The sequence below is a fragment of the Oryctolagus cuniculus genome, chromosome 13, assembly GCF_964237555.1.
Source record: "Oryctolagus cuniculus chromosome 13, mOryCun1.1, whole genome shotgun sequence".
In the NCBI taxonomy this organism is placed as follows: Eukaryota; Metazoa; Chordata; class Mammalia; order Lagomorpha; family Leporidae; genus Oryctolagus; species Oryctolagus cuniculus.
In genome coordinates this window covers 37,439,370-37,510,224 of record NC_091444.1, presented here as the reverse complement: position 1 = coordinate 37,510,224, position 70,855 = coordinate 37,439,370, and the positions used below count along the sequence as shown (strand labels likewise).

The window sequence follows — 70,855 nt, the reverse complement described above, 5'->3', positions numbered from 1 at the left end:
CGTGCTGCAGGAACGCAGAAGGAAGAGGTGCCTGCAAGGGATCCCAGGGCAGGGAGGCCAAGGGAATGGCAGTAAGGATGAGCCTGGTGTTCGGATACAAGAAAGGTGTCCTGACTGCAGTGGAACCGGCTTGGGTGTAGTGGAAACAAAATGGCTAAGAAATAGGGCTGCGCTCCCACCTGGCTTCACGGCCCGAGGAAGGAATCCAGGGTCCTGTGGATGTCGGTGACCGACAAGATGTTCCGACCTCCCACTGTAACGCTGACAGAGATGGGGCGGGGCGGGGGAGGATGCTCTGCAAATGAGCTCTAACCGTCAGCCCACCTCCAGCTGCCAGCCACAGCGGCTCTAGGACTGGAAAGAGAAGCCCAGCCAAAGGCAACTGTGACACATCCTGGTCCCTTCCCCAGCTTCCCGACCTTGATTCCCAAACACTCAATCTGTGCTGAGCAGAAAACTGGGCAGCAGCCGACGGGAGCGAGCAGCCGACGGTGCTCCTCCTCCCCACCCTCCACCCCTTGTGCCCCTTCGGTGCCTCTCTGTATCCCTATCGGGGGAGATCTACTGCCAGAGCCGGGGAGGGGCAGTGAGACGTGGAGGAGGGGCACGGTCAGGTAAGGCTCTGGCCTCGGTGTCCCTCAGTCAAACAGAGAACCAGGCAGGAAGGGAGGGGGACCAGGGGGGATGGAGAAGGGGCACCCCGGGCCAGCAGAGGAGAGGAGGTGGCAGCTGCTGGGTCAGGGAATTAGGCTGGGAGCTGAGCCTCTGGTCTCTTGTCCAAAGATGGGTCTGGAAAGAGAATTTGGCAAGTAGCTATGTGGGTAGTGAGAGAGTTGCCACCATGGACCACACACCCATCTGTGGGCGCGTGCTGCATCTGGGCAGATCCCTACTGCTTTGAGGAAGAGTCGACCAAAGCCCAATAAGTCACTAGATGCTGCCTGGGACATGTACCATCCCCTGTTGGAGTACCAGGATTCAAGTGCAGCTCTGCTTCTGAGTCCAGCTTCCTGCTAATCATCCCAGGGGAGGCAGCAGGGGATGGCCCAAGTAGCTGGGTCTCTGTCACCACATGGGAGATCCAGATTGAGTTCCTGGCTCCCAGCTTTGGCCTGGCCCAGCCCTGGCTGTTGTAATCACCTGGGAGGTGAAACAGCAGATGCTGGATCTCTGTCTCTCTGTCTCTGTCTCTCTCTCCTCCTGTTTCTGTGCCTTTCAAAAAATAAAAATAATAAATTAAATACTTTTAAAAATTGTGTATTTTCATAAATTATGCTTTAAAAAGAATCCCTGTCGTGTGAGCCTCACTGGGTAATGTACACACACACATACCAATGCATAATGCATGCATATTATATAAAGAGAGCTCGGGAGAGTGTGACCGAGGCATCTTATTTCCCAAGCAGCAGAAATTCTCTCTAGGGAAATATCTGCTTATGGTAACAGTTTACCTTAATGAGCCTTAGAGTAGATGGTGACTTTACGGTCGGTAGATGTCATTTTCCCAGCCATGTGGCTTCTGTTTTGCTGAGTAGGGGATATAAAATGAGGTGGTAATTGAATTTCTCCAAAGCACAGAAAGAACTGTGGGAGGCTAAATATGAGAGTAAATATGTTATGAGAGTAAATACGAGGCTAAATACATTCCTCATGTGCCAGACACCGTCCTAGGCATTGTTTCAGGATAGCACTAACAATTCTGAATGCCAGGCACTATGACTATCCCACTTTACGGAAGAGAAGACTGAGACCCCGAGAGTTGAAGTAACTTGCCCAAGGCTCTGTGGCCAGAAAGAGCAGAAGGCGGGGGTCAAATCAAGCAATTGTGGCCCCCGAGTCTGTGCTCACAGCCGGCACCACCCTGCCCACCAAACTCACCATTCAGGAAGGAGAACTAGGGGAGGGAAAACAAGGAAGGGAATTTGGATTCTCTCTGCCATCTTCCAGCAAAATCTTTTATAAAGCATCCACGCGTGCTTCGTGTGTTCTGAAGCTGAATTTGCTTTGTGGGATACCATGAAACGCCTAGTGTGGGTGTTTCTGTGTGTGTCAGACAAAGAGAGTGCGTTTTCATTTTCTATAATATGATATAGTTGAATCACATTTTATACTCAGAAAGATTATTTGTTAAAAATCAACTTATACAGTTTTATGTTTGTCAAATAATTATTCCATTTAAAATATTCCTAGAAGAGAACCTGGAAAGGAGCTGAGAGAAATGTTAGCAATGCTGTGATTAGACGGACTACAGGTGACTCCTCTCCCTTCCTTCCTTTACTGAGTCTTCCAGTTGTCCCACAATGGCCAGATGTCAGTTCTGAAAAATTATTTAGAGGTCAGTGTTGAGACATAGCGGGTAAAGCCACTACCTGGTTGCCTGCATGCCATATGGGTACTGGTTCATGTCCTGGCTGCTCCACTTCCAATCCAGCTCCCTGCTAATGGCCTGGGAAAAGCAACAGAGGCTGATCCAAGTGCTTGGGCCACTGCTACCCATGTGGCAGACCTGAAGGAACTTCCTGGCTCCTGGCTTTGGCCTGGCCCAGCCCTGGCCACCGCAGCCATATGGGGAGTGAGCCAGCGAATGAAAGATTTCTCTCTCTCTGTCTCTCCCTCTCTGTAACTCTGACTTTCAAAAAATAAATCTTTTTTCAAAAAAGGTTTTAAGTACAATCGAAGGGAAGTCACATGAAGACAGTAGGTTAGGAAAGCGTGTCTGTGTTGGAGTTGACAGGTGCAAGGCGGGAGAATGATTGAGTTATGCAAGTCCTGGCCCACCCAGCTTGCCAGGGGTCAGCCACAAGGAGCTCCTCGTGACTAACAAGTAGTGACTCAACCAACCATGGCTCAGCCGAGCTGGTCATGAATGACTGCATTGAGTTTGGACTGGGGGGAGGTTGTGCACCATACAGGCAAACCCATGAACACACAGCTGCATTCAGACTGGGATAGGGGAAGACGTAAGATACTGATCAGAAAATATGCAGTGGGGTCTGCGTTGGATACAGTGGGCAGGGAAGGAGTTGAGACTTGAGCTAAGGCCTGAAGGGTAAGAAAATGAGCCCTGGGGAAGAACTTCCAGGCAGTGGGGACTGCAGGGACAAAGGCAGGGAAGGACAGAAAGGACCCCCGAGGGCCCGGAGCACCACAGGAGCGAGCTGGAGAAAGCAGGGCTCAGCCACTTACGGTCCTGTTGACCATGCTCGGGAGTTTCCGCTATATTCCAGGAGCAAGCAGAAGCCACCGGGAGGTTTTACAAAGTGGGGTGACGCCATCTGAATTATGCTCTGAAAGGTCAGTCTGAGTGTTCGTGGAGACTGAGTAGAGGAGCAAGAGAAGGCCCTCAGAGACTGGTAGAGGCCAGCACAAGGAAAGACAGATGTGACTCAGGTCCACGTCCAAGGATCAGCCCAGCTGTTGCGTCCAGTCTCAACCTTCCCTGGCTTTTTCCAGGCAGGCATAGTGACCCCCATATCCTCTATCAATGCTCTTGCTACAACTGCAGAAATTTATTGCACTTGCTTGTGTGTGTGTCCACCCCATTCTTGCAATGGGTGAGCGCCTCACACTCCCAACAAGTTTGCAACACAGCAGCTGGCCTGTGGCAGTAGCAGCAACATGCGCTGAGTGGCCACTGCCTGCCGGACCTCCCCCAAGTGACCTACATTTTGTGATAGTTAAGCATAGGTGTCCACTTGACTGGATGAAGGGGGGCCCAGATAGCTGGCTAAACCATTATTTTTTGCTGTGTCTGAGAGGGTGTTTTCACAAGAATTTGGCATTTTTTTTTAAAGATTTATTTACTGGGCCGGCGCCGCGGCTCACTAGGCTAATCCTCCACCTTGCGGCGCTGGCACACCGGGTCCTAGTCCCGGTCGGGGCGCTAGATTCTGTCCCGGTTGCCCCTCTTCCAGGCCAGCTCTCTGCTGTGGCCCAGGAGTGCAGTGGAGGATGGCCCAAGTGCTTGGGCCCTGCACCCCATGGGAGACCAGGATAAGTACCTGGCTCCTGCCATCGGATCAGCGCAGTGCGTCAGCCGCAGCGCGCCGGCAGCGGCAGCCATTGGAGGGTGAACCAATGGCAAAGGAAGACCTTTCTCTCTGTCTCTCTCTCTCACTGTCCACTCTGCCTGTCAAAAAAAAGAGATTTATTTATTTATTTGAAATGCAGGGTTAGAGAGGCAGAGGCAGAGAGAGAGAGAGGGAGAGGGAGGAGGAGAGAGAGAGGTCTTCTATCCACTGGTTCACTCCCCAGATGGCCACAACAGCCGGAGCAGTGATCAGAAGCCAGGAGCCAGGAGCTTCTTCTGGGTCTCCCAAGTGGGTGTAGGGGCCCAAGAAGTTGGGCCATCTTCTACTGCTTTCCCAGGCCATAGCAGAGAGCTGGATCAGAAAAGGAGCAGCCGGGACTCGAACTGGCACCCATATGGGATGCCAGCACTGTAGGCGGCAGCTTTACCTGCTATGCCACAGCACTGGCCCCAAGTTTGGCATTTTTAAAAAAGATTTATTTTTATTTATTTGAAAGAGTTATAGAGAGAGGTAGAAACAGAGAGAGAGAGAGAGAGAGAGAGAGAGAGTCTTCCATCCACCAGTTCACTCCCCAAATGGCCACAATGACTGGAGCTGAGCCAATCCAAAGGCAGGAGCCAGGAGATTCTTCCGGATCTCCCATGTGGGCGCTGGGGCCCAAGGACTTGGGCCACCCTCTGCTGCTTTCCCAGGCATATTAGCAGGGAACTGGATGGGAAGTGAAGCAGCTGGGACTCGAATCAGCGTCCATATGGGATGCCAGTGCTGCAAACTGTGGGGAGCAACTCAGACTAGACTGTTACTCGAATTAAGACTTATTCTATGCATCTGCTCTCCCACAATATGGCGCTGGGAGAGGAGGAAACAGCTTCTACACAGCTGCCTCCAGTTCAACCAATAAACAGCAGGACCTGCTCCTGATTGGAGGAGAGCAGCGTACTCGGCGTGTGGGTAGCAGAGTTGGGATTGGCAGGACTATAAAGGAGGAGAGAGACAACATGCACCAGGAACATCTATCTGAAGGAACACCTGTGCAGCCCCTGAGAGAGCCGGCCGGCGGTGTGCCGCTCCCCCGCGGAAGTGGGGAAAGTGGCAGGGGGAACCGCCCTTCCACGGAGGTGGAAGGGACGGTAGCCAACCCGGGAAGAACCAGCAGCAAACTCGGGGAGGGCCGAGCAGACAAAAGAACAGCGCAGGGTCCTGTGTCCTTCCTCCGCGAAGAGGGGGAGCGACAGCAAACCAGGCATTTAACCCACTGTGCCCCAGCTTCGTCATTTGAATTAGTGGATTGAGTAAGGAAGAGCTGCCCTCATCCAATATGGGCATCATCCAATGAGTTGGAGGCCCAGATAGAGGCAAATATTCTCTCTCTCCCTCCCTCTCTCTCCCCTTTCTCTTTCTCCCTCTCCCCACAACCCCCTCCTGGGACTGGGACGCCCATCCTCTCCTGCCCTTGGATATCAGAACTCTATGCTCTTGGGTCTTTAACTTCTGAGCATTGAACCAGTGGCCCCTGAGATTCCCAGGCCATTGGCCTCAGGCTGTTACACCATCAGCTTCCTGGGTTCCGAGGCCTTCAGAATTGAACTGAGCCATGCTACTGACTTCCCTGGTTCTCCAGTTTATAGATGGTTTATCATAGGACTTTTCACTTCCATGATTGTGTGAGCAAATCTCCTCTCACACTATCATCTATCTACCTATCTATCTATCTATCCATCTATCTATCTATCTTCTATCTATATCTATCAGCTTCCTACCCATCCATTCATCTACCATCTGTCCATTCATTTCCCATCCATTCACCCAACTATCCATCTATCAACCATCTATATAGCCAGCCATCTCCCTACCTACCTATCCATTCTACTGCTTCTGTTTCTCTGGAGAACCAGAGAACCTGAGAAGTGTCATTCTGTCAATTTTTTTTTTTTTTTGACAAGCAGAGTGGACAGTGAGAGAGAGACAGAGAGAAAGGTCTTCCTTTTGCCGTTGGTTCACCCTCCAATGGCCGCCGTGGCCGGCGGGTGCAGAGCCCAAGCACTTGGGCCATCCTCCACTGCCTTCCCGGGCCACAGCAGAGAGCTGGCCTGGAAGAAGGGCAACCGGGACAGAATCCAGCGCCCCGACCGGGACTAGAACCAGGTTGTGCTGGCGCCACAAGGCAGAGGATTAGCCTAGTGAGCCGCGGTGCCAGCCTCGTTGTGGCACCGGCCTCATTCTGTCCATTTTATGAACCAGAAGCTACAATGTAGAGACTGAATAGCCCACCCATCACCACATGGCAGGAAGTCAGAGAACCTGGGCTTTGAAGGCGGGACTAGGAGGCTCTCAATCCCACATCAGTGTTGAATGAGGCTTCAACAATTACGTCTTAGATGAATGAATGAAGAGATGACGGCTTGGGCCAGGGCAGGGTGGACAGGGCTGGACATAAAGAGCTGGCCACAAGACAAATCCCAAAGGGGAAGCACGGACAGAGCTGTTTGTGGGTCACCGGTGGGAGGTGAAGCGGTCACCGCAGAGGGCCTCCACGTGGCCCCACCAGCAGACTGCGGGCGCAGTTACTATCGGGTCTTGGAGGCGGGGAGAAGATAACTCAGAAGAGAACATCCCTGGGACTCCTGGGGAGCTGTGATGAAACCATGGGGGGTGACTGTTGTCATAGAAACAGAGGCAAGAGACAGCTTGCAAGAGATGCCATCAGCAGGGTCAGACTCTCTCTAGGTCAAGTGGATGAAAAACAAATAAAAAAGGAAACAAAACTGCAATTCCACCCAAAGTCATTTTGTAACCTGATCATTGAGAAAAGAACCCAGTCTGAGGGAAGTGAGGTCACGGAGTCCACTTCCTGCACTTGAACCCTCCCCAGATGGCTGGCAGCCACAGGGAGATGATACCCACCTTCTGTTACAGTGGGCGGATTTCCTGCGAGACCCAGACAGCTGCAGGCTCCTGAGCGCAATGGTGGTTCGGTCGATAGGGGAGGCTCCCTCCAACATGGTGACCACACGCAGGGCTCCTGGCACACAGGCTCCAAACCTGTCCTTTGCCCTGCAGGCTTTTGGCTGCCGCTGCTGGGGCACGTGAGAAACAGAAGAAAAAGAAAAGTGTGAGGTCTGGGTCTCACCAGCCCCTCCTCGCCATTTCCAGAGATGTGTTCTTTTTCTTTCTTTTTATTTATTTATTATTTTAGACAGGCAGAGTAGACAGTGAGAGAGAGAGACAGAGAGAAAAGTCTGCCTTCCGTTGGTTCACCCCCCAAATGGCCACTGCAGCCGGCGCACCGCGCTGATCCGAAGCCAGGAGCCAGGTGCTTCTCCTGGTCTCCCATGGGGTGCAGGGCCCAAGCACTTGGGCCATCCTCCACTGCACTCCCTGGCCACAGCAGAGGGCTGGCCTGGAAGAGGAGCAACCGGGACAGAATCCGGCACCCTGACCAGAACTAGAGCCCGGTGTGCCAGCGCCGCAAGTGGAGGATTAGCCTAGTGAGCCGCAGCACCAGCGAGACGTGTTCTCTGATACTAATGCAGGGGGCTATAGACAGAAGAGCACAGTGGAGAGAGGAAAACTAATTTGTGCTCAGGACTTAAGCAGAAGAGGAAGGAAAAGGAGGACATTGCATTTTCCTACTGGAGTTGCCAAGTAGTGTGATAAAAGCAGGCTGGGAGAAAAGTGCCTGGGCCCCCTGCCCACGTGCACCTGCCTGGGGACCACACCTTGGGCCCACTGGGAAGTGGGATGAAAGCACAACCCAGCAATGCCATCCCAGCTGCCCTGCAAGGTCAAAGCTGGACAGGGGTGCTGAGTGTAGGGGACAGAGTGGAAACAGGATGGTCCAAGAGGAAGTGGCCAGATTCTCCCTGGAATCAAAGACAGGAGCTAAACCAGACCTGTCACCCCAGGAGACAGGTATGCCTGCATCTGTTTCCTGGAATAAAGAATTATGCCTTGGCAGAAAGAAACAGGAAGTGGAGAAAGAGAAAAGAAGGGGCTGGTATTGTGACGCTGATCCCATGTCAGAGTGCGCTGCCAGTCCCGGCGGCTGTCATCCGGCTTCCTGCAAGGGTGCCTGGGAAAGCAGTGGAGGATGTGCCCGAGTACTGGGGCCCCTGGCGTAGACCTAGATGGAGCTCCTGGCTCCTGGCTTCAGCCTGGCCCAGCCCAGCTGTCATGTCAATTTCGGGAGTGAGCCAGAGGATGGACTATCGCTTTCTGTCTCTATCCTCTCCCTCTGTCACTCCGCCTTCCAAATAAATAAATTAGAAAAAAAGAAAAGAAAAGAAAAGAAAAGAAAAGAAAAGAAAAGAAAAAAGAACAAAAGACGAAGAAAAGAAGAAGGAAGTGATTAAGCCCCAATGAGGGGCTTTTTGAAAAGGACAGAAGGCTGGGATGGATCCTGGAATGAAATGGATGTCAACCCACCTGAGCAGAGGAGGGGTCAGCTCTGCTTTCTTTCCTGACCTAGAGCGGTGGCCAAAGGACTCCTCTGAAGCTCAGTAATAAAACTGGGATTACACAGGTGGGTCACATCCCCGCGCGCGCCGTTTCATGCTCCCAGATAATTGGCAGTCCTGGAAGGCAGTGAAATCACCGCCCAGAGAGGCCCTGCAACGTTTGCCCCTCAGATCTCGGAGGTGTCAGCCCGCAGGCCGCCCCGGCCGCCCTCTCTGTGGGCCCCTTTTCGTCTGTGTGCAGCCAGCTGGCTGTGGGGAGTGGACAGCCAGTCACCCAGAGGCATTTTCAAATCTCCTGGCCTGGCGCTGGCGCCCCAGAAGCCCCAGGCTACCACAGCCCACGCCCTCCCTTCCCAGAGCATGACTCGAAGTGCACACAGCAGAGAGAGGAGTCCTCGGCATTCTTCAGTTTGCTCTTGGGTCAGCATTTATTGAGCTCTTACTGTGTGTCAAGGTGAAGATAAGGACTTCCTGGAAAGAGCCTGGCTTGCTTGCAGCTCCCAGCCTGGCCCGGGATCAAACTGGACTGGGGGTGGCAGGTCGGGCCCATGGTCGTCATGGTGTAGCATGGCAGCCCAGGCTGGGCATCACGATTGATTTGAGGCAAACCTGTCAAGTGGCAAAGCCAGGGAGGTTTTCATGACTCCAGGCAGAGAGACCACAGGAGCAGGGAAAGTACTAATCGTCCCGATCCTGGTTCAGATGCTGTGATCTCTCAATAACCACCTCCGCCCTCGGGCCATCAGTGACCTGCTGCACTGTTTTCTGTCGTTGTATAACAGAATATAGGAATTTCAGGGTTTAGGACCATCGTCATTCATTGTCTCACAGCTTCTGTGGGTCAGGACTCCTGGCAGGGTGTGGCTGAGGTCTCTGCTCACTGCTCAGAGTGAGGAGGTGTGGGAGGCCCAATCAGGGGTCAGCCGGGCTGCGTGCTTCCTAGAGTTTGGGGTTGTTGACAGAATTCAGTTCCTTGTCATTGTAGAATTGATGCTTCTGTTTTCCTTGCTGACAGTCACCAGGGATCACTGTCAGCTACTTGTTAGCCGAGTGCTCCACCCCCACCCCTGCCCCGCGGCATGTGGTTCAGCCTGGCTGTTTGCTTCCTGGAGGCCAGGTGAATTTCCAAGCAGTCATCAAATGCAGTCTTCACATCAGAATCTGATCAGGTGAGGAACCATCCTATCATCGTCACAGGGCCTGTCCGACTTGAGGGGAGGCGTTATACAGGCTAGGTGCAGCTGGGTGTGTAAATTTTGGGAGCCATGATGAAATTCTGCCAACACACCTACAACTTGTCACATCGAGTGGGAAATCTTCATTGTTTTTATTTATTTATTTATTTATTTTTGTTTATTTATTTGACAGAATTAGACAGTGAGGGAGATAGACAGAGAGAAAGGTCTTCCTTCCATTGGTTCACCCCCAAATGGCCACTATGGCCGTCGCTGTGCCTATCTGAAGCCAAGAGCCAGGTGCTTCTTCCTGTTCTCCCATGCGGGTGCAGGGCCCAAGCACTTGGGCCATCCTCCACTGCCTTCCTGGGCCACAGCAGAGAGCTGGACTGCAAGAGGAGCAACCGGGACTAGAACCGGGTGCACATATGGGATTCTGGCACTGCAGACGGAGGATTAACCAAGTGAGCCACAGCGCCGGCCCCTCTTCATTGTTTTTGACGTCTGGTTTCTAGAACAGTAGCTGCTGCTGACCACTCACACTTTGAAATTCATACAATGAACTTCTTGCTGCTTCCTTTTTTATTTTCCTCCTGTTTTTTTCCTACCTTCTGTTTCTCTATAACTTTTAATGTGATATAAAACACTGTTGTTAAAGTGCCTAAGACGTATCTGCATATTGTAATGAATAACCATAAAGCAGACTCTTGGGTTGCCTCTGTGTTACCACCAGAACACTGCTCCCACCAGAGAAGACCTCTGAGGTTCCCTCCCAACGAAGCCTCCTCCCTCTGACTACTTAATTCTGCAGGAATCATTTTTTTTAATCTTTGAAAATAGTTTTATCATCTACTTAGGTATATCTAAACAATATCATTTAGCTTCATCTGTATTAGAACCGCATGTGAATGGACTGATATTTACCTATTCTCTTACATCTTCATTCTGTTGCTTAACGTAAACTTGCACATTTCATTCAGGTTGTTGGATACATGACGGTCAGTTCCTTTTCAGTGACATCCACTGTAGTGCTCTGCTGTGTGGCCATTATCGATCTGCAATGTATTTATCCCTTCTATTACTGAGGAATACTTGGTTGATTTCCAGTTTAGTGATCTGCATTGGTTCTTTGTTGCTGTGTGACAAATTACCCCAAAGCTTAATGGCTTCATACAACAAGGCAGGAGAGGTCAGCTTCTGAAGGGGCAGACTCCAGGCAGGACCTCCCGGGGTCCTCTGACTCTGGCCTTCTAAGGTTGCAGCCAGAGTCTGAGCAGGGGCCATTGCTTCACCTTAAGGCTTGAGTGGAGCTGTAGTCACTTCTAAATCACTCAAGTGGTTGTTGGCAATACTGGCTATTGGACTAATGGCTTCAGTGGCTCGCTGGCTGTTGGTGAGAAGTCTCCATTGAGTCTTTGCCAAATGGTTCTCTCGCCATAGGACAGCTGACAACATAGCAGCTGACTTCCCGAGAACAAGTGAGAGGGGCCAGGGAGTGTGCGAGCAGGTTGATGCCACATTCGTTGGTAACCCAGTCTCAAAAGGGGGTAGCCCCCCACTTTTGCCAGCTCCCATTTATTACAGCTAACACTTAAGGGGGACACGGAGGGCATAGACATCAGGAGGCAGGAATCATTGTGAGCCATTGTAGAAGCTGTCTGCTAGGGGGATATTACGGACAATTCTGCCTTAAATATTCACATACGTATGTTCTCGTATATGAGAACAGCAGGTGATACACCCAAGCATGGAACTTCTGGGTCTTAGGGCATGCGAATTCAACTTTCCAGGATCATGCCAAACATGTGATTATTGCTCCATATCATCATTAACACTTGTCATTATCAGACTTTTTAGTTTTGGCCAATATGATGTATGTGTAATACATGATGAACTTTGGAAAGTTCATAAGAGAACGGAGTTGAAAAATAAATTTTTGGTGCAAAAATATTTTGAAATACATGCATTTTTTTCATAATATGCATTTTCCATGAGCTTTTTGAATACATCAAAAATGGATTTTGGGCCGGCGCCGCGGCTCACTAGGCTAATCCTCCGCCTAGCGGCGCCGGCACACCGGGTTCTAGTCCCGGTCGGGGCGCCGGATTCTGTCCCGGTTGCCCCTCTTCCAGGCCAGCTCTCTGCTGTGGCCAGGGAGTGCAGTGGAGGATGGCCCAGGTGCTTGGGCCCTGCACCCCATGGGAGACCAGGAAAAGCACCTGGCTCCTGGCTCCTGCCATCGGATCAGCGCGGTGCGCCGGCCGCAGCGCGCCTACCGCGGCGGCCATTGGAGGGTGAACGAACGGCAAAGGAAGACCTTTCTCTCTGTCTCTCTCTCTCACTGTCCACTCTGCCTGTCAAAAATAAAAAATAAAAAATAAAAATGGATTTCAATTTTTTTACACCAAAATGAATTTATCTTTTAATTCCATTATCCACGAGCTCTTTGAAAATACCCTTGCATTATAGTTTTTATCTGCATTTCTTAGATTACCAATGAAATGTGGCTCTTTTTCATTTCTTAATCTTGGATCTCCTCTTTTGTCAGCGACTTGCCTGTGTCTTCTGTCCATTTCTCTAGTCTTTTCTTACTGGGTTGCCTGAGTTCTTTATATAATCTGGATACTCATTATCCATGTTGCAAACATCTCGAGTTTTGTATTCTGGCCCTGGAGAAGGGACACCACAGACACTGACAGGGCCTTCAACTTTCCACTCTTACCTTTAATTCTCTTTTAAAATTTTACTAATTTTATTTATTTGAAAAAGAGAGATCTTCCCTCTGCTGGTTCACTCCTCAAATGCCTGTGATGACCAGGGCTATGCCAAACCAAAGTTAGAATTCAAGAACTCGGCCGGCGCCGCGGCTCACTAGGCTAATCCTCCGCCTTGCGGCGCCGGCACACCGGGTTCTAGTCCCGGTTGGGGCGCTGGATTCTGTCCCGGTTGCCCCTCTTCCAGGCCAGCTCTCTGCTGTGGCCAGGGAGTGCAGTGGAGGATGGCCCAAGTGCTTGGGCCCTGCACCCCATGGGAGACCAGGAGAAGCACCTGGCTCCTGTCTTCGGATCTGCACAGTGTACCGGCCGCGACAGCCATTGGAGGGTGAACCAATGGCAAAGGAAGACCTTTCTCTCTGTCTCTCTCTCTCTCACTGTCTACTCTGCCTGTCAAAATAAATAAATAAATAAATAAATAAATGGAATTCAAGAACTCAATCCAGGTCTCCCACACAATGGTGCAAGGTCTTACGCCTCAGAGCCATTTCAGCTCCTTGCTTGCAAGCAGATCCGATTCCCTGAGAGACTCCCTAGGACTCCCTATCCCTGCATTCCTACTCAGTCAGCTCAGTCCCTTGTCCTGTGTCCTTCCCCACCCCACCCTCTGCGTCTTAACTGGGTCCCTGAGAGAGGAAGTTTGAGAAGCCCTGGAAAACCTGCAAACCAGATCAGCTCCGCCCACCGCCCTCCTGTCTGGACCCTTAGCCTGCCGGAGGGCTGGGCTCTGTGCCACATGCTCCTTCTGTCTGCCAGCTGCCTGTTAGCCACCGCTGAGAACCTATTCCCTTAAATAAATTCATTTTGGCTGTGAGTTCATATCCGGTCTGCTCTATTTTTTTTTTAACTTTTATTTAATGAATATAGATTTCCAAAGTACAGCTTATGGATTACATTGGCTCCCCCACCATGACTTCCCTCCCACCCGCAACCCTCCCCTTTCCCACTCCCTCTCCCCTTCCATTCATATCAAGATTCATTTTCAATTTTCTATATATACAGAAGACCAGTTTAGTATACATTAAGTAAAGATTTCAACAGTTTGCACCCACATAGACACACAAAGTGAAAAATACTGTTTGAGTACTCATTATAGCATTAAATCTCAATGTACAGCACATTAAGGACAGAGATCCTACATGAGGAGTAAGTGCACAGTGACTCCTGTTGTTGACTTTACAAATTGACACTCCTGTTTATGGCATCAGTAATCTCCCTATGCTCCAGTCATGAGTTTCCAAGGCTATGGAAGCCTTTTGAGTTCACCGACTCTTATCTTATTTAGACAAGGTCATAGTCAAAGTGGAAGTTCTCTCCTCCCTTCAGAGAAAGGTACCTCCTTCTTTGAAGACCTGTTCTTTCCACTGGGATCTCACTCACAGAGATCTTTCATTTAGGTGTTTTGTTTTTTTGGTTTTTTGGTTTTTTGGTTTTTTTTTTTTTTTTTTTTTTTTTTGCCAGAGTGTCTTGGCTTTCCATGCCTGAAATACTCTCATGGGCTTTTCAGCCGGATCCGAATGCCTTTAGGGCTGATTCTGAGGCCAGAGTGCTGTTTAGGACATCCGCCATTCTATGAGTCTGCTGTGTATCTCGCTTCCCATGTTGGATCGCTCTCTCCTTTATTTATTCTATCGGTTAGTATTAGCAGGCACTAGACTTGTTTATGTGATCCCCTTGACTCTTAGTCCTTTCACCATGATCAATTGTGAACAGAAATTGATCACTTGGACTAGTGAGATGGCATTGGTACATGCCACCTTGATGGGATTGAATTGGAATCCCCCGGTCTGCTCTATTTTCTGCCCCTCTCTTCTTACACTGCCTGGGTGGCAGGATCCTAGCACTGGAACCATCATCTGCTGCCTCCCAGGGTGTGCATTAGCAGGAAGCTGGAATGGAGGGCTTGAGTTTGGGTCTCAGATACAGAACAGAGACATCTCGAGTGGTGGCTTAACCACCGTGCCAAACACCCACCTCCCTCTCTTTTCGCGATAGCTTTTAATGGACAGCAGTTCTTACAAATGCACTTGAATTTATCAATCTCATCTTTATGAACTCTGTCTCTTTCTTGGACCTTGATTTTGCCTGTCTTTTAGGTGTTGTTTTTCAGCTAGATCTTCATCTGTCACCTCTATTATTTAATTTAATTTTGTTTTTTGGACGTGTTTGAGAGTCAGAAAGAGAAAGAAGGGAGGAGGGAGAGGAGAGTGAGAGCGAGCAGACAGGAGCACTCCAGCCCCTGGTTCACTCCCCTGATGTCCAGGAGCTAGGAACTCAGCCAGAATCCTCCACTGCCTCCCAGGGTGCACATTAGCAGGCCGCTGAGATCAGGAGCAGAAGCTGGACTCAGATCTAGGCACTCTGAGAAGGACACAGGCATCCCAATTCCACCTCCAGTCACATGACTTCAACTGCACACTGGGTGCTTCACCTACCTGTCCCACAGACAGCAACGCCAGTTTATCCCGAACAGAACTCATCCTTCCAAGTCTGCTGTCACCACAGCACCATCCTACACTTGCATTTTCTAACTAAGACTGGCACAACCAGCTCCCATTGCAAAGCCACGCCTTGTAAACTGCCCTGACATCTCGCACTCTAGCAGGGGTTAAATTTCGCGACAACCTAAATCTTGCCCAAGCTGTCTTTTCCGCACCTCCAGTGCCAGATGTGAGTTCCACAAGACCAAGGACGTTGCCCAGCTTACTCAGGGCTGTAAGACCACGGATTCAGAGCTGGAATCCTGGTTCTTCACTTACTATAGCTGTGTAAGCACGGACAAGTTATATAACCCCCTCTCCTTTGTTTCCTCCCTCTGTAACAGATAATGATACTGACTTGTAGACGTGTGGGCAGGATTAGTCAGTTAATGCATGCGTAGAGCCTGGAAGAGATTTAGACACCTGAGAGGCGTTCAATGAACATTGACTGTTGAGGTTTTGTCCGACCACCTGACATAGTGCTTGGTCCATAAAAATATCAAAAAGTGGATTTTTTTTTTTGGTAGAAATAAATTCAGGCCATTGCTCTACTTTAGACTCTTACTAGAGAGCTGGCGCTGTGCCGAGGTGGGTTAAAGCCGCCGCCTGCAGTGCCAGCATCCCATATGGGCGTAAGTTTGAGTCCCGGCTGCCCCACTTGCGATCCAGCTCTCGCTATGGCCTGGGAAAGCAGTACAAGATGGCCCAAGTCCTTGGGCCCCTGCACCCACATGGGAGACCTGGAGGAGGCTCCTGGCTCCTGGCTTTGGATCAGCCCAGCTCTGGCTGTGTAGTCGTTTGGGGAGTGAGCCAGTGGATAGAAGACCTCTTTCTCTCTCTGGCTCTACCTCCTTCTGTAACTCAGTCTTTCAAATAAATAGAATAAATATTTTTTAAGAAACTCGCTCACTATCTTTCTTAGAGAACTGCAGTAGCTGCTAACTGTGCTTAGTTCTTCCTAACTACCCCATTCATTCTACGCACTGCCCTTAGCACTGGCTGCTAACACAGAAATATGAATGCGGGCATCGCGCTGATCCTTACACCATCCAGTGCATCCCCAGTCCTGACAGGGAGCGAGTCAGAGCAAAATCTAAACTCCTCAGCAGAGCGGGCATGGGTGTGTGGCGCATGCGTGGGTTTGTGAGCCCAGCCTCCCTGCTTCTCCACCCACCCCAATCCTTCCCACATGGGGCCCTTGGTTACCACCTCACCAGTGGCCCCCACATGAGCCCCCTCCCTGACCCAGCACGTCCTCCCTCTCCCTGTCCAGCGACAAAACCACCATCATCTTTTGGCTGCAACAACGGCACCGTGAAGTCGTGGATGTCAGGGCTTCCAGCAGAGTTGGTACACACGGTCTTGCAGCGCTGATCAAATCACAGAACCACTGTTCGCTTCCGTGTCCACCTCTCCCACTGGGCGGCGAGGCTCTTGACCCCGAAAGCCGGATCTGAACCAGATTTGTAGTCCTGCCAAGGAGCACAAGGTCTATAAGAAGCTTAATATATGCCTGCTGAATGGATGGTTGGTTTTAAGAAACACCTAATAAGCCTTGGTATTTCTATTTCCTGAATCTTGTTTTGCTTGTCATCTTTTTAAGTAGAAAGTCACCAACACATTTGCGAGTTTATTGAGCTTTAATTTTGGCCTTTCAAACAGCCCCTATCATTCATTCATTCACCGACACATATTTATTGGGAGCTAACTGGCATATGCTGGATTGGGCAACTCAGACACAGCTCCTCCCCTCAAGAGGATTATAATCTATTACGTCTCCTAAGCATGACGGGGCGACCGATCCTGAAGCACAAACACATCAGGATAAAATACAGATGGACGTGAGACTGACGGAGCAGAAGAGGATAACAGGATAATGCAGAGAGGTTAGGGGAAATTCTCTCTGGAGAAGTGACATTAGAGAGGACAACAAGGATTGAGTACGAGTGAGCCATGAAAAGTCACAGGGAGAGAGCATTCCAGGCAGCGGGAGCAGCAGGTGGGAGGTGCTGAAGGGAGTGGGAAGCAGTTGGGGAGGCTGAGGCCCAAGAGGTGGGAGCAGAAGGGAACAAGCCTGGAAAAGCTGCCAGGGGCAGACGCAGGGTTATGGCCTGGAATCTGGATTTTATCAGTGCAGAGGGAAGCCACGGGAGGTTTAAAATAGGGGCATAGCACAAACTTCAAGCAGGGTTCGGTCTGTGTAGTGCCCTACACCTGAGTGTACCACAGGGGATTTTAGTGCAGAAGAAAGCAAGGGACAGCCGCTCCCAGCCCTGATCAGCAACGGCTTTGCTCACCAGCCACCCCTCCTGCATGCCCAGCGCCACACAGGAAGTCACCAACTCCCTTGGGGGGCTTGTCTGTCCTAGCCAGGGCCAGGTAGATGGTATCTAAGGGTCCTCCCTAGTCTGACACAATGTGGGGGGCTGGAGACAGCGACCAGCATCTCGGGCCAGGTGCCACCCTGGGGGGCGGGGTTGAAGTCCCTGGAGGCCATAACCCTGCCTGCAGTGCTCCGCCCTCCACCATACACTCAGAGCACTCCTCTCTGAGCCCAGCCTGTCCTGTCCACCTCTGAGACCACCTACCAACCTCTCTCCTACCTGGCCTGGGCTCCACTAACCACAAAAGGGACCACCGGGCTTGCCCCAGCAAGGCCTTATTTAGCTTGGGTTTGCACTGCTGTGGTCTGCAGCACTCCTTACCCCTGGGGGCCTTTTCTTATCCCCACCCCCACACAGTGCAGGAATGTGAGCTCTGTGCCCCTCCCCCCATCTCCACCCCCTCAGGGTGGGGTTGGGGTGGGCAGGCAGCCCTTGGAGATCCACTTGAGACAACCTGTCACTCAGGCTAGGAGCTGGCAGCCGAGGTGGGAGCTGGGAAGACTCTAATGAGCTCCTGGCGGGTGATTAAGAGCCAGCCTTTGTTTGACACCTCTTTCCCAGGGAGTGCAGTGGGGGAGACAGCTGCTCAGTGATTACAGGGCGCTCCCAGCAGCAGGTGTGTGGAGGCCTCCACCTGCACCTGTGCCTCCCCCGCCCCCTGCCTTATCAAGACGGTGCCATTTCTGTCTTTGAACAGCAAGCACTCGCTGTGCTACTTTCTGATAAAGTCACCTCTCTTGCACCCTTGGGTGGCACTGGCCCCTGGGAATTCCTTTCTGTCTCCTGCAAGTGCAGCGGCCTCCAGCGGGGTGTGTGTGTGGGGGGGGAGGTTAGGGCAGAAGGAACACAGTGTACCAGGAGGAAAAGGGTGTCTGAGCTCTCTGGGCCAAATTGGAGCTTCCTGCTTCAAACCACCCCAATTTCCACACCCGCGCGCTCAGATCTGCAAAATGTAGCCTAGGGGTTGGCACAGGTGGAGGAGCGTCGAGCTGGGCGTCCGCTCAGGGTCGATTCCTTTTGCCAGTTTCTTTCAGTGCCGGTGCAAAACGCCTGAGGTTCTTGGCCTGGGTTGCGGTGCGAAGAGGACCGGAAGGAGTTTCGCTGGCCTGGAAGACCTCCACGGGCATTTGGGGAGTGTTCCGAGGCCTCTCCGCCGCCTTCCCCTGCACCCCGGGCGTCCCGCGGCGGCAGGCTCCCGCCCCACAGCCCTCCCGGCCGTCCGAAACCCCACGCTGGACACCTTGCCAGGTGCCGCAGCCTCTGGGTGCCCGCCGCTAGTGCAGGAGGCCGCCCCGCCCACAGAGAGCGCGGAGAGGCCACCTGGGCTAGAGGGCGTGGCGGGGGCGGGGGCGGGGCCGCAGGGCCCCGGGAGCCCCGGGAGCCTCGGGCCGAGGGCGCCACGGGTGCGGGTGCAGCGGGCAGGAGAGAGCTGAGGTGCCGGCGACGTGGAGTCGAGTGTGGAGGTGAGCGCCCCTCGGTGGCAGGGACCTCTGCCCCTCTGCCTCCTCCCTCTCGGGGCTGTTTACAATCCTCGTTCCTGTCCAGGGCCCCAACCCCTGCGTCGTGGGAGAGAGGAGAGGATCCCTTGGCAGAGGTGAGGGTGGCATAGGGTGGCTTGCGATAGCCTGTGCCTGGAGGGCGGGACCAGAGGAAGCCTTGCCTTGGGACAAAGTTGTATTCTTTTTTAAATGTTTTTCTTTTCATTTCAAATGTGAAAGGCAGAGAGAGAGAGAGAGAGAGAGAGAGATCAATCCTGTACTTCCCAAATACCTGCAGTAGCCCAGGCTGGATCAGGAACTCCATCCGTGTCTCCCACTTGGCTTGCAGCCATCCAAGTGCCTGAGCCATCATCGCCTGTTGCCTCCCAGGGTGCACATTAGCAGGAAGCTGGAGTCGGGGTGGAGCTGGGACTGGAATCCAGGCACTGGGAATGGGATGGGTGCATCTTAACAGCTGAGCCAAATGCTCACCCCCTGGACTCCCCCCTGACAGGTGCACCTCTTCCCCTGGGCGTGCCCTGTGCCTATGCTCCCACCTCTTCCTCTGAAAGGGGAAACAAAGGCCACCACAGTGGGGTGTGGAAATCCCAGAAAGTCACTGAGCTGCTCAAAAGACCTTGAGCACCCTGCACCTGCACCAGCTAGTGCAGCCTGGCCAGGACTCCAGGGAAAATAAGAGTATCAATGGCATTTATGGGGGGGCGTGGGGACTACCTGTGAAGATAATCGCCTAGTGTCTGTGCCCATCTGAAACCAAATTGGGAGGACGTTGTGTAAGGGGTGAGGGTGGGTGTGGGACATTGTGGTTGGGTTGATTGATTGTCTTGGGGGTGAGTGCTGACCCAGGAAGGCTGCTTAGGCCGTGTTGGGCAGGAATTGATGGTGGCAGCTGCTCCCAACTGTGGGTTAGCGGCAGTTACCTAGTATTTGGAACACGTGCATCCAGCCAGAGCCTAACTCCAGCGACCTTTAGACAGTGTTGCTGAGTGTTGTCCTGTCTGGATGTCAAGTTAATCTGTAACACTGGGTTCTTGCTCAGTGCCTGGAAGAGGGCCTTGGTGATTCCTGCATGAGCCCAGGTGTGGCTCCACCCCGGAGCAGTCAAGTTCTTGCCAGATGTGGGTTGATGACTTTTCTCAGTGCCGGCCTGAGCTCTGAAAAGCTACTCCAGCATCTCCCAGGCCCCTTGACTCCCTCCACCCTTGTTCTCGTGCGCATAGAAGAGTGGCCAGGAACTCATGCAGGCAGTTGGAAGGAAAGCAGAGCCCTGGAAGAAGCTCTGTGGAGTTTACATGCTATTCCTTCAGTTGCTGGATTGAGAGGGAGGTAGGAGGGGGCAGGGAGGGGTGTCCCAGAGGAGGAGCTCAGGCCAAAGCTGATTACCAAGTGGTACAAAAATAATCCATATTTTAACAATCAGGATGCTCTCTGCATATCAGCCTGATGGGCACTTCTAGCCCAAACGATGGCACAAGCCACCCCCTTGGCCATAGGTGGCTCTAGATTCTGCTGTCAGAATGCAAACCACCCCTGCCAGGTTTACAGCTCTCTTCCTAAACAGGGAAGCCCTCTCCCAAGGAGGGTGTGTCCAGCACAGAGCCTTCTTTGTTGACTATTATGTGTCAGGAAGTTTGGTTCTGCCAAATGTCGAAATCGAAAGTCTACGCAAGCATTCAGCCTTGGATGGCAAGAAAACCCTGGAATGTCTAGTTGTGGCATGAATCCAGATGTGATTGTTTTACTCTTGATTTTGTGGAAAACAATGCAGATTTGGTGGATCCAAAACTTTAATCAGATCTCTGAAGCTTCGGTGGTTTCCAGTCCTGGTTTCATAGTTCCCTAATGTGTCAGCCACATCCTGTAAGGTGCTCAGCTCTATGGGACAAACACAGGCATGAGGAACGTTCCCTGCTATTAGAAGCTTCCTGGTGCAGGTGGCAAGACAAAGCTAGCAGCACAATTAGAAGAATGATCTAGTGCAGAGTCCTGTGGCGTCACCTGCTGGCTCCGAGGACAGCCAGTACGGGCTAGGAAAGGCAGAGCACAGCAGCTGGTTGGTCTTGAGCTTGATTTATTTATTTATTTATTTTAATATTTATTTATTTATTTGAAAGGCAGAGTTACAGAGAGGCAGAGAGAGAGAGAGAGAGAGAGAGAGATGGCCGCAATATCTGAAGCTGGGCCAATCTGAAGCCAGGAGCCAGGAGCTTCTTCCTGGTCTCCCACTTAGGTGCAGGGGCCCAAGGAATTGGGCCATCTTCTATTGCTATCCCAGGCCATAGCAGAGAGCTGGATCGGAAGTGGAGCAGCCTGGACTAGAACCGGCGCCCATATGGGATGCCAGCACTGCAGGCAGCAGCTTTACCTGCTTCACCACAGCGGACCCCGTGATTGATATGGAAATGACAATCAACAGGCCCAGGCAGAGGGAAGGCAGCCTGAGGACAACACGACATTCGGAAGACACGAAGGCACTTGCTGCCCAGGAGCTGTGGCCCAGGTTCCTGCCTCCCTCTGGCACTGGCAGCTGCCATCTTAGTGCACCTGACCATGCCACCTTCCCACAGCATTCTGACCACGCGTTCTGTGCTTTCCTTTTCTCTTTGCATTGCCCTCCTGTGCCCAGAAGCTCTGCCCAGAATCCTCTCCCTTTTTAAGCAGCATCTCCAGTGGCATCTTCTCCAGGGATGATTTCCTGGGCGGCTCCACTTCTGCTGCGTCTGCTTCGAGCAGAATTGGAGGGTTCCTCCTCCGTCCCCCAGTGCTCCTTGCAGGAAACTCTACTCTTCCCACCTTGGCCATAGGAATTGAGGAGTCTTTGCCCCTCTCACTGAGGAAGGGTTGTGTCCCATTCATTCAGGGATCCCCTGAGCCACAGCTGGTGTACGACACCTAGGAGGCTGTCACTCTCCCTCTCGCGGAGGAACAACACTGGACCCTGCGCTGTTCTCTTTGCCCAGCTCTTCCCGGGTTAGTTGCCGGCCCCCCGCCTCCACGGAGGGGCGGCACCCCTGCCACTTTCCCCGCTTCTGCGGAGGAGCGGCACACCACCGGCCGGCTCTCTCAGGGGCTGCTCAGATGTTCCTCAGATGTTCCTGGTGCATGTTGTCTCTCTCCTCCTTTATAGTCCTCTTCCACCAATCCATGCCCTGCTGCCCACACGCTGAGCACGCTGCTCTCCTCCAATCAGGAGCAGGATCAGCTCCTGCAGCTTATCAGTCAAACTGGTGAGGCAGCTGCATAGAAGTTGTTTGCTGTCTCTCAGCGCCATATTGTGGGAGAGCAGATGCATAGTGTTAGTCTTAGTTCCAGTAACTTAGTCTAGTCTCAGTTGCTCCCCACAGGAGGCATTTGGTAAATGATTCTTAATTGAAATTCAGCCTCATGTGGGACACAGTAAAGCTCCCCACGTACGTGGAGCAGAAGACATGGGTTGTGTATTCGTTGGATCAACTAGATGGAGCCAATTCCTAGCAGCCTTGAGTAATCTGAGTTTAAGGCCATGGTAGTGCTCAAAGCCCTTAGCACCTTCTTCTGTGCCCAGATGGAATTCTAGAATCTTCTGGATCCAGCCCCAGCAATTCCTTTCCAGCTCCTTCCTTTTTTTTTTTTTTTTTTTTTTTTTGACAGGCAGAGTGGACAGTGAGAGAGAGACAGAGGGAAAGGTCTTCCTTTACCGTTGGTTCACCCTCCAATGGCTGCTGCGGCCAGCGGACCTCGCTGATCCGAAGCTAGAGGAGCCAGGTGCTTCTCCTGGTCTCCCATGCAGGTACAGGCTTGGGCCATCCTCCACTGCACTCCCTGGCCACAGCAGAGAGCTGGACTGGAAGAGGAGCAACCAGGACAGAATCCGGCACCCGACCCGGACTAGAACCCGGTGTGCCGGCACTGCAGGCGGAGGATTAGCCTAGTGAGCCACGGCACTGGCCTCCAGCTCCATCTTGAACTCACACTTTGTCTTTCCGAGCCATCCAGCACCAGACAACGCCCAGCCGGGGCTCTTTTCTCTCCTTTGCCTGTGCTGGGCAGCAGCCTCTCCTCCTAAGAGGTGAGCTCTCTTTAAAGACAGAGCTAGAGGCATTTGGAGGGAGAAAAAAATGGGATTTGGTTCTTTAAAGACAGACAAGGACAAGATTGGCTTCCTGCCTGGAGGCAAATATCTCATGGGGCAGATCCCCAGCCCAGGGTTGTGCAGAACTTTTTGTTCCCGGAAAGATTTTCGAAATTCAAAATACTGTTAAGTCACTTGGGGACAGACTGACTCTGAAGCTGTAAGACAACATTCAGACGGGGATGTTCTTGAATCAGCAGAAACACACACCTTGAGTACAGGTGAGCTCGGGGCCAGAGAGAGGCCTCAGGAGTGTAGTGGGATGGCCCGGCTTATGAGGGTGAACACAGAGACAGGGTCTAGGGAAAGCCTGCAGCCACGCAGGTGGGAGGAAGAAGAGGAACTTGTGAGAAAGAGAGTGGCAGAAAGACAGGGAGAAAATCTAGGGAACCAGAGGAGGAGACAGCGCAAGAAAAATAAGTAGGGAACCCTTTCTGGTCCCTTAAAAAGACAGGGCTTCAAAAATGAGGAGAGGGAGAGAGAGGGGGGCGGGGAGAGAGAAGGGGAGCTTCAGGACAGAGCACCTCCAGAGAAAGCAGACCTCAAGGGGTTAAAAAGAGTGGTTAATGAGCCACGGAACCCTTGGGTGGAGTCTTTAGACTTCTGTTTGAGGAATTTGACTGTGAAGGAAAAGCTAGATTACTTCTCAGAAAGGAGGGAGGAGTGCCTGGGTCCAGACAAGATTGTGTGTTTGAATGCAGGGGGGCTGGAGCCCAGTTACACCGAAGGGGTCTGGACAAATGCCCCTCCACACTGCTTAGACCCCATTAGACCTCCTCCTTCCCACCGCCCCCTGCCGCTCCTGAAACCTTTCCCTTTGGAGAATTTCCAGCCCTGGCATTGCTCAATCCAAGGATAGGATGTCACAACACGGAAATGACTGGTTCTCATTGTCGGTAAAATGGTGCAGTCTTATCTATGGTGCCCTCTACACCCTGACACCATCCTAAGCTCTAGCCCCTACCGCCATTGCTGGAAGCCCGGTGGCCAGGTGGCCACGTGGCCCAACCACTGGTGTCAGCTCCACCCCCATCCTAATGGGATTCGCTGCTTCGACTTCCCTGCCTGCCCCTCCCCACCCTGCAAACTTTTAAGAGGACCTGTTCCTGAACACATGGCTCTCGCTCGCTCTCTCTCTCTCTCTCACTCTCACCCTCACACTCTCCATCTCCCTCTTTTCCTTCTTCACCCCTTCCCTCTGGTCTGTCAGGTTTCCCCCAATAAACCCTTTTCTTTACTCAGGTGTTTGGTGTGTTTTGTGGCGGCCTTACACGCAGCTCTCTAAAATACCCACAAGCTCGCCCTTGTCTCCTGGTGGTGCTGACCAGATGTTTTGTCCTCTACTGTGCAAAATTTAGTAACACCAGTACTAATAGCAAGCACATTAATAGCACCAGTCCTGAGCTCTGTTTTTAGTGCCTATGAGGGTAAATGGTAAATCAGGATTCAAACTCACTGTGTCTGGCTTCAGGGTCCATGTGCTTAAACCACTGCACCAAAGCTAGAACTTTGGGTCCACGTTCATGTTCCTGACACTAGGACAGGATTCATGATAGTGATGCTCCAGACAACATGGCTTCTCCAAGGTGACCAAACCAGTTATCTGTCCGGACCTAGCTGCATTGTGAGTTGGAGCAGCTTTAGTAGTCCAGAAACAACAGTCAGCAGGTAATCAGCCACGCACAAGGTGTTCAAGGGACACGAAGCCAGGAGCTCCAGCTCTCATTCCTCTTCACAGCCACCGCCTTTTACTACTCTTGTTGCAATCTCCTGCCCCTGGCTGCTCTCGGCTGCTTCCCCTCCAGCCCTCGCCCTCCTGTTCTCCCAAGCCTTTGCTTCCACCTGCCAGCCCCCCCTTCTCCCTGCACAGCCTCTGAGTCCTCAGCCTAAGGCTCTGTTTGGAAATCAAAGCCAAGAGAACCTTCAGCTACTTGTGGGTACTTGCCCTGGGGCGATGACTGGGGCTGGGCAGGGCAAGGAGGAAATATACAGAGGAGAAAACCAAGCTTTCTAATCTCAAAAATACTATCTAGCCACAGAAGCCATACCCTCTGAGAGAAAACTTAAGGAAGAAAAACATCGGATAAAAAAATGGCCAGGATCTATGTGGACCCACTTTTATTGGTACAGTTTCATAACATTACTTGTTATAGATTACTGTATATTTTCAAGCGCTGGAACAAGCTCTCAGATTTGTCAAAATGGAGACGAGAGTTCTGTTCCAGAGAGAACTGCCATGTCTGAGCTGGCTGTCACGACAGTCAGCAAGTCTCTTTGGGTGATTTCGGAGTCAACAAGGGTGTGATGGTCCTTCCACGGGAGACTCGCTATTCTACGTGGGCAGAAATTGAGGCCAGCGAGGGTGAAACCTGTGCAGGGGGCCCAGATGGTGGCTGAAGGAAGACCCAGAGCCAGAGCCCCCCTCCCAGCCCACTGCCCTTTGCCATAATCTCACCCATCTTGGAAGTTGCCGCCACCAGCAAGCTGGAGCCAAGTCACTCGCTGACCCCTTGGGTGGACTCAGAGCAGAGCACGGCCGGCCGGGCAGCCTGCCCAGGCAGAATCACAGGCACTGAACCTCCTTGCCTCCCCCCACCTCGGAAGCCGGCAGGTGGTGGGGACGTGGGTTTCCCAGGCTCCATCAGTGAAGTCCTTGTTTCTGCCCACCCTGTAGTCTCAGGCGTCCTTGTTCCCGCCTGCCTGCCTCCCCAGTCTCCCCTGGGGCTCCCCTTGCACCGGGATGTGTCTCCAGTCACAGGACGGACTTGCTTGGATCAGCTTCCGCTTGGAGTCTTTGCTGGCCCGGCACAGGCAGTGACAGACTCCCCAGTGCGGTTCTGGAGTGTCGACCCTCTACACAGAACCCATCACCGCTTCAGTGCGGATCTGCTGCCCGCAGCCCTGCCGCACACCCCAACCGCTCTTCATTTACGGCTCCATCCAGATGCTTTCTCGGCTCCTAGCAGTGTCTGTTCCTTTCAGGGGACACCTGATGGGACGCGGCAGCTCTCAGCTGCTCCAGCCTCCTGCGCGTGCAGCTACCTTCCTTTCTAGCTGGGCCCACCAACACTCCAGGTTTAACTGAGCTGCCTTCCGGGAGGCCGACAGAAACCTGCCATGCTCATTTTCTGGCACGGTCTGACCCTGACCCGGGAGACTGGGAGGGAGGATGAGTCCCTAGGGATTTCGAGCGCACTGTGCTAGCTGTCGGGTTTAAATAACCACTCGGACGAAAGATCCGGTTCGCCCAGATGCTTTACAACTGTGCCCAAGGATTTACAAAGGCAGGCAGAAGGGAAGCCACCCTGACCCTAATCTTAACCCTAACCCTGACCCAAGTAGGCGCCAACATACCCTCCCCGATATCAGCGCCTTTGGGTGCTGCTGTGTTGGTTTGGGGGGCGCTGGGGACCGCCACCCGAGGTCGTAAAGAGAACCAACACGTGTTTGCGCAATTTCCTTCTGGTGCCAAAAAGAGAAACATCAGGTCAACCCCAGGGTGTTGAGAAATCTCATTTCGCTGTTCCGCTTCGATGAGTTCTGAAAGGCAGGCGTTTGCCCGGCGGGGTTGGTGGGAGACTGATGGCCGCCTGCTGGGACACGCAGGCCAGCGACCCGCGGGGGCTCTGCTCTGCGCCCCGGCGGACCCAGCGCGCAGAAGCCGGCACTGACGCTGGTTTACAGGAGGCGAGACAGGCGCTCAGAGAGGCGCAGCCCTTGCCCGGGCTCACACAGCCAGGCACAAACTTAGTTGCCATTTCCAGCTCTCAAACACGCTCCGTTAACTCAGGCAGCAAGAATTTCCCGGAGCTCAGCTAAGCGCCGCCCTGCGCCGCCCTGCACCGCTTCGCCCGCAGCGGTTCCGCCCTTCGCGCGCCCCCTGCTGGTTGGCAGGAGGAGCGCCCCTCCTGGACCACAGAAACTGGTTCCAAACTCTGCTTTGATTAGCTGGGAGTGAAACGACATTACTTGCATGCGCCTCTCCTGCGTCCCACTTTGGGACAGAGAATTGATGGTGAACGTACTGACGTAGCCCCTTCCAGGAGGAAGAGGCAGTCCGGGGGCGGGGCAGGAGGAAGTTAGCAGCAGGTGTCTGTGCCCCTGTGCGCTTGTTGGAAATGCAGACCCTCAGGTCCTGTCCCCAGACACACGGATGAAGCAGAAGTCGAATCTGCATTCCCAGGGGGCTCCCTGGGGGCCATTGGGGTGTAATGTGAGAGATTTTGCTTAAAGATGACAATGACAGTCATGCTGGTGGCTTTATTCCAGTCCTACCTCTGTGCTAGGGTGGCTTCCCAAGGGTCCTGGTCATTGAAGGCTCCGTCCCTGGGGGAGTGGGTGGAACCTTTGAGAGGTGGGCCAGGTGCCAGGTCTTGAGGCACTGTGAACAGTATTCGTGGACTTCTTGCTCTTGGCAGTTCCCACCAGAGGGCTGTCAGGGAAGCTAGCCTGGACCCCCCCAGCTCTTGGTCTCTGCTCCTGATTCTAGATGTCACGGCTGGCTTGCTCCGGCCATCACTATCTGCCATGCTGGAACACCGGGCAAAGAACTGAGCTTGTACCAGCGCCACACCCTTCAGCCTGCACAATTGTGAGCTGAATAAATGCTTTCCCTGCATAAAGTGAGCTGCCTCAGGCATGTCAGCACAGCACACCACTGACTACCACATGCCATGCACTGATACACGCGACGCCGCCTTTTCCGAGCACTGGTTTAATCTCCCACAGCATGCCATGAGTCAGCCCCTTGGCCTGCAAGACTCTCATCCCAGCCCTGAGACTCGTCCGTGCCCACACCTCCTCGTATAGCCCTCGTCCACCTGGCTGAGCTCCTTGGAAACCTCACACCCCAGTGGACTGCAGCTCTGTTGGTCCCTAGAAGCCCGGGAGACCCTTGATCGGCAAGTTCCTGCCCCCTGGAGAGCAGACGCGGAAGAGCTCTCCTTGTCCTTGTCCGAGAGCCCACAGGAGCCAGCGGGCCACAGGAAGCTCCTGAGCTGGACTGCTGGATCCAAGGGGGAAACTTCCTCTCCACTACAGTGATTCATTCTCCCCCTCACAGAGAAGACAGATCCCTTTCGGACTGGATGGCTTAGATATCCTACATATCCACCCTCTGAACAAGAGTCTGCGCCAGGGCTTGATTTCTTTGTTTCTTTTTAAAAGTTTTACTGATTTTTAAATGCTCAAAAGGCAGAGCGAGTGAGCAAGCAAGAGAGAGAGAGAGAGAGAAACAGATGTCTTCCATCCACTGGTTCATTTCCCCAAATGTCCTCTTTAGCTGTGGCTAGCCAGGCCAAAGCCAGGAGCCTGGAAGTCCATCCACGTGGGTGACAGGGACCAAGCACCTAAGCCGTTATCTACTGCCTCCCAAGGTGCGCATGAGCAGGAAGCTGGAGCAGAAGCAGAGCAGGGCCTCAAACCCAGGCCTCCTGAGCGGCACGCAGGCGTCCCAAGCAGCATCTTTCCCACTGTGCCAAGCGCCCACTGCTGGGCCAGGGATGTCTCAAGATTCCTTCAGCGCTGGTGTTCTCTGTGCCTTGATGAGCAAAACTGTCCTGATCTTTTCCAGTTACAATTCTATTTCCTGGTGATATATCCAATGTGTGTCAGCTCTTCCACAAGGAAAAATGCATATGGGTGAGAAAAACATCTAAGTAATGTTTTCTGTTCCTCCCTTGGAATCAGGTTTCCTGTTCTTCCTTAGGCAAACAGAAGCCCTTTCTCCTGATTCACCAAACACACACACACACGCACACACACACACGCATCATGGTGAGCAGATGTGGTAGTCTAAGAAGCTGAAGTTGTTAAACCACCAGGGGACCCCCTTCCCCTAGAATAAGAATGCATCAGAGGGCCTGGTGTAGGGTGAGGGGATGAGAATATATCTTCTGTCAAACAGTAACGGGGAAAATATTGCTGGGGCGCGGAAGCTGTGCTAAGTACTGCAGAGAATCCTGTGTGAATCAAGTGGAACCCTGCCCTCGGGATTCATCATCTGGTGGGCCTGGCTTAATGCAATCCAAACGCTCAGATGGAGATGTAGCCAGAATGTCAAGGGAGGGAGCTAAAGTGCACCTGCAGAAACGTGCGGGCGGCTTCACGGGAGAGCTGGCCTCTGAAGCAGCTGCTGAAGGGCAGGCTGCAATGGGATAAGCAGAGGAGACGTGTGCTGCATGCCAAACTCGAGGACCAGCCCCCGCAGAAGAATCGGGATGGAAGCCAAGTGCAGAGAACGGCGCTTCTGTTTGGAGTGCAGGGCAGTGACGGGAAGCCAGGTGGAGGGTGGCTTGAGCTCCCCTTCTGTGAGATGAGAGGGTTCAAGCACGAGTCCTCTTTAGTTAGTCATTCCAGAATTAGGTTTTAGTCCTTGATAGAGGTCCCAAGGTCATTCTGAGACTTTGGACTTAAGGAGCATAAGGAGCCAAGGAAGATGACTTCTTCTTCTTCTTCAAAAGATTTATTTGTTTATTTGAGAGGCAGAGTTACAGACAGAGAAAGAAAGAGAGAGGTCTTCCATCTGCTGGTTCACTCCCCAAATGGCCGCAATGGCCGGAGCTGTGCCAATCCAAAGCCAGGAACCAGAAGCTTCTTCTAGGTCTCCCATGTGGTGCAGGAGCCCAAGGACTTGGGCCATCTTCTACTGCTTTGCCAGGCCATTAGCAGGGAGCTGGATCAGAAGTGGAGCAGCTGGGACACGAACTGTCATCCATATGGGATGCCCGCATTGCAGGTGGAGGCTTAACCTGCTACACCACGGTGCTGGCCCTGGGAAGACTTCTGATCAGAGCACCAGGAAGGGTGCTTTTGGCAGAGGGGTAGGGGGAGATCAGCCAGTGGGGGTCAGTGGGGCCCAGCAGCTGAGCAGTGGCTGCAGAATTGGAACCAATGCTGCAGATATCCTGAAATCAAACAGTGGCTGCCGGCTGCACTGATTCAGTCCTGGAGGTTTCTGTCCTGGGAGCCTGAGGGCACCAGTGTGGCCCAGCCCGCCTGGCTCGATGTTGAGGATGGAGATCCCAAGCAGACAGCAGATCCATCACCAGAGGTGACGACAAGGCAGGGTGTGGCCAGCAGAGGGGCTCAGAGAGGGGCTGCGCACCTACAGGACTGCTCCAGATGCACCCCAAGGTGCATTCGGAGGAGGACGAAGGCAGGTACAAGCTCACTCCCAGAAACAGAGGGTGCAGTCTTACGGATAACTGCTCCCTGCTAGGAGGAAGTGAGGGTCCGGGCAGGAGGGAAGACGACCAGGGAAACAAGGCTGCTCTGAGTGCGCCCCGGGCTCCCAGCCAGGCCACTTCACCCAGGGGACCCAGATGCCTGGCAGATGAGCCCTCTGCATCCTGAAGCCCCAGGGCAGACACTTCCCGGGCGGGCCCCATTCCAGGGGTGAGCTATGGGCAGTGCCTGCCCTCGGAAGGGCATCCTCACTGACACAGAGGGGCACAGGTGCGCTCTGAACTGCAAACCGTGCAGCGGGACAGCAGGTGGCCTGCGGCTCTGATAGGTGGGGTCCGCTGCCATCCGGATGGCGTCGCCGGTTTCTGGCAACTCCAGGAACTCAGTACAGAACAAAACCCTACACTTTAAAGGAAAATTCCCCATCTCAGCGGGCTCCACTTTGTGGGACATGCTTTGCAAAATGGGGTTCTTACTGATCCTTATTATTAGAAACACAAGCCGACTTAAGGAGCCTTTAAACCAGCCGTTCTCTGGAGCCTGCACCAGAGCCAGACACGTGGGTGGGTTTGTCCTGCGGTGCTGGCGCTTGCTGCTCAGGCACAGGCTGAGTGCTTTGTGCTGATGCCAAGGCGGGTGTGAACAGCAGTGTCGGGAAGAGTGCGTTTCCATTTTGCTTGCATGTGCACACAGCCCTTAGTGGCCACGGAGGGAGCGCCTCTTGCAGTCGGGTTTGCACGAGTGGGCGGCTGCCTCTAACCTGCTGGACCCCAACGCCTCCCTCCTCGGGGCCGGCGAAATCCCGACCCAGGGAGCCACGCCAGTGGCCGGTAGAGGGCAGCAGCGCGCTCCAGGCCAGGACGTACTTGGGAGGGGGCCCGCGGGCAGGAGCCTGTCGAGGTGTGGACTCACCCCTGGGGCGTAGGAGAAAGAGGAGGCCTGGGTCCTGCACGCCCGTGCGGGCACCAGCGTGCATGGGGTGCGGCTTTGCTGCCAGTACAGCCCTCAGCTGTGACGTGCAGAAGGCAGGCAGCTGGTGCAGGCGTCTGGGCTGGAAGAGCAAGGAGGCGGGGAGTTAGGAAAGTGAGAGAGCTCATGGTCTAGAATGGTGGAGAGGTGTAAGGGCATGGCTACATTGAGCAGGCAGGGAAGGTTCCAGAACAATCATGAGGCTCGCAGAGAACTGGTGTGGGTGCAGAGGAAAGGGTGAGAGAGCCAGGAGCTGGAGAGTAGGAGAGAAGTACAGCCTTTCAAAGGAGGAGCGCCCCAGGAATAAGTGACCATGTGGTTGATGATGGATCTTCCTGTGGACCTGGAAGAGAACAGGAGCCAGTGCCACAGCCCTTTGTGACTGAAGCAGGGTGGCCAGGGACAGAAGATGAGGACTGGGGGGTGGGCTGGGACAGGGCTGCTGTCCCAGGAGACTTGGGCATCCACACCAGAGGTGCCTATCTTGGAGGGTGACATTTAGTAGACAGAGCTGTGTGGTCTTAGGTAAGTTACTTACCTTCTCTGGGCCTCAGTTTGCTCACCTGTAAAATGGACCTAAATATAGCACAGAAGACTGGGAGGATGAGGGCAAGGGGTGAGCTCAGAGCCACAGGGGGATGAGTGTGTAGGTGAAGGCAGCCTGCTGTGTGGTGACGATGCACATGACTCCCACACACTTGTTCCTCGGTGTTCACCGGGGATTGGTTCCAAGACAACCTCCCCCCATCCAGGTACTCGAATATGCAAATGCTCTGTCCCATATATAAGGTGGCACAGTATTTTAACCTAGGCACCTCCTTCCGTATACTTAAAATCATCATGGATTACTTTTAAGACCTAACTCAATGTCAGCGCTGCGTAAACAGTTGTTATACTGTGTTGTTTAGACATAAGAGTCTGTGCATACTCAGTAAAGGCAAAAAAAATCCCCAGATATTCGCCATCTGTGGTTGGTTGAATCCATGGATGTGGGACCCACAATAAGGACGGCTGACTGTGTGTCCCTGCTGATTCTCCAGACTCCAGCCCAGCGGTTCTCAGATGTGAGGACCAGAGAAAAGACACTGCCAGGCTGGCGCCACGGCTCACTAGGCTAATCCTCCGCCTAGCGGCGACGGCACACCAGGTTCTAGTCCTGGTTGGGGCGCTGGATTCTGTCCTGGTTGCCCCTCTTCCAGTCCAGCTCTCTGCTGTGGCCCGGGAGTGCAGTGGAGGATGGCCCAGGTCCTTGGGCCCTGCACCCACATGGGAGACCAGGAGAAGCACCTGGTTCCTAGCTTTGGATTGGAGCAGCACACTGGCCACAATGCGCCAGCCGTAGCGGCCACTTGGGGGGTGAACCAATGGAAAAAGGAAGACATTTCTCTGTCTCTCTCTCTCTCTCACTGTCTAACTCTGCCCGTCCAAAAAAAAAAAAAAAAAAAAGACACTGCCAGGCCCCAGCCCCAGCCCTGAAGCTTCTCCTCCAGGGGGCTGGGGTGGGGCCTGAGAATTGGCCATGCAGCTGCTGCCCCTGCCCAGAGCCCAGCGATTGGCACGGCGCGACAGCCTCAGCCTGGGCCTTAAGGACAGCAGAAATTCTAATCACAGCACAAGCCAGGGCGGTGCTGGGTGAAGGGGAGATGGTGCCAGCAGAGCCTTGGAGTGGTGGTGGTTTGTGAAGGAAGCTGGAATCCTACTGGAGAGCTGTGACGCTGATGACTACGCAGCCACCCATTTGTTTCACAGAGACAGAACGCTGGGACCCCAGCAATATTTTGGACTTGGCAATGGCCAGGGGTTGGCTTGTGCCAATGGAATGCTGTATGATGCGTCTAGAGCATGTGTTGGCCCTGCGAGGGTTCACCTTGTCCCTTGCTCTTGTCCAAAGCTAACCCCACGGTCCACACCCATACCTGGAATCAGTCCAGGGTTTTGACTGCTGCGTGAGCTTTGGAAGAAGTCTCCCAGGCACATGCTTGGAAGCGACTGTAGTGCTTTTCTCAGATAGTGAGCGCCCCATGCCTGATGCGTGGTTGGAGCCCAGCACCTGCCCAGAGGAACGTCCCCTCCACAGCTGGTCACCTGTCGCAGCCAGCATGAGCCCAGCTCAGAACCTCGGGCCCTGCCAAGGAGCCTCCAACTGGCAGTGTTTTATTAGGGGTCAAGCATTCAATTAGCAGCCTCCTGGCTCAGCCTGAGGCTGTCGATGGTTATCGATGGTGCCTGGGAGCACAGGTGCCACTGTGTGTTTGCTGCAAAAATCCTGTGGCCCATAACTCAGCCCAGCTTAGGTGAACAGCTGTGCTGTGCAAGCAGTTCAGTCAGGAAACGGAACCTGCTCTGCTGATGGCTAAGATGGAAGCTAAATGACTTCATACAAATGAAAGGGACACTGACCCTCCAGCCTTCCCTCTTAGCATCTTAACTAACAGTGCTTGGCAGGTGTATTGAGGTCTGTGTTGACTGTGCTGCCCCCGTCCGCCCACCTCCCCCCCCCCCCCCACCAATGCCTCAGGGCCAAGTGCTCTCAGCTTAATAATAAAACCTCAGTGCTCAGCAGCTCTCAAGTTTTCCTAGCAGCCCTTCTTCCTCTAGGAGAATCATGGAGGTTCCCAGCTGGAGGGTGTTGTCTAGATCAGTGCTTCCCAAAGGATGGCCTGAACACCATTTGCAGCCAAGTGCCCAGGCGAATGCCGAAATAGCAGAGAGAACCTGAAAATCTACCTAGGAGTCAGGTGTGGGCAGCACTGGTGGGATTTTTTATTTAGTTTATTTTTATTTATTTATTTATTTATTTTATTTTTTTGACAGGCAGAGTGGACAGTGAGAGAGAGAGACAGAGAGAAAGGTCTTCCTTTGCCGTTGGTTCACCCTCCAATGGCCGCCGCGGTCGGTGCGCTGCGGCCGGCGCACCACGCTGATCCGATGGCAGGAGCCAGGAGCCAGGTGCTTTTCCTGGTCTCCCATGGGGTGCAGGGCCCAAGCACCTGGGCCATCCTCCACTGCACTCCTGGGCCACAGCAGAGAGCTGGACTGGAAGAGGGGCAACCGGGACAGAATCTGGCGCCCCAACTGGGACTAGAACCCGGTGTGCCGGCGCCGCTAGGCGGAGGATTAGCCTAGTGAGCCGCGGCGCCGGCCCTGATTTAGTTTATTTTTTTAAAGATTTATTTTATTTATTTGAAAGGCAGAGTTAGAGAGAGAGAGAGAGAGAGCGAGTGCCAGTCACAGTCACAGAGAGGTGGGGAGGGGTAGAAAGAGGGATCATGAATCCGCCGGTTCACTCCCCAAATGGCCGCAAAAGCGAGAGATGGGACAGGCTGAAACCAGGATCTTCATCTGGGTCTCCCACATGAGTTCAGGGGCCCGGGCACTTGGGCCATCCTCCGCTGCTTTCCCAGGTGCATTAGCATGGAGCTGGATCAGAAGTGGAGCAGCCAGGACTCGAACTGGTGTCCATATGGGATACTGGCATTGCAGGCGGCAGTTTAACCTGCTATAGCACAACACAAGTCCCTATTTATTTATTATTTTCAACTACTTAAAAAGCAAAGCGAGCGAGAGAGAGAGAGATCCCATCCCATTCACGGGTTCAGTTCCCAAATGCCACAAAAGCCAGATCTAGGCCAGACCAAAGCCAGGAACCTGTATGATTGGCAGGAACCCAAACACTTGAGCCATCATCTGCTGCCTTCCGGTGTGCACGATGGCAGGTAGCCGAATCAGAAGTGGAGGAGCCAGGACTCAAACTAGCACTCTGATATAAGATGTGGGTGTCCCAAGTGGCAGCTTAACCTACTGCATCACAATGCCTACCCCTTAATTTTATATCTTTAGTTGTGGTAAAATACACACAACATAAAAATTGCCATTTTCATCATTTTTAAATGTGCAGTTTAGTGGTGTTAAATACATTCACCACCATTGGGCTTCAGAATTTTTCATTATTCCATACTGAAAATCTGTATTAAACAATAACTCCTCACCCCCATAGCCTCTACTGGATTTTCTATATCTATGAATTGGCCTGTTCTAGATATCTCATATAAGTGGATTCATACACTATTTCTTCTTTTATGACTGGCTTACTTCTTCAGAGTTCATCTGTGCTGTAGAATGAGTCTGGATTCCACTCCTTTTTTAAGGCTGAATAGCATTCCATTACAGACGCGTCAGACTTTGCTTCTGCATTCACTGGTGGACTTTGGGTTGTTCCGCCTTTGGGCTGCTATGAGTCAGACCACTGTGAACATGTGTGCATACCTGCTTGCATTTCTACCTTGAGTTCTTTTGGGAACATGCCCAGAAGTGAATTTGCTGGGTCATATAATAATATTATTTAATTTTTAAATTTATTTTTATTTATTTTATTTAGTTTCTAAGCACTCAAGGTGCAAAGTTGCAAGTGGAGGACTAGATGATCAGACTCTAGATCCCAAGACAAACCTCAGCCTCTCTTGGATAGGACCCAGGCACTGTGATTCTATGTGTGGCCAAGTTCCAGAACCATTGGTAAGAATACAGATTCTTGAGGGATCCTGAACCCTAAGAGCCCATTGAATGGGTCAAGGATAACCTGGATTGCACCTGTCTCAAGACTCCTCAGGAGGTTCTAATAGATAGCCAGGGCTGACAGCCACTAGTCTTGTTTGGGCTCTTGGTGGAACACGAGAACTTGGAGGCTTTAAGGGGCGACTTACTCTACCCACGCCTCTGAGCCCTTTGTGGCCTGAGTCAACCTTTGTCTCCTCGGCTGGTTCCCAAGTGAATCCCGTGGATTCTCCAGTGTCGCTCCCCCTCTTCGTGGAGGAACGACACAGGACCCTGCGCTGTTCTTTCGTCTGCTCGGCCCTCCCCGGGTTTGCTGCTGGTTCTTCCCGGGTTGGCTACCGTCCCTTCCACCTCCGTGGAGGGGCGGTTCCCCCTGCCACATTCCCCACTTCCGCGGGGGGAGCGGCACACCGCCGGCCGGCTCTCTCGGGGGCTGCACAGGTGTTCCTTCAGCTAGATGTTCCCCTTAGATGTTCCTGGTGCATGCCGTCTCTCTCCTCCTTTATAGTCCTCCTCTGCCAATCCCAACTCGGCTGCCCACACGCCGAGTACGCTGCTCTCCTCCAATCAGGAGCAAGTCCTACAGTTTATTGGTTGAACTGGAGGCAGCTGTGCAGAAGCTGTTTACTTCTCTCCCAGCGCCATATTGTGGGAGAGCAGATGCATAGAATAAGTCTTAATTCCAGTAACTCAGTCTAGTCCGGGCTGCTCCCCACACTCCAGACTATGCCATACGGTCACAGAGGGTGGAATCATTGATAAGACCTGCATCTTTCCTTCTCTGAAGTGGAACTGACATGCTGAGATTAGTGGACTGTCAGTTGGGTTATAATGCCTGTTTTGAAATGTGAATTTGCTCCCAACACAACTCATGCATTAGAGGACATGCCTGACATGTCGCATAAGCTTATAAGCTTATATAACCCATCAATGACTTAAAGCCTGCATCTCAGTTACTAAATCTAATCATAACTTTGCCTAGTAGCAAGCTTTAGTCCATCTCCCAAATTAAAGCAATTCTCAAAACCTAAACATTTTATAAAAGTTTAGGAACAGGGCCTGTTGATATGGTGCAGCAGGTAAAGCCTCAGTCTGCAGCACTACTTCCAATCTAGCTCCCTGCTAATGCACCTGGAAAAGTGGTGGAAGATGGCCCAAGTGCTTGGGCCCCTGTACCACATGGGAGACCTGGAAGAAGCTCCTGGCTCCTGGCTTCATGTGGCCCATCCCTGGCTTTTGCGGCCATTTGGGGAGTGAACAGCAGATGGAAGATCTGTCTATCTCTGTCTTTCCCTCTCTCTCTGTAACTCTGACTTTCAAACAAATAAATCTTTAAAAAAAGAAGCAAAAATTTTTAAGAACAGTATTAATATAATAGGGACGTGAACTTTGCACTTGTTTATGTGAAATTTCCTTTTTTTAAAAAAATATTTGTTTATTTGAAAGGCAGAGTTACAGAGAGGCAGAGGTAGAGAAAGAGAGAGAGAGCAAGGTCTTCCATCTGTTGGTTCACTCACCAAATGGCTGCAATGGCCGGAGCTGAGCCTATTCAAAGCCAGGAGCCAGGAGCTTCTTCCCCAGGGTCTCCCACTTAAGTGCAGGGGCCCAAGGACTTGGACCATCTTCCACTGCTTTCCCAGGCCATAGCAGAGAGCTGGATTGGAAGAGGAGCAGCTGGGACATGAACTAACGCCCATATGGCACTTCAGGTGGTGGCTTTATTTTTTATTTTTTTAAAAGATTTATTTATTTATTTAAAAGTCAGAGTTACACAAAGAGAGAAGGAGAGGCAGACAGAGAGAGGGAGAGAGAGAGAGAGGTCTTTCATCTGTTGGTTTAATCCCCAGTTGGCTGCAACAGCCAGAGCTGCGCCGAACAGAAGCCAGGAGCCAGGAGCTTCTTCTGGGTCTCCCACGCTGGTGCAGGGGCCCAAGAACTTGGGCCGTCTTCTACTACTTTCCCAGGCCACTGCTGAGAGCTGGATCAGAAGTGGAGCAGCCAGGAATCAAACTGGTACCCATATGGGATGCAGGCACTGCAGGCAGTGGCTTTATCCGCTACACCACAGCGCCGGCCCCCAGATGGTGGTTTTACCCACCACACCACAGCACTGGCCCCTTATATGCAATTTCTTATGTATAGAGACAGAAAGCTGGACCCAGCAGAGCCTTGCCAAATAGAATATACAAATTACACTCCCTATATCTTTCAGCTACCTCCATTCTCCAGAGATACGTTGAGCATCTGGGGTTGCAGCTTTCCCTCGGACGGCAGATCTTTCCCCTGTTTCAAGGGAGTTGCTCGTGGGCAATGGCCCTGTGATGGCCGCATCCACAAGCCCACACTTACTGTGGTGTTTATGCGTTTGGGGGCCAGTCACCTTGGCTCAAACTGTGCTGCTGCTTTTATTGGATTCCAATCCTTTCTGTTTTTAAACCTTCTGGGGATGAACGTTTTGAGTCCTGTCTCCTCGCCCCATTTATCCCACAAGCCCTATGCTTTGGTGTGCTTTTGCACAGAGCAGTGACTTTTAGGAAGGAATGTATGCGTCACCCGAGAGAACAAGCGTGAAAGTAGTCTGACCTGCTGTGCTTTGTTGTCCTTTTAGTAATGATTTAGGAGCACACTGGCTGGTGGAAAAATTTAGTCTCCAGCTCTCCCAGTCTCTGTCCCCCAAGGCCCCAGGGAGCGCCCCTCTCGATGACCGCCAGATGGGCAGGAAGCCGTCTCCACGTGTTTACTGGCTACACCTGGATCTCAGGGGGACGCGGTGGCCGCAGGTCGCAGGCTGCGGGTGGGACCTCCTCCCCACGCTGCCATCCTTCCTGTCCCCTTCTCGCCTCAACCCATTTCAGGTTTCCGGTTTCAGGTCACCTGGTTTCTTTCTTGAATTCCTTTGATGCCCAGGCTGGCTGACTCCCACCTGCTGTGGGTCACAGGCCTTCGTGGATGGACCACATTCTTTGACTCTCTGAGGTTTGACCAGGTCCGAAGCGACCTCATTGCCTGGTTCTCACCCTGGGGTTAAATTTTCCTTGACTCAATCCTCATGCAATATTTACTGCAACCCACTCTGGCTTCTGGTCTGAATTCCAGGACACTCTGCTTGGGTGTGAGCTCAAGACACCCAATGCACCTGCTCACCTGTCCTGCTTTGATCCACAAGAAGCTGCTTTGGAGGTTACAATGTAGCTGTTTCCTGTCTTTGTGCACTTTCTAAGGAAACAGATCAGCATGGTATTGTAACACAACACAGGCCCAAACAATTTTCTTTAAAATCTGTTTGTTTAGCTGGCTTTATCCACCTTACCTACTTTAAGTAGCTTCCCCATTATGAACTTGAAAATTCAGTATCTTGTTTGGTGCTGTCTTTCACTCATTAATACCACAAATTGACGATCAAGCCACCAAGTTTGGTATGAACCAGTTGGCATGGGCCAACCTGGAGTCGACCATGAAGAGACGAAATTGAAGCTAAAAATGTGAACTTCGTTATTCTGAGCTGATGTCCTCATGCCCACATCTCTGCAGACATTTCTTTGCCCGGTTCTGTAAGATGAGGATTTGTTGTTTGGATAAAGCAGAGGCTGTGAAACTGTCAGTGTCTTGGAGGTCAAGTTAGTTCTTTCCTGCAAATACTGGTGGTTCAGCATCAGAGCATATCTGTCTACAGTCACTTCAGATCCTCATTTAGGAAATCAAAGTCTCTATTTTCCTTTCTTCCAGAGCCAGGTCAGCAAACAGTGGTCCATGTCTGGCCTGCAAAGCCAGCGAGTCCTTTCCGGAACGAAAAGCATGGCAGTTGTTTAACATAAACCAAGAGTTCTCGGGACGACTTTGACATGGGTTGGCCCAGGAGGCCAGTGAGTCCTGTGAACCTGGGGCAACATTCGGCTTGTGATGCAGACTTTGCAGAGGGCAAGGAACCAACGCTCTGAGCAGATTCTTCAAGGGGCCCGTGACTGAGGAGCTGCTGCAGTGACAGCATCAGGTGTGAGCTCCTGGGCGGACTTCCTGTGTGCCTTGCTGGGCACTGTGGAATCCACTTCGCACCAGCAGGGGCAGAAAGGTTGCTCTGAACTCAACATGGTCTCTGCACGACTATTTATTCTCCCCCTGTGAAATGCATCACCCCGCCTCCCCCCGAGGGCCCCTGCTTCCTCCATGTGCCATTATCTGCGCCTCCCAGGCCTTTACCAGCTCTGGGATCACTGCCCTGCCATCAGACACGGGAAACGCAGAGCTGGGTTCTGGGCCCGGTGCCGTAACTGCCTTAGGACCTTTGTCGTTCTCTTTTAGAGCTCCTCTGCCCTTTCCAGATGTGTCCTACTAACTGGGATTTCTGTTTGATATTCTCAGTGCTTGGGGGACATATTCAGGTTGCAAATGACAAGTATGTCACTGAAGATGGCAGGTGCACTGGGGACAGAGCAGAGCCTGTTGGGACAGGGTTTCGCTTTGGGGGTTTCTTCGGCACTGTGATGCCTTCATCTGCCCTGATTCCTGTTTTCTTCAACAATTCTTCAGTTTATCTATTAAGATCGCTTTTACCTCATTTCCTAAAATGCAGCCTCCCCCGCCCGTGTGTGTCATCTGTACATACGACGTCGTTAGCTCCCAGTCCCAGTCACAACCACAAGAAATTCACTGAGAAGGAAAGTGGCTGTGTGGTTTTCATAACCCAGTTTGATCACCCACACAAAAAACATCCCAGACTTCCGTGGAGCATGGGAGCAGTGCTCTCAGTCACCAGGGTCTCAGTCATCAGGGCGCCTGAAACGCACTTGGGAAGAAAAAACGAGAAGTGCTTCAGCTCCACGGGTACCGTTGCTTCTTGATAACAACTGTTTGAGATGATCCCTCTGCTATTCTGAAACGGAATTCATAGACATAACATAATCTACCCGCACACCTGATTTTAAAGAAATCAAGATGATCCCCCCCCCACCCTTGGCGGTATGAAAAAAAGAAATAAAAGGGAGAGGACCTTCCTGTGGATTGATATGTGTTTCACTGTGCTGCCTGGGCACTACTGTGCCAGGAGATGAGATGAGTTAGACACTCCCGCCTGCTGATAAAGAGGAGGTCTGGGGCCGGCGCCGTGGCTCACTAGGCTAATCCTCCGCCTTGCGGCGCTAGCACACTAGGTTCTAGTCCTGGTTGGGGCGCCGGATTCTATCCCGGTTGCCCCTCTTCCAGGCCAGCTCTCTGCTGTGGCCCAGGAGTGAAGTGGAGGATGGCCCAAGTGCTTGGGCCCTGCACCCAAATGGGAGACCAGGAGAAGCACCTGGCTCCTGCCTTCGGATCAGCACAGTGCACCGGCCGCAGCAGCCATTGGAGGGTGAACCAACGGTAAAGGAAGACCTTTCGCTCTGTCTCTCTCTCTCTCACTGTCCACTCTGCCTGTCAAAAATTTTTTAAAAATTTAAAAAAAGAGGAGGTCTGACAGCAATGAGGGCCAGATACATCTGCTCACTCGCACGAGCAGCCCCTGTGACAGCCACCTGCTCACGACTCCCTGCGGAAGCATTGGCCATCATGGAACGATCTTCTGAAACGGTGACTAACACTGTGTCAGGCCCCAGAGTGAACAAGGTGCCATTTCCCCTGGCTTGGCCAGGTGGCTGCGTTCCTAGAAAATGCAGCCCGCGCTGGGTGGCTGCGTTCCTAGAAAATGCAGCCCGCGCTGAGGTGGCTGCGTTCCTAGAAAATGCAGCCCGCGCTGAGGTGGCGCACGAAGACTTTGCTACCTTGGCCCCCACGGCTGGGTTCAGCGCTAACTCGGAGCAGGGTTTTCACTTTCAGGGACGCATGGGTGGGTGTTCGGGGGTTGTGAGGGTCCGGCCCAGGACCGCCAGGTACCTTAGTGTCCCTGCTTCCTGGCAAGGGGTTGGTGCCCACACACGTCACTGTGACAACCAGAAAGCCTGCAAGAGGATAGAATGCTCCCTAGTGGGCCCTGTCCCCATCAACAGCCACTGTTTTGCACAGGAAGTTGTACGGGGAAAATGCAGTTTTCTCCTTTGAAAGAGACGCTTGTCCTCAGGCTGACCTGATGCCTTTGTCCTCCTGCTGATGGCATCGTGGCTCAGTCAGTGCATGCTCTCCTGTCCTGGGCTTTACCTTCCCCCTCCCTGCCTCCTTCTCGCTCTCCCTCTCTCTTTTTCTTTCTTTCCTTCTTTTTGTGAGCACCACAGTGTGGTAGAGATGACAGACATAAACACACAGACAAGATTGTTAAGCACTGAGGATAATTGATTTGATGGACATAAGCAAGGTGGGGTTTGAGAGGATAACCAGGCAAGGGCGCTACATCAAGCACTAAGCGTGGGGAAAGCTCTGAGCAAGTGTTGGTGTGAAATCCAGCCACAGGAAGAGCAGGAGAATAGGGCGCGCATAGGAGCAGCAGGTGCCAAGGCCCTGAGGTCGGGAAGAGTTCAGAACAGCAGAGGGGAGTGTCTCTGGCTGGAATTCCCACCCGTGGGCTGTGGTGCTGGCTGCTCCCTCCGCCTTGACTACTGGGCCTCTCCATATCCTTTCTTCCCTTCCTTCAGCTCTCTGCTCAGTTAAATTTATATCAGAGAGGCCCTGCTGAACTCTCTGTGAACAGCAGCCACCACTCGGGCTTTCATAGTCCAGTCTCCTTTCCCCGGCTTCACCTCCACCTGTTTCTTTTGTCACCTGTCGCCTCTCCCCTGCACCAGAGCACAAGCTGCATGAGGGTGAGCTCAGTCTGTTTCGTTCACTGCTATGTCTCCAAGCCCCAAAGCAGCACCCGACTTGTTCAGTAACTTAGTGAGGCGGAAAATGCTCAAGATGATGTTGAAAAGACAGACAAGAGCCGGATCATAGACCTCCTTGCAGGATTTCCTCCAGGCTCAGCGAGGAGGAGAGAGGAGAGAGGTGGAGTGAATCGGGTTTTAAAGGAACTCTCTGACTGCTGTTTGGAAATCTAGCCAGAGAAGAGTGTCCTATCTCACCCAGATAGGAGACGGCTACGCTTGGGATGCAGGTGTGGAGAGACTTGACCTGCCCGTGGATTGCCTGGGGGAAGGCATGGAAGAGACTGAAGCTGCTTCTGCTGTGGTTACCACCAGTGGGGATGGCAGAGCAATTCGCTGGGAAAGATTCAAAGCCGTGCGAACCCCTCCACCCCGTCTATTCTGATGATCATTAAATACCCATTTTTGATCCTTGGCATCAATGTCGCTTGCTGATTTGCTGTATTGTGTGTGCCACAACCTCCCAGCCCAGCACAAAGAAAGCCCCACGAGAGCCGGCCACTGGTCCGGGGTCCGACACCAGAGCCGGCACTTGCTCTGCTCTGACGCCGACGCTGTGATGCCCTTTGTGGGGTTAAGGCTCTTTACAAGGTGCTGCTGCCTTCCTACCTCTCTTTCCCGTCCCTCCCGCCCCCGCCCCGCACTGAGCTGGGTAACTCTGCCCTTATCTCCCAACAGTGAGGTCAGATCAGACGGGTTCCAGGCACAAAGACGATGGAGCTCTGCCAGGGGCAGACACCGAGCTGTCCGTGGGCGGGGTCCTTGTGCGTCTTCTCTGTTCTCTGCACGGCACCTAACACCACACTCGGAACACAAGCCAGATGCAAGCAGGGAGCCCCTTTTGCTGGTGTACAGGTGATGTAAGCACCAGACTTACCAAGAAGCCTGTTTTTGTCTATTGTACACTCACATAGCCACACAAATGCCAGGCGTGCAATAGGTGCTGAACACATTTTTATTAAACCAACCAAGCCTCACTTTGTGGATATCTCTATGAGAGGTACTGTTAGGATCAGATCCAAGAAATGGACTAGGATCCCGGACGAGTGCGAGAAAATCAGTGGAGTTCTTTTCCACTTATCAGCTGAGCCTTCTATGGGTGAGGAATGGGACTGGGGGAGGTGGTCCCTGGCTGAAGTGAAGCAAGAATGTGTCTCTTCATGCTGTTATCTCCACTTCACTCAGCAAACCTTCAGTGAATAAATGAGCAAATAAGTAAATGAACAAAGTTACAAAGATTAGATGAAATATTTTAAGGTACCTAGACTAGTATGCGAGGTGTGGAAAAAGCAATATAATTGCCTGATAGAACAAGAATGGCTTCGTCTCTAGCCAGCCACATCAGCCAGCAGCCACATTCATGGAGTCAGATGAACACAGGGGTACAAGGAGTAGGCATGTGGTAGAGGAGACCACCAAGTTCTTTTTAAAAAAAGATTTATTTGTTTTAAAAAGCAGAATCACACAGAGAGAGAGAGAGAGAGAGAGAGAGAGAGACCTTCCATCTGCTGGTTCACTCCCCAGATGGCCACAACGGCCAGTGCTGGGTCAGGCTGAACCAGGAACCAGGAATTCCATCTGGGTCTCCCATGTGGGTGGTAGGGGCCCAGGTACTTGGGCCATCCTCCACTGCTTTCCCAGGCACCTTAGCAGGGAGCTAGATTGGAAGCGGAGCAGCCAGGACTCTGTTACGGGAGGCCAGCGGGTCAAGTAGCAGCCCAACCTGCTGTACTGCAGAGCCGGCCCTGACCCCCGGGTCCTGTGAGCCCGAAGCTTAGACGCCGGTGTTTTCGCTCTCCTTCTCCACAGGGTCATGGCAGGTCACCTCGACCTCCTCGTAGGAGTGGTGCTCCTGGCCAGCCCCGGGTTTGGAATTTCTTCCTGCTCCTTGGATGCTCGGGTGGCTCTCTATCGTTTCTGCAACCTCACCCAGATCCCCCAGGTCCTCAACACCACGGAGCGTCTCCTGCTGAGCTTCAACTACATCAGGACCGTCACCACCACGTCATTCCCCTTTCTGGAGCAGCTGCAGCTGCTAGAGCTGGGGACCCAGTTCACCCCCTTGACCATTGACAGAGAAGCCTTCCGGAACCTGCCCAATCTGAGGATCTTGGACCTGGGCCAGAGTCAGGTCAGCTTCCTGCACCCAGACGCCTTCCAGGGACTCCCGCATCTGCTGGAGCTTCGGTTGTTTGCCTGCGGTCTCTCGGATGCCGTCTTGCGAGATGGCTATTTCAGAAATCTGAACTCTTTATCTCGCCTGGACCTCTCCTTCAATAAGATCCACAGCCTTTCCCTTCACCCCTCCTTTGAGGAGCTGAGTTCCCTGAAGTCTATAGACTTCTCCTTCAACCAAGTGCGAGCCGTGTGTGAGAGTGAGCTCAGGCCTCTCCAAGGGAAGCAGTTCTCCTTCTTCGGCCTCGCGGATAATAACCTGTACAGCAGGGTCGCTGTGGACTGGGAGGCGTGTGGGAATCCCTTCAGGAACATGGTGCTGGAGACCCTGGACGTTTCCGGCAACGGCTGGAACGTGGACATCACGGGAAACTTCAGCCGTGCCATCGGAGGGAGCCAGACTACCTCTCTGATTCTCACCCACCACGTTATGGGTTCTGGATTTGGCTTCAGCAACCTCAGGGATCCCACCCAGGACACATTTGCTGGGCTGGCCAGAAGCTCGGTGCTGCACCTGGATCTGTCCCATGGGTTTATCTTCTCCCTGAACCGCAGACTCTTTGAGACCCTCAAAGCCTTGAAGTTTCTGAACCTCGCCCACAACAAGATAAACAAGATTGTAGACCAGGCATTCTATGGACTCGACAAACTCCAGATTCTCAATATGTCACATAACCTTTTGGGAGAGCTTTATAATTCTGATTTTTATGGACTACCTGAGCTCACCTATGTTGATCTTCAAAAGAATCACATTGGGATCATTCAGGCCCAAACATTCAGATCCCTGGAAAAATTAAATATGTTGGATCTCCGGGATAATGCTCTGAAGACCATTTCTGCTATCCCGAGCATACCCACCATCCTTTTGGGGAACAATAAGCTGGTGTCTTTGCCAAACATCCGCCTTACAGCCAAATTCATCCAATTGTCAGAAAACAGACTGGAACACCTGGATGACCTCTACTTCCTCCTCCGGGTACCTCAACTCCAGATTCTCATCTTGAGTCAGAACCGCCTTTCCTCCTGTCAACAAAGCCACACCCCTTCAGAGAATCTCAGCTTGGAGCAACTTTTCCTTGAAGGCAATATGTTGCAGCTCGCCTGGGAATTCGGCCTCTGTTGGGATGTTTTCCGCGGGCTTTCTCGTCTGCAAATTCTGTATTTGAATAGCAACTATCTTAATTTCCTTCCACCTGGAGTGTTTAGCGACCTGACTGCATTAAGGATCCTCAATCTCAACTCTAACAGGCTGACAGCTCTCGCGCCGGGCAGTTTCCCTGCCAGTTTAGAGATTCTGGATGTGTCCAAGAACCAGCTCCTCTCTCCTGATCCGCATTTGTTTGCCTCACTGAGCGTCTTGGACATAACCCATAACAAGTTCATCTGTGTGTGTGAACTTAACATGTTTATCAGTTGGCTTAACCAAACCAATGTCACTATATTTGGATCTCCCGAAGACCTCTACTGCATGTATCCTGACTCATTCTTTGGGGTTTCGCTCTACTCTGTTTCCATGGAGGGCTGTGATGAAGAGGAAATGTTGAAATCTCTGAGGTTTTCCCTGTTTGTCGTGTGGACTGTCGCTCTGACACTGTTCCTTGTGGCCACCCTCGGAGTCACACAGTTCCGGGGGCTTTGCTTCCTGTGTTACCAGGCTGCCCAGAGGCTGGTGTTCGGGGACCATCCCCAGGGAACAGAACCCGATACATACAAGTATGACGCCTACCTGTGCTTCAGCAGCAAGGACTTTGAGTGGGTGCAGAGTGCTTTGCTCAGACACCTGGACAGGCAGTACAGTGACCAAAATAGATTCAACCTCTGCTTTGAAGAAAGAGACTTTGTCCCAGGGGAAAACCACATCGCCAACATCCAGGCTGCCGTGTGGAGCAGCAGAAAGATCGTCTGTGTGGTGAGCAGACACTTCCTTCGCGACGGCTGGTGCCTGGAAGCCTTCAGTTACGCCCAGAGCAGGTGTTTCTCTGACATCAGCAGCGCGCTCATCATGGTGGTGGTCGGGTCCCTGACCCAGTACCAGTTGATGAAGCATCAGTGCCTCCGAGGATTTGTCCAGAAGCAGCAGTACTTGAAGTGGCCCGAGGATCTCCAGGATGTTGGCTGGTTTCTCAGCAAGCTCTCTCAACACATAGTAAAGAAAGAAAAAGAAAAGAAGAAAGATGAAAACATTGTGATGCAAACGCTGGCCACCATCTCCTAGTCCAAGGAGCAGTGTGCAATTTCTCTGAAGCTGCAAATAGCTCTTCGTGTTGTCTGTGCACCGATACCACTGCAGGGCCCCTTCTTGGAGTCGCTTTCCTACTGTGAAAACAACAGAAATCTCTTGATGCTCGTGTCAACAGGATGATTTGTCTCACTGACCTCCAAATGGAAAATAAGAGATCTAGAAAATTAGAACTGCCCCTCGAGGTCCCCCCTATCCACTGATTTCCTTTCAGACCCAATAATACTGTTCTCCCCTGATGTATCGACTGCAGAATGCGCCCTCGCCAGGAAAGGGCACCTTGGGAGAAGTTACAGGTGTCTGGCACCCGCGCTCTGGCATTCAATCAAGAAGGGGAGGCTCAATGACTGAGTTTTCTGTGCTCTGCAAAAACAATGCTAAGTAGAAGACGAAAGAAGATGAACAGCAGGTGCAGGCCACCCCCTCTCCTAAAGATTAAGCGGTGGCCTCCAAGAAACTGGGACAGGAATGCCTGCCTCTCTTGTGGCCGTACTGTACTTCCTGTCCACATCTCCAGCTCCTCTGGGTCCAACGCTGTGGGCCCCCAGCATTCTTTTGCACACGACCTTTCTTTCATCCTGGCATTCAAGACCTCGTATGACTGAGCACCAACCTACTTTGTGGACCTTATTTCCCACCACACCTCATTTATCGGATCCCCAGGCTATTATGGAAAGAACATGGACTTTGTGCACGGATCCGGATTGAGTCCTGGTTCTGCTGCTTTTTAGCTGTGTGCCATGTTACACCCTTGCTGTGTGCCTCAGTTTTCTCACCTGCAGGCATGATAACATCCACCTACCAGAGTTGCTGTGACAATGAGATTGTCAAAGGATGGTAGAGCTTCTTGGGTCTTTTCCATGATTGCCCTAACGGCCACAAGAGAGTGCGGAGCCTGCGAGGCCATCTGGGAACCGTTGCAATTTCTTTGGAGTTTTATTTTTTATAATCTCAAAATAAATTGATGTATATTTTGCATTATTTTCCTTTTTGTGTTTATTAATACAGAAATGTCTTTGTGCAAGAGCATTAAGAAAATGTAAACCAAGGAACACGCACCAAACTTAGCCTATAGCCTCACATACAGCCTCCTCCAACCAGCATTACTGCAGGTCATTCCTGCAGGCTGAGGAATCTACGTCGACTTGGGATCCCCTTCTCCTCGCCGTGCTCCCCAACCCTTACTCCTCCAACACACACATAGTTGCACACACACACAAGCTGTTCTCATCTCAGCTTTCTTGGGTCCCCTTTTTTGGGTCCATGAGACTGAGCTTGCCCTGTACCAAGAAGTGGGATTGTTCTATACACACCATGCACACCCCACTCTGCCTCTTCATTAATGTTCTCCCATCTCTGCCTGCCATCCTACATGTTCTTCAAAATCCAGTCCATGAAGCCCCCTAAACTCCTTCCATCCCAAAGTCCCTTCTCCCTTTTGTTCTTTTGAAACTAGTACCGCCTCCTGTGAGAGTTGTGGCCCTATCTGGCCACCCACCCCCAAGACTACAAGCTCTGTAAGACCCTGTGTTCTCTGTCCCATCCTCGCTAATCATCACAGAGCACATGAGGTTTCAGGACCACACAAGAGGCTCCCATTTGCACACCTTGTCCACGCTTCTTCCTCTCCTCCTGCTGGGATTCCCTCTCCACACTCCCACTTCCTGTCTGCCTGGTACATTTCCTAGCCTCGCACAACCACCCATTCCTCATGACCCAACAGATTCCTGCCTCTGATATGTGACACAGTGTGCTTCTATACTCTACGTGAGAGGACAACCTAGACCATGGGACCCTGAAGTCTTGTGTTGTCCTCCTGCATATCCCAGGATGTGCTCAGTAAGTCCCTGGTGGGTACATGAGGTGTCCCGAGAAGCCCAGCCCGTCTCTGGCAGGGCTGGCTGCTAGTAGACTCTCCCAGGATGGGCAGGTGGGGCCATGAGAATGGGATCCCCACAGAGGTGCTGGTGGTGAGGAAGAAGAGAACACAGGCTCTAAGAAACTCGCCGACCCTAATTTCCAAAGACTGAGCATGGTAGTGGGACAGTGACAGCCTAGACAAATAGCCAGGAGCTGGGCTGGGGTGGAGGGGTGGAGGGGTGGAGGGGTGGAGGGGCACAGAGTAGGGAAGGAACACGGTGTACCTGCATATGGTTTTCTTGAGCTTGTGCTAAGAAATACAGCGAAAAGGGGCTGGTGCCATGGCGCAGCAGGTTACTCCTCCGCCTGCAACGCCAGCATCCCATATGGGCACTGGTTCTAGTCCCGGCTGCTCCTCTTCCAATCCAGCTCTCTGCTGTGGCCTGGAAAAGCAGTAGAAGATGGCCCTGCACCTGCATGGGAGACTGGGAAGAAGCACCTGGCTTCTGGCTTCCGATTGGTGCAGCTCTGGCTGTTGTGGCCATTTGGGGAATGAACCAATGGGAGGAAGACCTTTCTCTCTGTCTCTCTCTCTCACTGTCTGTAACTCTACCTCTCTAATAAATAAATAAAATCTAAAAAAATGCAGCGCAACACAGTACTGCTGCCAGAAGCGCTATAACCACCACTCAGGAAGGATGTGGAAAGGCCATGGCGTCTCAGGTGGGTCTTTTCCCGACTCGCCTGCTCCTCTGTCATCATTGTTCCCAGGCTATAGGAGCGGGGTGGAGGTGCCCCAACCAGAAGCTCAGGAAACGAGTTCCCTGGCTCTGGAGTGGGGGATGGGCAACACCAGAGACTCCTTTGCTGTGGGCGACCAACACCTTCACTCGATCTTCCAAACCAGGTCCGGGGCGTGTACGATGATAAATGTGACAGGATTTATGAGAATAGTGCCTTGGAGTAGAGATGACTGTTGAAATACAGGAGTCCCTCCTAGAGCTTTGCCTAATCCTCTTATTTAAAAGCACAAACAGAAGGTAATGTTCCCAGTGAAACATACTTAAAAAGCATTTAGTCTAGAGTTCACGGAACTGTTCACTCCATACATCCTGGCTGCGACTGAATTCAACATGCACCTTTAATTCATCCCAAAACATCCCATAACGTTCTGAAGCGCCTTTGTTTGTCTTCTCTTCCATCAGCAGGCGCAACAGCTGCAGCTCTCTCTGAGCCCATTTCCCCTGCCCTTTCTCACGTGGCAGAGTTGCTGCATATTTGCTGAGAGGAGAGATCCCGCAGAGCCCTGGGGAGAGGTGAGTCCCGGGAGGTCAGCTGGGACCCTCCCTTCTCAGCAAGCTGATAAATTCCACTCCAAAATAGCAGGAACAGCTACAGTGCCCTCTAAAAATGCCTCGGGCTCGCTGTATTTGACATTGAGATTCTTCTGGAAAATCTGGAATATTGATTGCAGCTGTTGAAAACTTCAAAGAGAATCCTCCCCATCACCCTAAACACAACTGTCAACCACATGCAGCTGCACTGAATAGTGTTTAAGACAGTCTTGATATAATCTAAAATAAATGTGGCTTATACCACGAAATGGCTACACTGGGAGGATAAGAGACTATGGCATACAAGTGTAAGATATTAAATGCTTAATTACTGCAATATAAAGCCAATATACATTGCCCAAAGTGTTCAATCAAAAAATAGCATTCTGAATATATGTTTGTAAGTGTGGAAATGCCAGAAGAAAGAACTAGACAAATTAATGGTGATTGCTAGAGGCAGTTCAGCCCAATTCTTCCACCGAGAACATCTAGAAAAGTTGCAGAAACTGTTTTGTAGACTCTGCCTAAAAGCACTGGAGTGCTTCAAGGCAGTAAACGGGGCCAGAGTCCAAGAGAAGAGGGAAATCAAGAGAGAGAGCTATGCCAAAATTAAGCCCTTCCGTTCACCAGAAGGCCATGAGTGAGTGAAAAGACGAGACAGCATGGGAGCAGATATTTATAACACATGTGTCTGGAGAGGACTCGTAGCCAGCATTTGGAAGGAGTTCTAGATATTAATGAGGAGAAGACAACTGCAAAGAAAAATGGACGAGAGACTTAAGAATTCACAAAAGGGTATCCAATGTCCAGAAAGTAAATGAAAACATATTTGATCTCCTTGAGGCCTCAGAGAAATGCAAATTAAAACCACATTGCAGGCCAACACTGTGACTCACTTGGTTAATCCTCAGCCTGCAGTGCCGGCATCCTATATGGGTGCCAGGTTTTAGTCTCGGTTGCTCCTCTTCCAGTCCAGCTCTCTGCTGTGGCCCGGGAGGGCAATGGAGGATGGCCCAAGTGCTTGGGTTCCTGTACCTGCATGGGAGACCAGGAGGAGGCACCTGGCTCCTGGCTTCGGATTGGCGCAGCACCATTTGGGGCGGCCATTTGGGGAGTGAACCAACGGAAGGAAAACCTTTCTCTCTGTCTTTCTCTCTCTCACTGTCTATAACTCTACCTGTCAAATAAAAAAAAAAAAAAACACATTGCAGGGGCCCCCGCTGTGGTGTAGCAGGTAAAGCTGCCGCCTGCCATGCCACCATCCCATATGGATGCCAATTCAGGTCCCGGCTACTCCACTTCCGATCCAGCTTTCTGCTATGGCCTGGGAAAGCAGAAGATGGCCCAAGTCCTTGGGTCCCTGCACCTGCATGAGAGACCTAGAAGAAGCTCCTGGCTCCTGGCTTAGGCCTGGCCCAGCTCCAACTGTTGTAGCCCTTTGAGGAGTGAACTAGCAGATGGAAGATCTCTCATCTCTCTCTCTCTCTCTCTGTCTTTCCCTCCCTCTCTCTCTGTAATTCTGACTTATAAATAAATAAATCTTTAAAAAAGGAAGCAGGTAGGGTGTTTTTTTAAGATTTATTTATTTATTTGAAAGTCAGAGTAACAGAGATATATATATATATAGAGAGAGAGAGAGAGAGGTCTTCCATCTGCTGGTTCACTCCCCGATTGGCTGCAATGGCTGGAGCTCTGCCGATCTGAAGCCAGGAGCCAGGAGCTTCTTCTGTGTCTCCCATGCAGGTGCAGGGGCCCAAGGACTTGGACCATCTTCCACTGCTTTCCCAGGCCACAGCAGAGAGCTGGATTGGAAGTGGAGCAGCCGGGACTTGAACCACTGCCCATACAGGATGTCGGCACTGCAGGCGACAGCTTTATCTGCTACACCACAGCGCTGGGCCCCAGGTAGAGTTTTTATCTGTTACAGAAATAGAAGATGTGTAGTAAACCGATTCAGGCAGAATGGATGGAACCATCTCCCCCAGATACCTTGTTTTGTTAGGGACGGCCTCTGGTCCAACTGTGTTTCCTTGCTCTGCACAACCAGAGGAAAACACAAGTGGTTATGTGGGGGCTTTGGTAGATGGCCTGGGGAGGCCAGGAGACTGCAAGTTTCCATCATCAGCCTTGGTGTTAATTAATGCTTAACTCTGCACACACTTCATTGACAATACTTCTTCTTTTTTTTTTTTTTTGCCAGGCAGAGTTAGACAGTGTGAGAGAGACAGAGAGAGAGTTATAGACAGTGAGAGAGAGAGAGACAGAGAGAAAGGTCTTCCTTCCATTGGTTCAACCCCAAATGGCCGCTATGGCTGGCGCTCTGCGCCGATCAGAAGCCAGGAGCCAGGTGCTTCCTCCTGGTCTCCCATGGGTGCAGGGCCCAAGCACTTGGGCCATCCTCCACTGCACTCCCGGGCCACAGCAGAGAGCTGGACTGGAAGAGGAGCAACCGGGACAGAATCCAGTGCCCTAACCAGGACTAGAACCTGGGGTGCCGGTGCCGCAGGCAGAGGATTAGCCTAGAGAGCCACGGCGCCGGCTGACAATACTTCTAATAGGCCAAAAAAAAAAAAAAAAAGTAAATAATAGATACATAATTACATGAAACTGAAGTGATAACTTTGCTCTTTGGCAGAAGACAGAGAATATAAAAAGAAATAGCCAGACTTTTAAACCATCAACAAAGACCCACAAAATTATCACAATAAGTGAACAGACATGAGAATAAGACATATATATGTGTGTATACATATGTATATATATAACATGTTTTGCTCCATTTTATTTTTCTTGAGATTAAAGGAATCTTGAGATTAAAGGAATTTTTTAATTTGTTTTACTTTGCAATTAAATATTTTATTTCTCAATGAACGCAGTAATTTCTATTTAGATAGTCTTTCTAAGAAATTAAACATTTCTATCTTACAGAAAATTCCACGGAAAGAGCTCGCTAAGGCTCGTGTGGCAGTCCCAGGCACCATCCAGGCAAGTGGCAAGGGGTCCTGAAACTTGGGGGTCTGATGCCGCAGGCGAAAATCGCGTTTCTCCCCCTGGCTCGGGCCACTCCCCTGCACAGGCCCCTGCTTCCCTGCCTCCTCCCCAGGAAGGTGGCCTCGTGGAGCTGTGATCAGAACCCATGACATCTGTCGCATCGGGCCGGCTGCTCTCCAGGAAGCAGGTGCTTTGGCGGGGTGGAGACTGGGACGTGTTTCTGCTGCGCTGATCTGGGTTTGCTGGCCAAGTAGCCTCCAGGGCCTAACACGTGGGGCCACCTTCATGGTTTTCCCAATGACTTTGACCATTCATCGACTCCCCTGCTTTCCCCAGACACAGCTGTGCCACACAGCCAGAGCCTTCCGGGCCTGCAGGTCATGCCAAGCCTGGAGGCATTTGCACCAAGAAGTCACTAGTGGTTTCTGAGCTCTGGCCTGTGTGAAAACAAGAGAACCTTCTTGGAGAGGGAACTCGGAACCCCTGGTGGTGCTTCTAAGAAAGACATCAGGCATTGGTGCCAAACAGAGAAGAGAAGCTGATGTGGGGGAGACCCTGGCTGGTGAAGGCAGCTTCCCCAGCCCAGCTCAGGCTGCAGCCCCCAAAATGAGCCTTGGGGCAGGAGCTCCCTTACTGGCAGCGTCTCCAGAAACAGCTTGGAAGTCAACTCTGGGCTTGGAATCAGAAGACCGAGTTGCGGTGCAGTTAACCCCTGGGAGCTGCAGGTTTGGTTTGTGGTGGTTTGTCCTAGGAGTGAAAGGTCAGTGGGAGCAGCAGAGTTCTTGGCATAGAACGACTGCACCTTAGTGTGTGGTGGTGCAGAGACGCGGAGGTGGCTACCTAGGTCCCCCTGGCTTCCGCGTCACTGCCTCCCATTCCCCAGGTCTTTGTTGCTGGGGTAAATCCGACTTTTGAGGGGGTGTAGGCAATGCCTCTAAAAACCCAAAAAAGAAACCAATAAGCAAGTGTTTTTCTTTTCTTTCTTTTTTTAAAAGATTTATTTATTTACTTGAAAGCCAGAGTTACATGGAGAGAAGGAGAGGCAGGGAGAGGCAGGGAAAGACAGAGAGAGAGGTCTTCCAGCTGCTGGTTCACTCCCCAATTGACCGCAACGGCCGGAGCTCTGCTGATCCGAAGCCTGGAGCCAGGGGCTTCTTCTGAGTCTCCCACATGGGTGCAGGGGTCCAAGGACTTGGGCTGTCTTTTACTGCTTTCCCAGGCCATAGCAGAGAGCTGGATTGGAAGAGGAGCAGCCAGGACACAAACCAGTGCCCATATGGGATGCTGGCACTGCAGGCGGAGGATTAATCTACTGCGCCACAGTGCCGGCCCCTAGCCACGCCTCTTAACCCAGACATAGCAGGCTGCAGTGTAGCCCCTTGATAAGTCTGTGTCTCAGATGAATTTAATCTATTTACACATTCACACCCTGAGGAATCTGAGAATTGAGGGGCAGAAACAGGAAAAAGAGCAGACCACCAGATGGCAGCAGCGCTCAGCAAACCTATGGGGAGGGGGAGGATGCTTGGACAGGTTGCATGGAAGAGCAGGAGACCCTCCCGAGAGGGCCCAGGGCCACGGGCCAGAAGGGAAAAACGACGAGGCAACTTCACTCCACAGCCTGGTGGGGAGTCTGTGGGCCAGAGAGCTCCCAAGGGCACAGGCCATTTAGGGTCTTCTGTAGCCCCTGGTTGTCCATCATGGAAGGCGCTGGGAACAGCTTTATGGATTAGGCAAAGCAGGCGGGCACCGAGCAGACAAAACAAAGGCCGTGGGGGGCAGGGAAGGGGCTGTGTTTAAGGAATTGGCTGTGTTAACCATGTGGGCTGCTGCTAGCTGGTTCCAGTTAGTGGCCCTGAGCTGTGGCGCAGAAGTAAATATGCCCGGGAACGCAGCACGTCCCTGGAGAACACAGCAGTGGCCTGCAGGACTTCTTTGCCTGGCCTCCTTCTACGGTGCCCCCATCTCTGCTATCATCATGGCCGGTGAGGATGAACCCTAGCACCTGCCCAGTGAGCTCCGCTTTCTACAGCCCAAGCTCGCCCAAATCCCTAGTTCATGAAAGTAAGCGGAGTTCCTGTAGCAGTGACAGGACAGGCAGCAGAGGCAGCAGGTGCTCGCCCAGAACCCTGGGAACAGCACCACCTGGGCACCATCGGGGCAACATCTCCACAATGAGCTGCAGGTAGAAATCCACCTGACGCCACAGGGCGTCAAAAGTGGATGAGCCACTTCCCCAGCCCACACGGGAGTTCTCAGTTGGCAGGTTTGTCATCTCAATGATACCTGACGACGATGTACCTGGACAGTGGGACATCTTGTTCAGTAAATTTCCAAGTTGGTTATAAAAGTGAAAGTGAAAGTAAGCTGTCTGGGCCGGCGCTGTGGCGCAGCGGGTTAACACCCTGGCCTCAAGTGCTGGCATCCTAATATGGGTGCCAGTTCTAGTCCTGGCTGCTCCTCTTCCGATCCAGCTGTCTGCTGTGGCCTGGGAAAGCAGTAAAGGATGGCCCAAGTCCTTGGGCCCCTGCACCCGCGTGGGAGACCTGGAGGAAGCTCCTGGCTCCTGGCCTCAGATCAGCACAGCTCCAGCCACAACGGCCGATTGGGACCAGCGGATGGAAGATTCTCTCTCTCTGTAACTCTGACTTTCAAATAAATAAATAAGTAAATCTTAAAAAAAAAAAAAAAAAGTAAGCTGTCATTGACTCAAGATGCTTTTTCATTGGAGGGAATCAATACGAACACTGCCATTTCAACAGCGACATTTGTACCAGGATCCTGCGTGTTCAATGTGACAAATGTGAGGCCGGGAGTTGTGGTGCAGCAGGTGAAGGAAGTGTGCGTAGGCCTTCACTCCATCGCAGGGTGCCTGGTTTGAGTCCTGGCTCCTCCCCTTCTGACGCAGCTTCCTGTGCCTGGGAGGTAGTGGATGGCAGCTCAAGTAGCTGGCTTCCTGCTACCCACCCGGGCCATCCACTTGGAGTTCCTGGCTCCCGGCTTCAGCCTGGCCCAGCCCTGGCTGTTGTGGGCACCCAGGGGAGGGAACCAGCCAATGAGAGCTCACTCTCTCTCTCTTCTCCCTCTCTTTGTCACTCTGTCCTTCAGAAAAATAAATAAAACTTTTTTTTTTTTAAAGGAATGTGTTTCCGAATTGTTGAGCTGCAGGAGTGAAAACCACCCCCATGTGTGAACTCTTTGATCTCCTTGGCGCTCAGCTCCTCGCCCAGCCCCATCCACGCTGCCACCCCCTCTTGTCACACTGAGGGTCTCAGAGGCCCCACGTCCTGAAGCTTTGGTCCAGTCCCTTCCTCATGCAGGACTCAGCCTGAGTCCCTTAGGGCAGCGTTTTCAAAGGCTCAGCAGGTCTTTCAGACTTAAGGAGACAGAAACACCCAGTTTTCTTTCCTCTTTATTTTTAAATATTTGATTTTATTTATTTGAAAGGCAAAGTTATAGAGAGAGGGGGAGAGACAGAGAAAGATCTTCCATCTGCTGGTTCACTCTCTAAATGGCTGCAAGAGCAGGCGCTGGGCCAGACCAAAGCCAGGAGCCAGGAGCTTCCTCCGGGTCTCCCCATGGGTGCAGGGGCTCAAGCACTTGGGCCATCCTCCACTGCTTTCCCAGGCATGTTAGCGGGGAGTTGGATCAGAAGTGGAGCAGCTGGGACTGAAACCAGCACCCATATGAGATGCCAGCACCCATATAGGAAGCAGCTTTATCTGCTATGCCCCAGTGTCAGCCCTCTGGTTTTCTTTCTTTTTTTTTTTTTTTTTTTTTTTTTTTTTTCTTTTTTTTGACAGGCAGAGTTAGACAATGAGAGAGAGAGACAGAGAGAAAGGTCTTCCTTTGCCGTTGGTTCACCCTCCAATGGCCGCCGCGGCCGGCACACCGCACTGATCCGATGGCAGGAGCCAGGTACTTATTCTGGTTTCCCATGGGGTGCAGGGCCCAAGTACTTGGGCCATCCTCCACTGCACTCCCTGGCCACAGCAGAGAGCTGGCCTGGAAGAGGGGCAACTGGGACAGAATCCGGCACCCCGACCGGGACTAGAACCCGGTGTGCTGGCGCTGCAAGGTGGAAGATTAGCCTAGTGAGCCGCGGCGCTGGCCTTGGTTTTCTTAAAAATACAACACACCTAGGATGTTGACTGTTCCCCATGTGCCAGGACTGCAGGCAGCAGCCAATTTAGGATTTGAGCTAAGACTGAGAGAGCTGATCCCAGCCTGGGCAGGTGGGGGGGTGGGGGTGGGAGCATTGCCTCTTGACCAAGACAGGAAGTGGGGCACAATTGCCCTCCTCTCCTGCCAAGACCCTCCAACGCACTCCAATATGGGGCCCCCTGGCTCCTCCCTCCAGAAATGTCCCTCCCCCCCACTGGGTGGTTCTCAGCCCTGGGCCCACATCAGAATCCCCTGGAGAGCTTTTCAAAATGATCAACACCCAGACACCTTAAATCTGGGACCCCAGAGGCAGCACCTGGACGCTGTGTAAAGGTGGCCCCGAGTGGATCTCCTGTGCATCGCAGTTAAGGAGGACCTCTCTAAACCAGACGGCCCAACCTTGGCTGCAGGCTCGGACGAGGGAGGAGCTTCGGGAGGCTCCCGTGGCCTGGATCAGGCTGCAGACCAGCAGCTCCGTGCTCTCCGGGCCGGCTCCATGTCAGTGTGTTGTGTGTGTGTGTGTGTGTGTTTTGGCTGCCTGGATTTTGCATAGGTGCTCTGAGCACTTCTCCCGCCTTCTTATCACTCTTCCACACAGCGGTGGTTGGCACCATTCCCATCACAAATGCGTCCGGGACACCCTCTGGCCCAGAGTTTGCACGTGGGAGCTGCCTGTCTCTAGGATAAAATTCAGAATGAAGTGCAGAACCCGTACCTTGGCTCCTGGAGCCGTTCCTGAGCAGGCCGTGCCTGGGCCACCTCCTGGAGGTGGAGCTACTCCCCGGAGCTCCGGGCTGGGAGGGGAGCTGGGGGGAGGCCTCTGGAGGTGAAGGAGGCAGAGCAGTCCTTGGACCCAGGACCACGGGAGAGGTGCAGCTTCGCTGTGACGATTGTCACGCGAGAGACTCACTGCCCTGCAGGGTTGAGCCTCACACCCATCTGCAGGGGCCCTGCCCTTGTGCGCCCCCCTTCGTCTGTGCCCTGCTTCCCGCCAAGGTCTGCACAGCACCCACTTTGCACCTGCGTGCTGCCAGGGGCTGGGTCCCAGGAGTGGGAAGAGCAGGGTTCACGGTGACGGCCAAGATCACCTCCAAGCTAAGAGTTTAGACGTCCTAAGAACGTCTAAGAACAAAGAGATGTCTGGGAAGGGTTTTCAGCCGGAAGGGCCAAGACCCAAGTATCGTGTGGAAACAATAAGCCCGTGGCAGCAAGGGGGTAGCTGTAGAGAGGCTGCCTCGGAACTGAGGCTTTTCATTCATAATCCTGATTTTTGGGGGAGAATTCAGACAGAAAGGGATGAGCGCAGAGAGAATGAGCCGTGACAGAGGGAGCATGGCTATGGGCAGGCGGCAGCTCTGGGGTCAGGAAGAGAGGCACTGACACAGGGCAAGCCAGCAGCCAGGAGGGAGCTGCAGCAGGCTGGGGGGACCTGACACCAGCCGCTGTGGGCTTCAGTTTCCCCATCCAGAAAAGCAGGGCAGTGTGAGTGCTGGAGTCAGTGGTCTGTGCGCACTCAGCGAGATGCCCCTGTGGGCGTGACTGTCGCCAGGTGCTCATCACACGCCAACTCTTGCCAGCATTTCAAGCAAAAGGGCAGCAGCTGGGGTGAGGATGAAGTGTGCGGGTGGCACCCTGCGGAGCAAAGGGGTGTGGGGCCGAGGGGTGTGTGGCAGGACGGACTCAGAGACCCCCACCCCCACTCCAACACCCTGGCCACGTTTCTGGACAAGGCCACAAGGATACTTCTGAACTTGGAAGAAGGAGAAGCCAAACGCCAAACGAGCAAACTGCTAGCCTTGGCAGAGCTGCCTGGACCCGGCTGCAGGGCAGAGCGCGCAGAGGGCTCGGCATCCAGGCTCTCACCCACACCCTGCTGGGACACAGTGCACTCACTCGTGCTGAGCGGATGCCCTGTTTTACTTGATTTTAGGAAAGTGTGTGTGTGTAGAGAAAGTCATCTTGTTTGAAGTTTCAGCTGGGAAAATGAAGCCATACACATTCGTCATGGAAAGAAATGTTCACTTCTCCTAACTGTGTGAAGCGGGGTGGCCAGACAGGGGATGTGTTAGGTGTGTTACGTGTTACGTGTGTGTGCCAGGCACACCACAGGGAGCACTGGGGGGGGGGGACTTTCTCCCACCGGCTCCCCCCTCGTTAATTGCACTTAACTTTCATGGAAACATTTTTTCCATGAAGTGTTCCATGATCTGAGTCAGACTTGGAGTGACTCTTTTGGGGGAAAAAAATGAGCTGAAAATTGCTTCAACTGTTTTTGACGGAGGAGATGTTGAACACACACACACACACACACACACACACTTCTTCTTTAAAAGAGAAGGAAGAAAAAACACTTGACCTATTTTTACACTCACGTAAGTCACTAACAGGGGAGCTGTAAACTCCAAACTTGGCCAGGCTGGGGCTGACATCTTTGAACAGGCAAACCCAGCTGGCCCCAAAGAAAAAGGCGGCAGACATCACAAAAGTTGAAACCCCTGCATCTGCGCCCTTGGAGGGAAAGAGTTCCTCCCCGGAATCTCAGCGAACCTCATTATAGCAGCCCCACGAAAAAGCTCCAGCGCTCTTGCCAACTGCCAGCTTTTTTCATTAAAAGCAAGCCTGGAAAAAAAAAAAAAAAAAAAAAAAGAAGAAGAAGAAAATGCAAAGCCGCATTTGTCGCCCAGCAGCACCACGGGAAATGGCGAACTCCTAAGCCGCCCCTGCACGCACCGGAGCCGGCGCGGGGGACAATCGCCAGAGGCTCCCAGGCCTGCTGGAGGCATTTTAAGTCTTCATTTCCAGGCACAAACAGTCGATGCTGGCCGCTGGGAGGCTGAGGGTTGCGCTCATCGGAGGGCCTGTTTGGCTTAGCCATTAGGATGCCTGCATCCCACACTGAAGGACTTGCACTTGAGTCCTGGCTCTGGTTCCAGTTCCAGCTTCCTGGCAGTACAGACCCTAACGGGCAGGTGATGGCTCAGGTGCCTGGGTCCCTGCCACCCACTTGGGAGACCTGGACGGAGTTCTGCAGCCCCTGGCTGATGCTGGTGTTTGGGGAGTGAACAAGCAGATGAGAAATCTCCCCTACTCCCCATCTCTGTCGCTCTCTCATTAAAAAAAAAAAAAAAGGCAGCAGATTTGAGTTCCAAAAATATACCTAAAATATAAAACACAGAGCAGATCTCCCATGAAAAAAATGGCCCAAATATACCCCAGGGCAAATTGCAATGACAACAACCTCATAAGAAAGAAGGCAGATTGACCCGGTGTTTCTGTAAGGGTGGTGCTTGTCTTACCCCACCTGGGGTGTTACGAGGGTTTCCCTCTGTGCGCAGGGATTGGGGTGAGCTACACCCTGGGAAGAACAGGGACCAGGAAGTCAGGGGGCCCAAGTTCCAAGCCCAGCTCTGACAATTGCTCTAGAGCCGTGACCTCTACGTGTCTCTGTTTGTTCCGTGGGGCCACGCTGAGGCCTAGGACAAAGCACGTGTTCAACGGAAGGGAAATGATAGCAGAGGCACTGGGCTGTACATTCCGCCTCTGCCATCTATGTCTCGTGCATCAGGAAGCCCCAACTTCTCGAACCTCAGTTCTCTCATCTGCAAAATGGGAGCGCTGGTGGTGCTGCAGAATCAGACACCCTGGACACTGACAAAACTCTCGCCTTTGACCCGGACGTCCTCGGTCCTTCTGGTCTCAGCTTACCTGGCCTGCCCTGCGCCTCCTTTTTCTGATCTTACAGAGTCCCGTGTGAGCAAGAATCCTGCTGAGTCAGCTTAGCACAAGCATCCCCTGCCCCCCTCCCCCGGGCATCTGACCACCCCCCATGCCCTCTCACCGTGGCCAGCCTTCTGCCAGAATTCTGTTGAGCTCATCTAGCAAAGTCCCCCCATGTCCTGGGGTCTGCTCTCAGTCATTTCCCATCCGCTGGCTCCCAGCCTGCTCCGCGGCTAGAAACCCCACTTGGCCCTGCTGGAGTGGGCTGAGCTGCGCCCCACTCCCCACGCCCCAGGGCCGCGAGACCCCGTGGCAGTGCAGCCACTCTTGAAGCTTTCTCCCAAAAAGTCTGCTTTGCCGGTTTTTCCAAGGATCGTGCCCAAGTTTCTTCTTTAACAACACCCCAGGGCCCCATGGCCCTCGGAGGCCAGAGCTGGCAGCAGCACCCAATCCCCAGTGTGGCAGGAGCCAGCAGCCGTCTCCAGTGGCCCTTGCCAATAGACTTAATTTCCTGGAATGGCCCCCAGGAGGGTCCCTCCCCACTGCGGCCCCCACTGCCCCTCCCTGCGTTTATAGCAGCCCTGGTGCAGCTGTCCACCCCGGCCCTCTGCTCCGCTGTGGCCCAGCTCCAGCCTTCCGCCAGGTGGACGGCTTGTCCCCCCAGCGTGGCCCTGACTCAGAAGTGTGTGTCGTCATTCTGTCTAGGGATCGTGAACCTGTTGTTCCCTAAACCGTTACAACCCATCTCCAACACGCTGTTCCTGAAAGCAAGCTCGTCGGCTCAGAGCAGAATTTATGACGTGGGAAGAGACTCGCAGAGACAACCAGGCAAATTCCATTTCTTTGGCGTCTAAAGCACACAGGCGCTCAGAGCAGCCTGCTTCACATCTGACTGCAGGGCCGAACACCTCAGCCTTCACTGTCCTGACACCAAGGGAAGCAACAGCGAGCCTTGCTAAACTTGGGCCCTTCTAGTGACTTCCAAACCCCAGGACCAACACTTTTGAGGAGGGAGAAGCTTGAAGGGACCTTAGAGTGAACTTCTCCAAAACCAAGAAATACAGCATGTGGGTCCCCCTTGCCGTCTACCTTCTAGCCGCTCGGTAGGGATGCGGGTGCCTGGGCGCTGTGTGCACCTGCACACCTGTTGGTGTGAAGTCCCATCTAGGGATAAGCAAGGCGGTCCTTGCTAAAGGGCTCCCAGGGGGTGGAAGGAACATTTTCTTCCTGCCCCAAACAGCAAAACCCACCCTCCACGCCTTTGTCGCCCACAGCTCTGATCTTTCTCCCAGAGTCGTGTCCCTACAGGGCTGCCTCCTCCATCGCCCACACCCCTGAAACCTCTGCTCGCTGTCCTTCAGGCCTCGTCCAGTCAAAGTCCCATCTCTGTCAGGGTCCAGACTCCATTTAGCGGAAGGAAAAGCACAGTGGCTGCTGGGACTAGAACCACGCATCCTCATGGGTAGAGCTAGACCCGTCCTCCAAATTCTCAGGTTGAGGCCTGAGCCCAACACCTTCCTGCCTCCCCGCGCCGCACCTCAAAATGCAACCTTATTTGGAAACAGCCTTTTTTTTTTTAAAGTTTATAAACAACAGAACTTTATTGTTCACAGTTCTGTAGATGGGCAAGAAGAAGATCAAGGTACTGGGAAACACGATGTCTGGTGTGTGCGCCCCCTGGTCCTTACACTGCAATCTTCATGCTGTAAACTTACACGGCAGAACAGGATCCTTTTTTTTTTTTTTTTTTTTTTTAAGATTTATAGGTTTAAGGGCCGGTGCTATGGTATAGCGGGTAAAGCCGCCGCCTGCAGTGCTGGCATCCCATATGGGTGCCGGTTCGAGGCCCAGCTGTTCCACTTCCAATCCAGCTCTCTGCTATGGCCTGGGAGAGCAGTGGAGGATGGCCCAAGTCCTTGGGCCCCTGTGCCCACGTGGGAGACCTGGGGGAAGCTCCTGGCTCCTGGCTCGGATCAGCGTAGCTCCTGCCATTTGGGAAATGAACCAGTGGATGGAAGACCTCTCTCTCTCTCCCTCTTCTTCTCTCTCTCTGTAACTCTGCCTTTCAAATAAATAGATTTATATGTTTATTTGAAAGGCAGAGTTAGAGAGAGAGAGCACTCTTCCATCTGCTGGTTCATTCCTCAAATGGCAACAACAGTGGGAGCTGGGCCAGGCCAAAGCTGGGAGCCAGGAGCTTCTTCCAGGTCTCCCACATGGATGCAGGGCCCCAAGAACTCCTGCCATCCTCCGCTGCCTTCCCAGGGAGCTGCAGAAATGGAGCAGCTGGGACTCGAACCAGCACCCACCTGGAATACCAGCGATGCAGGTGGTGGCTTCACCTGTGACGCTACAACGCCGGCTGACAGGCACTTTAGAAGGGCAATCAGGCCAAAACGAGACCATGCGGGTGAGCCCTCATCCAACACGATGGACGGATGCCCCTAGAAGAAAGGGGAGTGCAGAGACAGGCATGCAGAAGCGAGGCCGTGAGCCGAGAGACGCTGGCAGGAGAGCCCAGCTGCCAGCCAAGGAGAGAGGCCTGGGACACGCCTCCCTTGCAGCCCTCAAGAGAGGCCAGGCCTGCCCACAAGGACTCGACCTGTCTTCCAGCCTCTGGGTCTCTTCCAGCCTCTGTGCAAGCCCCCACTGCAGGTGCTGGCCCACCCCTCCTGCCCACAGCGAGCCTAGCTCCTGCTCCCCAGGAGAGAGGCGCTGCAGGCGCTCCTGGAGGTGGAAGCAAAGGCTGCAAGGCAGGACACGCCGGAGGCCCAGGGCCTGCTCTAGCCAGGCCATGGTCAAGTTCAGGTGTGACATTTACCCACCCCCTTTGCTCCATGGAAACTGTAGTTTGCACGATGAACTCCGGAGCCTTCCAGGGGCCGCCCGGCCTCATTCCTCCCAGGCCCAGGATTCAGCCCCAGGACCTTGGCGGCCAGGTGCTTCCTCAGTGGTCGCTGCCTGGGCTCACGCTTACCAGCTGCGTGCTCCTCTTGCTTCAGTTCTGGGCCCTCTGCCCAGATCACAAGTCCCTCTGTTCTCTGTCACTGGGGGACCCTCTGCACAGGGCCGGCCAGGCGCTGGAGAGCACAGGAGTGGAAGAGCACTGGGCTGGGAGTCAGGGGACGCAGCCTCTCTGAGCCTCAGTCTCTTCACCTGTTAAGTAGGCCAGCAGGCTCCGCCGCCTTCCCGTGTTTAATATTCCACACATCTTAAAGGACTACCGCCTCTAGGTGAAACAGCCACACTGACAAACAGCAGGGCAGGGAGGGTGGGAGCCACGGCTCTCCGTCACCCTGAGATCTTGGGCAAGGCAATCTCAAGGGAAACCTATGCTTTTCTTTGGAGTTGGGGGAGTGTTTCTTGCCAACTGATGGATGCCTAGCAACTTCCAAGGAATTGGGCATCCTCCTTGGGTGGGGGGGAGGTGTCAGCGTAGGAGAGGTGACCCCTAACCAGGGCGAGGACCTGCTGGATCCGCCAAGTCGCAGTGTGCGTGGCTCCGCGGCCGTTCTTCTCGCCGCCCCCAGGTGGCGTTGCAGGCTCACGGCCCCAGGCTCCCAGACGCCCCGAAGCCTGCCTGGGATTTATTCTCTCCCAAAGGAGGCGGCACCGAGAGGCCGCGGGTTCCACTCCAGGCCCGGCCTTCCTCCCGCACCCAGACCTTCGGGAGCCTTCCGGATCCACCGACTCAAAGGCCTCCAGCGTGCCCTGCCACCTGACGCCGGAAGCGACGGGGCTGGGGGCTGGAGGCTGGAATTCGCACGCGGCCGGCCGGCGCCTGGCTGCCTGCGCCCGCCCTTCCCGCCCCGCGCCCGCCTCTGCCGCCTCAGACCCCGCGGCCCCGCGCAGCCGCTCCCGGAACCCCAGGGAGACTCGCGCTCACAGCCACCACAAGTGCACACTCAGAATCCCGCTTCCCAGGGGCAGCCGCCTGGCCTCGCAGTGCCTCAGCGTCCACGCTAGTCCTGTTCTCACCTGCACCACGCGGCACACGGCGCGCTATCACCTCCACCCTCACCTCCCACCACCACACTGACCTCCACACCACACTCCACACCACCACCCTCACCTCCACACCACACTCCACACCACCACCCTCACCTCCACACCACACTCCACACCACCACCCTCACCTCCACACGCACCACCCTCACCTCCACACCACACTCCACACCCACCACCCTCACCTCCACACCACACTCCACTCCACCACCCTCACCTCCACACCACACTCCACACCCAACACCCTCACCTCCACACCACACTCCACACCACCACCCTCACCTCCACACCACACTCCACACCACCACCCTCACCTCCGCACCACACTCCACACCCAACACCCTCACCTCCACACCACACTCCACACCCACCAGCCTCACCTCCACACCACACTCCACACCCAACACCCTCACCTCCACACCACACTCCACACCCACCACACCACACTCCACACCCAACACCCTCACCTCCACACCACACTCCACACCCAACACCCTCACCTCCACACCACACTCCACACCCACCAGCCTCACCTCCACACCACACTCCACACCCAACACCCTCACCTCCACACCACACTACCACACTCCACACCCACCACACCACACTCCACACCCACCAGCCTCACCTCCACACCACACTCCACACCCAACACCCTCACCTCCACACCACACTCCACACAACACACCACTCTCACCTCCACACCATGCTCCACACCACACACCACCCTCACCTCCACACCACACTCCACACCCAACACCCTCACCTCCACACCACACTCCACACAACACACCACTCTCACCTCCACACCATGCTCCACACCACACACCACCCTCACCTCCACACCACACTCCACACCCAACACCCTCACCTCCACACCCAACACCCTCACCTCCACACCATACTCCACACCCACCACCCTCACCTCCACACCACACTCCACACCCAACACCCTCACCTCCACACCACACTCCACACCCAACACCCTCACCTCCACACCACACTCCACACCCAACACCCTCTCCTCCGCACCATACTCCACACCCACCACCCTCACCTCCATACCACACTCCACACCCACCACCCTCACCTCCACACCACACTCCACACCCAACACCCTCACCTCCACACCCAACACCCTCACCTCCGCACCATACTCTGCACCCACCACCCTCACCTCCACACCACACTCAACTCTCATGTACACACACCACTCACATACACACTGCAGACACTGTACTCACATCCATACCACACTCCACACAACCACACACGACACTTGACTCATATACACCATGCATGCAAGTACACACACCACACTCCATATACACACCATACACTCACACCACACTCATACACACTACTCACATACCAACATACCACACACATACCATGTACACATACCATCCACTCAACACACACATATACCACACTCTGCATACCTCCTACACATGCAGTGCAACTCATAGACAAGCCACACGCACACTACATATATACACACTGCACTCCACATACACAGCACACATGCAACCCACACCAACACATAAACCACACATACAACACAAACACACACCCCTGTGTATACCACAAAGCACACTATAAACACTCACCATACACACCACATCCCACATATATGATGCACAATGGCCCAACAAGATGGTCCCAGCCACCCTTATGGGCGGCCTGGATGGGGTTTTGGGCTCCTGGCTTCAGTCTGGCCCAGTCCTGGCTGTTGTGGGCAGTGGCAGAAGGGGTGGGGTGGGCATGAAGCAGGTGATGGAAGATGCCCCTTCCCTTCAATAAATCAAAATCAAAATAAAAACCCTGTGGTCCATGCCCCAGAATGGGCTCCTTGCAGAATGTGGAGACCTGAGCCCAGTCCTATGGCTGGGGATGGTGGCAAAGGCCAGGTCGAGAGGCCACAGGTGCCAGGTGCCTCCAGAGAGCTCTGAACCAGGTCCTGTCCACCCGCAGCCCAGGGAAAGGCCATGCCAAGACAGGGCTTAATGGCTGTGTGTGAGATCCGTGCTGGGCATACAAGTCCCGGGGGCATGTTAAAGTAAAAATCTCTAGGGCCGGCACCGTGGCTCACTTCGTTAATCCTCTGCCTGCGGCACAGGCATCCCATATGGGCGCCGGGTTCTAGTCCTGGTTGCTCCTCTTCCAGTCCAGCTCTCTGCTGTGGCCTGGGAGTGCAGTGGAGGATGGCCCAAGTGCTTGGGCCCTGCACCCGCATGGGTGACCAGGAGAAGCGCCTGGCTCCTGGCTTCGGATCAGTGCAGCGCCAGCCGTGGCAGCCATCTGGGGAGTGAACCAACGGAAGGAAGACCTTTCTCTCTGTGTCTCTCTCTCTCTCTCACTGTCTGCAACTCTACCTGTCAAATAAAATAAAATAAAATAAAAAATCTTAGAAGTAAAAATCTCTAGGCCACAAGGACCCAACTGAGCTGCTCATTAACTTGGTGCCCAGGTGAGTAGGGCCTCCCTGGATTCAACCCAGTAAGACCTGGATGGTTGGACTGGAGGAACCCTGAGGGTTTGTTCTGATCCCCAGGCAGCGACGATCCAGCTTCTGCTTGGACACTTCTAGGGACAGGGGACTCCCTTTTAGTCACCAGCCTCCTCCACTCCTGGAGAGCTCACTCTACAGTGGATGTGATGTCTGCCCTCTGGGACATTCACCCACTGGCCTGGATTCCACCTCTGAACCTCCCTAGAGGGGCCTGCTCCTCCCCCATACCATAGGAGGGTCCCACGCTGGGTCACTGTCTGCAGGGGCACTGTTTGGGTTCGGAGCACCCTGGACCAAGACACCTGGGACGTCAGCCGGAGCCGTGGGCCTGGGCTGCAGAACATTTCAGGAATCACAGGCTCTATGGACGGAGAAGATCCGGAAGCTGCAGCCTCCTGGGCTGGGCCCGCCCCTTGTGGAAGGGCAGACGGGAGGACCTCGTGCTGGCGTGCACGCAGGTGGTCTCCGCGGACAGCCTCTCCCGCCCGCCCACCACTCCTGTGCATGGGAGCCACTCCCTGCGGGAGGGCTGCTTTCTCCCTCCCTCTACCGCTGGGCCAACAGGAGGCAGCAGAGATCCTAGAGCCACACTTTAAAGGCCCTGGCCATTTCCTGTCTCCCGGGGGGACCAGCCCCCATGCTCTGACCAGTGGACTGGATGATGAGAGCCGAATGGGGCTGGAGCTTCCCTGTCCCTCTCCCTGGCCTCCTACAGCCATTGGCCAGGTCCCAGTTGGCCCACGCCTGGCACCAAGCAGCCTTCTGAGTAGGCCTCCTCTGCCTGCTGCACTGCCCAGGTGGGAGCTGGCTGGGGGCCCCCACCTCCCTTCTGGCCTCTTGTCGCTGGCCTCACACGGCCCAGGCCCTGATGAATGGATGGGCTCGCTACCAAGGTTGTGGATCCACCTTGACGGGTGGAGCCCCAGTGTCCTGAAGGCCTCCGGTCCCCTCCCTGTGCTCACAGCTTCACTGCAGGGTACCCCAACCCCACCCCTCACCCCCCCTAACCTCCCAGCACCAGCATCCAGGGCCCTCCTGCAGCGGGAGGCAGAGTCCCAGGGCGCTTCGCTGTGCCTGTCCCATCCGCTCTCCAGAGCAGTCGCAGACATTACCTCATCGCTCTGAGACGAGTCTCAGGGGCCGCCGGGGAACGGGACCCTCCCTCCCTTCCTCTTAGTGTGGAGCTTGCAAGGCTGGGAGTGCCTGGAAGGGCCGCGTGGGCCTCCTTGGGCGCTCACAGGGGGAGTGCAGGAAGGCCAGGTGGCGTTCCCAGGTGGGCTTGCTGCCTGGCTCCACCTTGTGCAAGCTCGGGCATCCCAGGGGGCCCAGGCACAGACGTCCGCTGGTCCCCCTTCCCTGAACCATGCCCCAGCCTCCGTGTGTGGTTCAGCACGGTGTCCACATGCGTCTTTCCACCCCACGTCCTCAGCCTTCTGAGAGGCCCATCACAGCCCCAGCCGGGTGTGAGATGTTCAATGAAGCAAATGAACAGGAGCTTTGTGGTGTGCAGTTGATGGGGAAGGACCCCCAGGTCTTCCTAGAAATGTGGAAGGTGGAAGTCAGACCCGAAGCCTGGCTGCCCCCATCCCCACCACCTGTAAACTGCTGCTGGCAGACGCTCCCTAAGGCACAGGCACCAAGGGGTCCCAAGGGCCAGGACACTCAGCCCCACCGCCCTCTGGCTGTGTCCCTGTGCTCAAGGCCAGGGCCAGCACTGGGGCGGCTGCCACCAGAGCTAGGGTTTCTGGAAGCATCTCTCGGCTGCCGGGCCCCCTCCCTGTACCTGCTGTGCTTGCCTGTCTTTCACAGGGACTGTTGCAGGCATTTCTCACTCATCTTCAAGACCGAAAAGGAATCTTTTGGAAACCACAAGACAGGGAGGGTGGGGGAGCGGCCCGACAAGCCAGCTTCTCTTGATCCCCTAACAGGAAGGCTGGTCTTTCCTGTTTAGACCTCACGTCTGGCAGGAGGAAGTCAAACCCGAAGTCACAATAATAATTACATAAACCTATGATATGTTAGCATCCCTCGTGTCACAGCCAAGCCCAGCCGGGCACAGCATGACTAGGGGGTCGCGGTGGTTAGCTGAGGGACTGGGATCGTGGGAGGGTGGGCTAGGGACTCCCCTGGGTGTCCCAGGGAAAGGGCCTTGGGCAGATGGGAAAGCAGCATTGCAGAGTGGAGGGTGTGCAGGCTCACGACTCAGCCCCTCGGCTGCAGCCTCCTGCTGCTAAGGGGAGGATAATACCTGGTGTCTTGTGTTGCGTGAGAATATGAAACCAGACACCTGCCCAGACCTGTTCCCCCTCCCCTGAACCCTTAGGAGCCACGCTGAGCCAACCTGAAGAAAGACAAAGGCACAGGCTTCACTTAGCCTTGAAAAGGGTCGGGACAGGAACAAAGGGATTGAGTTTCCCATGGCGGGGAGTGCGCTCCTAGGGGGTCACTGTGTCCCGGGCCTGGCTCAGCTGAAGGATGTGCCCAGAGAAGGCCAGTCCTACATCAGGCCAGTAGGATGGGGTCCTGCTGGCAAAGTCAGCAGTGACAGTCCTTTACCCAGCCCACCTACAGAGGGGCTTCCAAAGGAGCATGGAACATGGAATTAAAATATGTTAATTTTAGTGCAAAATATTTTTGAAGTCCATGCTGGTTTTTTTCATAGCATGCCTTTTCTATGGGAGACCGAGCCAGCTTCACTGGGGACATGTTAGCTGAGAGCTGACGGCGTGCACGCGAGGCAAGGTGTCTGTGCTGCCAAAGGAGCCAGGAACGGCTGGGAGAATGTGTGCGGGAGGAGCAGTCCCTCCACCAGTCCTGGGCTGCCCAGAGTGGCACTGAGCTTGAGTTAAGAGAGAGCTACAGGGAATTCTAGTTAAATGCCAGAAAGCATTTTCTGATTGTAAGGGTTGCATAGAGATTTTTTAAAGAAATTTATTTATTAGGCAGAGTGACACGGAGAGAGACAGAGACAGAAAGATCCATCCTCTGGCTCATGTCCCCAGATGGCCAGAACAGCCAGGACTAACTCAGGCCGAAGCCAGGAACACAGAACTCCACTGGGTCTCCTACGTGGCTGGCAGGGGCCCGAGCACTCAGGCCATCTTCTGCTGCCTTCCCAGGCTCAGCAGCAGGGAGCTGGATCAGAAGCAGAGCATCTGGGACTTGAACTGGTGCTCTCATATTGGTTGCCAGGGTGACAAGCAGTGGCACCACAACTCCAGCCCCTGCACAGAGATCTTAATTTAAGTCATTGATTACTTAGTTTCTGTTCTTTTAACATGTTTCAGTTAGAAGCACCTTATGGAATACATTAACACAGAAGGAAATGGAGGCATACTGGGAAGGAAGAAGCCTGCACCCCAAGTTCACAGGGCAAAGGATTTGCAAAAGAGTTTGTCAATGTGCTTGATTTTGGCTGGTGTCATCTCCTGTCTCTCAGTAAGCAAATCTGTTTCTC

General features: G+C 53.2%; 1 protein-coding gene across 17 annotated transcripts; it reads left to right on the top strand.

Moving 5' to 3' along the window:
• Window positions 1–18,168: 18,168 nt before the first annotated feature.
• TLR5 (toll like receptor 5) lies at window positions 18,169–65,244 on the top strand. Of its 17 annotated transcripts, XR_011381228.1 has the most exons (5): window positions 18,227–18,764; window positions 49,881–49,991; window positions 52,938–52,994; window positions 53,113–53,187; window positions 53,337–55,693. XR_011381228.1 is itself a non-coding variant. In XM_051820356.2 (2 exons), the coding sequence occupies exon 2, from the start codon at window positions 44,215–44,217 to the stop codon at window positions 46,789–46,791; it is 2,577 nt and encodes an 858-aa protein (XP_051676316.2). In that variant the 5' UTR covers window positions 18,265–18,764; window positions 44,211–44,214; the 3' UTR covers window positions 46,792–47,796.
• Window positions 65,245–70,855: the final 5,611 nt, after the last annotated feature.

Coding starts and splice junctions, on each gene's coding strand:
- TLR5 (XM_051820356.2), top strand. CDS start 44,215: ATGGCAGGTCACCTCGACCTCCTCGTAGGAGTGGTGCTCCTGGCCAGC.